We start from the raw sequence: 72,089 nt of genomic DNA on the forward strand, positions 1-72,089 counted from the left end.
CTGGACTGTGGCGTCGTCAACGAAGACGAAGAAGCAGACGGTTTCTAGGGTTTTCATTCCCAGGCCTTGAGGCTGTCGGAGTTTGTCGTGGTCGTTGAAAATGGCTGATGCTACGACCAGTCCTCTGCATCTCTCTATTGCTTCTCTGTCTGTACAGAGGATTGGGAAAGTATTGGTAATTTTATTATAGTATGATGAAATAATAAGAATTAGGGATATTGTTACGTTATATGAGAAGATGATTATTAATAATAAGGGTAAGAAGGAGAAGAAGAAGAAGAAGAAGAAGAAGAAGAAGAAGAAGAAGAATAAGAAGAAGAAGAAGAAGAAGAAGAAAAAGAAGAAAAAGAAGAAAAAGAAGAAGAAGAAGAAGAATAATAATAATAATATAAGAAGAAGAAGAAGAAGAAGAAGAAGAAGAAGAAGAAGAATCAGAAGGAGAATCAGAAGGAGAATCAGAGGAAGAATCATCATCATCATCATTATCATCATCATCATCATCATCATCATCATCATCATCATCATCATCATCAGAAGAAGAAGAATCAGAAGAAGAAGAATCAGAAGAAGAAGAAGAAGAAGAAGAAGAAGAAGAAGAAGAAGAAGAAGAAGAAGAAGAAGAAGAAGAAGAAGAAGAAGAAGAAGAGAGAGGCGTAAGAAAACAAATGTGATTCGAACGGATTCAGGAAGAAAATAATAAAATTAGTGTATGCGGATCTAAAACTTGAGACACTAATAAAAGGAAAAAAATGAAGAACAAACAGTGTATGCGGAAAAAAATAATAAGAGGAAGAGCAAAAACAAAAGAGCCCATGAGGACGCAAAAATGAAGAACATATAATTAATATAATATTGGCAAAATAAGAACTATACGGGTAAGATTTCAAAAAAAAGGAGGAAGAAAAAAAACAAAAGAGCACATGAGGATGAACACAATGAAGAAAAGACGGATACTTTTTGATAATATTTGGAAGAAAAACAAGAATAACAGATGAACAGAAACAAGATTAATTTGACTAAAATACGAACCAGAAAAACGCATAAAACATAATCCTGCACCAACCTAGAGGGCGAAGAGGGAATTCTCGAAAGAAACCACAAGGGACTTCAGGATTAGAAGTTCCATCATCATCCCCAACATCACGATCAAGGTTGAAGTACGCTTTCCTACGTAGAGTAGAGAAATTCCCACCGAAAGTATCCCTCCTCCCCTTCATATACTTCAAAGGCGGCGCATCGGACGAGTTTCTCACCAGCTTTGAAATCTCTGAAATCGCCGTCAAGTAATCTACGGCAGAATCCAAACTCAGAAAATGAAATTTACAAACTATGTATATAAGTTCTAGTTTTTTCACCTGGGAAGGCGATAGAAACATCGCAAGAGGACGACGTTGAAAAAGAAGGCAAGGCGTGCTTGTGTTCGCCGTAGGAGAGAGGGTAGGTGAAGAAGGGCTGCTTCTGGCGTCGGAGAAAGCCCGAACGAAGGGAGGAAGGTAAGAAGAAGAGGCAGCCGGTCTGGGAAAGAGTAACGTTTAGAGAGAGAAGAAGCGAGGTTGCGAGGTAGAAGAAAGAAAGGCAGAGAAGCTTCGAGTGGAAGATTAACGGCGTCTTCCATGACACCCTCGTAGGCATCTCTGCGGAGAATATCCCTCTCTTCTCTCTCTTGTTCTCCGTTTCTTGATCTCTCCTGCTCGCCGTTGATGGTGAGGAGAGAGAGAGGCAGAGAGAGAGAGATACAAAGAGAGAGAAAGAGAGATACACACAGAGAGAGAAAGAGAGAGATACAGCGAGAACGAAGAAAGAGAGACAGCGAGAGATACGCAGAGAGAGACAAAGAGGAGAGAGAGGAGGCGGGGAGAGCGAGAGAGAGGGAGAGAGAGGAGGTGGAGAGTGAAAGAGAGCAAGAGAGAGAGAGGAGGTGGAGAGTGAAAGAGAGCAAGAGAGAGAGAGGAGGTGGAGAGTGAAAGAGAGCAAGAGAGAGAGAGGGAGAGATAGATAGAGAGGTGGAGGAGGGAGAGCGAGAAGAGAGATAGAGCGAGCAAGACAGAGAGAGAGAGAGAAAGAGAGATAGAGCTACCAAGACAGAGAGAGAGAGAAAGAGAGATAGAGCTACCAAGACAGAGAGAGAGAGAGAAAGAGAAAGAGAGATAGAGCTAGCAAGACAGAGAGAGAGAGAGAGAAAGAGAGATAGAGCTAGCAAGACAGAGAGAGAGAGAAAGAGAGATAGAGCTAGCAAGACAGAGAGAGAGAGAGAGAAAGAGAGATAGAGCTAGCAAGACAGAGAGAGAGAGAGAAAGAGAGATAGAGCTAGCAAGACAGAGAGAGAGAGAGAAAGAAAGATAGAGCGAGCAAGACAGAGAGAGAAAAGAAAGAGAGTTAGCGCAAGCAAGACAGAGAGAGAGAGAGAAAGAAAGATAGAGCGAGCAAGACAGAGAGAGAAAAGAAAGAGAGTTAGCGCAAGCAAGACAGAAAGAGAGATAGAGCGAGCAAGACACAGAGAGAGAGAGAGAGAAAGAGAGATAGAACTAGCAAGACATAGAGAGAGAGGGGGGAAGAAAGAGAGATAGAGCGAGCAAGACAGAGAGAGAGAGAGCTAGCAAGACAGAGAGAGAGACAGACGGACAGAGAGAGAGAGAGCGCTATTTACGGGGATCGTTCGATGGTTGCCACGGCGCGTTGGGGTAACAACCATCCGAGAGATTTGCGTTGAAGTGGCATTCATTCTTTGTTCGTTATCGTAAGAGACATGGAAGCCAAGAGCATGACAAGTTTATCACAGGAAGTTCTTTTTCATTAGAAACCGTAATACTAAATGAATATTCGATAAGATGATTTAAACTATAGGAAAATTTAACTTTTTTTATCTTCGAACGTCATTTCATTTACGTAATTTCTATCCAGTTAATTACCGAGTATTCTTTTCTCTTAATTATTGTATTCCTCTCGTTTTAATCAAAAGAATATGTTGTAAATTCATTAAAGTTCTCAATGACTTGTTATACTACAGAGATATAAAATTTGATTTACAGTTGTTTATAGAACGCTCCGTTGACTCGGTCGATGACACCTCATTTAGCAGCCGACTGTCCCGTCCTCGTCGTCGGCATTCGCTTCTCCGACGTCCTCCACTCCCGTCCTCATCTTCGGAGATTGCTTCCCCGACGGACGGCTCAAAGACGGTCGAGGTATGTATGATTCTGCTCTGATTTTCACATTCTGACTCTCTCGATCTTTCATCATTTCTATCATTCTCACTCAATAGCTCTCTCAGTCTTTCAATATCTCATTCTCTCACTCTATATCTCTCTGAATCTCACAGTCGCTGCTTATTTGATTCTCTAATCTTTCTCAATATCTCACTCTCTCATTATCTCACTTTGTGTTTCTCTTAATCTCTCAATCTGTCATTTTCTCAAAATCTTTTGATCTCTCTCTCTCTCTCTATGTTGTTGAGGATCTTTGACAGAGATGGAAGAAGAGAGTAGAAGAGGAAGGAGCGAAGTGCGAGAGAGAGAGAAGAAGAACACCAAGAAAAGAGGTGCTTTGGTAGGATCGTTGTTATTCCCACAGAACATTTGATAACATCGTGTTGGTTTTTATAATACGTATAGATGATAGAAAATAGTAAATTTCCGTTATTGAAATATATCCGTTGTAACGGCTTGCAACAGATATGTTTCATTTGAATCCAGATTAAATCTAAACCGTTATAATTCAAAGGGGTGCACCGATCCTGGCCGTCGATCGGTGTCGTGTCCTTTGCTTTAGAATCTTGATCAGATTTAATCTGGACCGTTATAACTAACTGGGCGCACCGATCACAATCGTAGATCGGTGCTGTGGACCCAGTATAATCCTAACCATTATAACTCTATCTAGATGTAATACTATCCGTCTAAATTTAATCCTATACTATGTTTGAACCTATATTTCATCTTGGCATCTAACCCTCTAACGAGTATAGTATATTAATTCATTACTAACTAATCTGATTAAGTCCTAGAGAGGCTCTGCCGCGTCTTTGCTTGACTCTGCGAGTTGGCGCACTGCATTCCTGGTGCTGACTCCTTAACATATGTCTCTAAATCTCCCCTTTGTCCTTTCATTCTCACTCTCTCATTTTCGCATCCTTTCCCTATAGCTATATTTTATCCATTATCATTCTCTTAATCTGGATAGAGATACAAAGTAAATGTATGGATTAATTTTATCTATTGTCCAAAGAAAATTCATTGAAATTAAGATTGGAAGACAGAAATCTAGAATGCTCGAAGAGATTAAAATTCATTGACGTATCTTTTTGAGCATTCTAGATTACTGTCTTTCCGATCTTAATTTCAATGAATTTTTGCTGGCCATCTGATAAATTTAATCCATATTTTAACAGAGATTAAAGTATCATAATTTCTTGCTTTGTCAGCCTCTATCTCCATGAATCTCTCATTCCTTGTTCACTCATTATCTATGTCTCACCATCTCCCTCTTTTCTAACTCTTCCTCCTCCCATCTGTGTACTTCTGCTTCAATCTCCTCCGCCCCCCCTTTCCCCTCCCCCCCCCTTTTATAACTATCCTCTTTCATTCTAATTCATCAGAATAAGGGAGATTCAATATGTTAAGAATTTCTTATTGCTGATTGCTGTCATTGAAAATAGGTTCCCCCTCATTTGAACTCCTTTAGAGATTTTTCATTAAAATCCTAGTACCATCGTAATTTGTTATTATTCTGAAGTTTTGATAATGTTTTAAGTGCCTAATCAATTTATACACAGATTTTCTTGCAATGAAAAAAAATACCGATTGAATTTTCTGTAGATATGTTGTTATTCGTGTGTCGGTATCGACTGCCTAAAACCGTGAGAGATGACAAGGCCATTTCAACACCGCAGTTCTACACCACGGTGACGATGATTTTGAGCGAGCTGGCTGGACGGCTTAGTGAACTCTACATCATTATTTTGTCCCACATTCCAAACAAACGCTGCCTATTTTCTCGTCCACCTTTGATGTGATGGATGAACGACACATTTGATGCTTTCCTTTTAAGTCATATGGACATTTCAAAGGGTTTGTGACCGAAATGTCTGAAATTTCCCATTACTAAATATTTAGCCATTTCAATTTTAGATAAATATCTGTTAAATTATGAATCTCATGCAATTTATTTAAGTTTGGAATAATCCCATTTAATTTGATAATGGCTTCTATAAAAAATATTTTTCTTCTTGACAAATCTGGGGATTAAATAATGAAATTTCTACATTTCTCTGGAATTTTATTGCATTTTTTGGGAATTTAATCAAAGAATAAATGGGATATAAAAATCTGACTTTACCCTATTTGTCTGTTAAATTATTCATTTCACGCAATTTATTTACGATTCGAAATACTATGATAAGATGATAATGACTTGTATAAGAATAAATTGTATTGTTAACTACTGAGGGGATTAAATATTGGCTTTTCCATTTTTTCTTGGAAATCCATTGCAATTTTGGGCGATTTATTTGAGGAATTAATTAAGTTTAATTATATGCTTTTCCCCTAATTATCTGTTACCCTATTCATTTTACACAATCCATTTGAACTTTGAGTTACTATACTAAAATGATAATGGAATGTCTAAAAATGAATTTTACTGTTAATTGATGTGGGTATTGATTAATGAGTATTCAATATTTTTCTAGAAATCTATTGAATTTTTTCGGACTTTAATTGACGACGATTTGAATATTTAAATTGCAAAAGGGTACAAATGCAATAAAAATAAGAGTTTAAAGTAATTTCGAAATTGTAGAGACAATTTTTCAAATTTTGTTGCGTTTATGTCCTCTTAACATTTTTCTCTCGGTTTTTCATCCTTCCCGTCCATCCACTGTCCCCTCCGGTCATCCCCAGAACAGTTTTTCATCCCCGTTTCATACATACCCTTGGACGGGATGATTTTTTCATTCTAGGATGAAAAAATCATTCAGTCCAGGTCCGTGCACTCTAAGTGGAGGACACACCAGTTCAGGATTTCTATTTCTCCATAAGACATTGCACTGATGTTCACAAAAAAATTAATTTTATATTGCACATGGTAGTGCTATGTCATTCACCCAATGGCCAAGAGCATCCTTTTGACATCAGTTCTAAGAACATATGGTAGACGCCAAAAAAATATATTCAACTCTTGTTCGTGATATGTCATGTACCAATTAAAAAATGGTGTATTATGTTTATTAGATTCAATTTCTGTAGTCATCATCATACATAATCAATGGTAACCAACTGCGTTTTACCCTATACAACTTTGATCCCAATTATTTTCTGCATTCCTTTTATCAAGAGATGATCTTATTCCCATTATTTTATTCCCATTATCTGTCTATTGTATTTGATAAATTTTTTAAGTATGGAAAATTATATTTACAAGTCCCCTTAATGTGATTCACTGGTGCTAATTGATAATATGAATTTTTCAGTAATTAACCATGCCAATTACTATCGTTGTTTGTAATCTTTATAAAGAACCCTCTATCTTAAGATGTACATGATGAGTAGATGGGGTTGTCCACGGGGAAGTAAACTTCATGGATTTAATTCAAGCTATTTAGAATAAAGTTTTATTAGATTTAATGTTGATCAGATCTGATCTTCATGGAATATCAAGTCTCCAGAATTAATTGGGGATGATCTCTATTGATTTCCTTTCTAAATAAAGGCCGGATCCTTAGGGATAATAAGGGAAAAGAATTGGGAAGAGGAGGTAGGAAATATGAAAGAGTGTGAAGAGAATAAAGGTCCTCACTTCATTCAATCTGATCATCAAAAGAAGCTCTAGAATCAGAGTTGTAGTGAGAGAATGAGAGTACTTAATATAGTGTTTTTAAACAATAATGGTTGGCTAAGAATGTAGGGATTTAAAGGAAGTTAAGGAATACATAATCCATCTAATTTTTAGGGTATTTTTTATGTCTGATATTAGTTGATCATTAGTTTACTTCCTTATTATATCAAGATAAGAGCTAGTATATTGGGCCCCAGCTGAGGTGAATTAAGAGTACACAAATCAAGATCGATGAAGAAAGAGACTCAAAAGAAAATATGTGGCAGTTTTGATGAAAGGGCAACTCAAATCTGAGTGAAGGCTGTGATTGAGCATCCAAGAATGAAAAGGAGAAAGATACCTAGGGTAGAGGGGTGAGACATCTCCCTTTCTGCTCCTAATTTTTCCTTAATTTTTTATATTTTAGGACTCTAATGGAAAATATGAATGGATGGAAATATGATAAAATGAAGACATATCAATCAAAATTTCAGCTCAATTTGACAGCTGGATCTTTAGATATCAGGCTTTGAATATGTAGAAATCTAAAACAGATTATTTCAGTCTTTTCTCTCTCCATAGAATTTGCAGAAAAATCTCTCCATTTGTAATTTTATTTTGATGCCAGTCTTGTTAATATTTGGTTATATGTCCTCTAATTTTCTATCACCTTCATTCTCTTTCATTCTACTTAAACTATTGTTGAAAAGACATCTATTTCTTCCAAAATAAGTAAAATACCATAATTTTTTATGAATTAGAGATTTACGCCTACAAAGACTACCAAGAGCCAGGTCCTTTGGTCATAAGGTTACTGAAATTTCTCCTCAGCATTCCAGTACCCTATGAGAATTAAGACTACCATCATTTCCTAATCCCTAAGACGTCCCCTAAATATTACTTTATTTTGACTCCCAAAGATGATGAACCACAATATGTGTTTATGATGAAAATATATGTGGCCAGCAAGCCAATCACACATTTCATATCTAGTTCTATGTTCATTAGTACAATGTATTAATTATAGTGCATGTTTGATGCTTAGTATGAAGTTCTATGACAATACCATAGTACATAGATCATTAGTCTTTACACATGAGTTATGAAGTTTCCTATTTTAAGGATACTTGAGAAAGACATCAAAGTATTGGGATAGAACTACACTATATAGTCTCACTCATATGATGGGTATGGCTAGTATTATAACCATTAATATGGAGACAAAATTATAGAAGTGGGTGCTTTTTATTGGAAGAAATTCACTGAATTGATCCGTTCAAATCCATAAATGGTATTATACCAAAATACTAATCAAGTTGATTCCAAAGACGTCTTGCGAATAGACAATTTTACTTTGACTTTAATTGCATGAGTTCTTAATCATGGAATTATAAACAGTCTTAGTTTGGGTGAAACAAGAATTTCACAAAGATGATTGAGTGGTCAAGATGGGGTCGTCTATGCTTAGTATAAGAGGAGACTACTAAATGAAGATGAAGCAATAAAGTCCTTGGGTAAGGCAATAGAATAGTAGAGAAGAGTTCTTTGATGTTTTTTGAATGCATCAATGCCAACTTGGATGACCAATTACGGTTTGACAGTTGACCATAACCTAAGTCATTCTAGGAGCATGAAGCACATGAGGGACTATACAGACATTGAAACCGATGATAGATAGGTTCCATGAGTGAGTTGGCACACACTCCTTTGTATTTTCTAGAGCACGAGTTATAGCTTGGGACCCATGGGCTAGAGAGTTGACTTATCAATTGAGTTAAATTGATCTGTCATTAATTAATTTGTTCAAAGATATAAAAAATTAATTGTGAAGGCTAATAAGGGTTATTATGCCACTAGAGTCCTTATGATATATGGGTAGTAGAGGGCCAAACACAAATTGTCTTTTGGACATCAAAATATAAACTTCTACTTTAGGGGGTTTTATCAAAAACTTCTACTTTATATAAATAGAAGGCCCTAAAAAAAATTATTGAGGCGAAAATTTTTCTGGTCTCTTTCTCTTCTTCTCCCTTCTCCCCATAGCTCCTCTCCATTCTCGACGTGATCGGGACAGCGTAACGACGACATAGCATGAACAAAAATCATCATTATGAAGGAGGATATTTTACGTGCTTGGGTTTGTGTGGATACATCTAGAGGCTGCACACTTGAGAAGCTCAACACAATTCACAGAGGATCTAATAAATCACAGATACAATCTGTGGCCAGGTGATTTGTTCAATCATTTTGTCCGTGCTGTTTTGATTATGCTCAAGTCTTCCATGATAGGAATCCATTTTCTTCATCGAGATTAAGGCCATAGAACCTAAAATTTTATGTTCATGTTAATTCAGTACAAGTGTTCCTTTATGATCTAAGATGTTATTTGTCTTGCTGTTGAAAAGATTCAATCACCACCCCTAATATGGAGAGAGAGTAGACTTGTCTTAAAATGTCATTGCAACTAATTTCATTATTTTTGTCACACTTACACATTAACATTGTCTATTGACTCTCTTGTTTGTAGGCTAGTCTTCTTCTATGTTCATCAGCGGCAACCTGGTACATAGTTCAACAGATGCTTCAAGAGTTCAAAGTGTGTTGGATGTAGTAATTATTGTATCCTTGTCTCGTAATGCTCTTTTGCCACTCATTTTTTCATGGATAATTATCTTATGTGAAAGGCATAGTTCTACCATTCCTAGACATCTAGGATCTGTCTCATATAATATGCAATACCCACCTTCGGCAATCATCATCAATGGAAAACAATAAGACCAAATATCCTGCTATTTTGTCTCCCATTCCAAATCAGCCCTCTCAAGAGTTGACCTTAATGACACTACAAGGTATGTTCACAAGCCATGAAATATAATGATTTTACATGTTTCAAAGGGTTGCATCATGTCATGGAACTCTGAAAAATAGAACTGTGAAGACTATACATTTGAAGCATAATATACTGGACATAAGTTCCCTCCAAGTATCCTAAATCAAAGTACTAAATACTTCATGGCTGCCATTACAACAAATATAAAGAAATACAATTTCATGCACTCTAAGACAAAACCACATTCAGATTCTTACCCATTTTATCGTGGCTCACAAAAAATTCAGGATGAAAAAAATGAATAAACAGTCAAATTCTTTACCTTATGAAATACATTTCATTTGGAATTTGTCCATCCTTTCAAATTCTCCTTCATTCCTTCACAAAAAGAGAAGGGTTTCAAGTGGGTTCTCTTGAAAATAGCTCCCCGTTGTTCTTTGACTAAGCCTACGTCTCTACCCTTTTCTCTCTCTCTCTCTCTCTCTATCTCTCTCTCTTTCTATATCTCTATCTCTCTATCTCTCTCTAACTCTCTCTATCTCTCTATCTCTCTCTATCTCTCTCTATCTCTCTATCTCTCTCTATCTCTCTCTAACTCTCTCTATCTCTCTCTCTCTCTCTATCTATCTATCTATCTATCTCTCTCTAACTCTCTCTATCTCTCTATCTCTCTCTCTCTCTATCTCTCTCTCTCAATCTCTCTAACTCTCTCTGACTCTCTCTATCTCTCTCATACCTTCAGGCTTCAGTCATATACCCGCGTCAACTTTCTCTATCTACAGAGGGTGACTTTCTTCTCCAAGAACAGGAAGGAGTTCTGAGAAGGAAATTACTGATCTTGAGGTTTTCTTCATCTGGGTTTTTCTAAATCATGTCAAAGGAGCTGCCTTACACGACCAAGGATGTGCACTACGACAATGACAAATTCCGGCCTCGAGGCTACTTTCAGGTTCTTCGTCTTCTTCCTTCTGCTTGATTCGTTACGCTTGCTTCAGATCTGATCTGGGTCTTTGGTTCATCCTGTGCCTTTTCAGTTCTTACTCTCTCGTGATCCTTCTAATTCGAATTATGTTTTCACATAGTTCACCCATTAGCATGGTGCTTCGGATCTAGATTGTTTTTCTATTAGCCTTTCCATTTGGGCGTCTTGGTTGTTGACGAGTGATGAAAAAAGTTGGCTTTCTCGCTGATGGGTTCTTAGTTTGTTGATTGTGCGCTGAAAGATGGAATTAAGATGAAATATGTGTTCTTCGAGCTGAATCTGACAGGCCCGTGTATGTCTAGCTTAAAAATTTGTTTTGCTTGATGGGTATCTCGTAATTCGCAGTTGAGGGCAGTCCAAGGGATGCTTAATTGCAACTTAGCAAATTGTAGATCCAACAAAGTTTTGAAATTTTTCTTTGAATCCATCAATTTGAGAGTTCCCAACATTTTGTTTTCTTTCGTTTGTTACTGGATCTTTAAGGAATTTAGGGCAGACACTCGCCCCGACTGATGAATTGCAAAACTATTTTTATGATTTTTTTTCCTCAAAATGAATTCTTAGCTAGGTTTCAAATCTGACCTTTATACCGATTTTCTGTTATTTTCCGAAGCATCTATTTTCTGTAAGTATTCAAATTGTACTTTTATCTGTCGGATGGATTGAGAAAACTGTAGCAAATAACCAAAGAAAATAGCTAAGTGTTCTTGTTTGCGTGGCTTATTATTGAAATTCCAGAAAGATCCAGTAAGAAAGCTTGAATTATTTTACCAGAAATATCGTGCACAGTGGCTAAACCGACAGTCTCCCCGAGTTCCATCCCTTTTCATAATTTTTGGCCTGATGCGCCAGTTTTTTGTTTCTATATTTTTCTTTCTATGAGAAAAGCTTAGACATTCCTTGATCGTGGGTCTTCTTTTGGGGAAACTTATGAATTTATCGAATTATTTATTTTTATTCGCCAGGGAATAAGTCAAGCTTTGGCAACCAGAACTACTAGGAGCAGTTATGCAAAATGCACAACTGGAAAGTTCTTATTCCTTCTAATGATTGGCGGCATCTTGTATTTACTATTAGCTCACAGTCCTGCTTCCCACCCTTTTTCAACTGAAGCCTTAGCCAATGTCACCTTTGAATCTCTGAAAACTCGGAAAAGCCCAGGAAGCGGCAGGATTATACCTAAGTTTTTGCGGAAGCCTCCTCGACTTCCTCCGCAACTTCCTCCACAAAACATTCCGCACAAATCAGAATCTTCAGGTATTTGGGCTGCCAGACAAGAGGCAGTGAAGAAGTCTTTCATTCATGCATGGATAGGATACAAGAACTACGCGATGGGTTATGATGAACTTATGCCGTTAAGTAGAAGAGGTGTGGATGGTTTAGGAGGCTTAGGTGCCACTGTAGTAGATTCCTTGGACACAGCCATGATAATGGGCATCGGAGACATCGTGTCCGAAGCCGGATCCTGGATGGAGAAACACTTAGAAAAGAGAATTAGTGAAAAAGGACAGGTCAACTTATTTGAGACCACGATACGAGTTTTAGGAGGCCTACTGAGTGCTTTCCACTTACAAGGGGGTGATAAGGCTCTCTCAGCTGATGCTGGTCTTTTGACACATGGCAACGGGCCGAAGGCCAAAGTCTACTTGAAAATGGCTAAGAATCTGGCAGACCGTCTCTTGTCGGCCTTTACTTCAAGTCCAAGTGCTATTCCCTTTAGCGATGTGGTTCTTCATGATCATTCAGCCCATGCAGCCCCTGATGGTTTGAGCAGTACCGCTGAAGTAGCTACCTTGCAGCTTGAGTTCAACTACCTAAGTCAGATTTCTGGGGACCCAAAATATGGGTTGGCAGCCATGAAAGTCTTAGAGCATATAAAAACACTCCCAAAAGTGGAAGGCTTAGTGCCCATTCTCATCAAGTAAGCCAACCTTTTTCTTAAAAAATCTCAATTCAAATTTTGGAAGCTACTTTTCGGAGACACTTTCATCCTGATTATGATATTTTGATTCTGCCTAAGACTGTTGTTTTTTTTATGATCACAGTCCTTACTCGGGCGAGTTTAGTGGTGATAACATTCGACTTGGTTCGAGGGGAGACAGCTACTATGAGTACCTCATTAAAGTCTGGCTCCATCAAGGAGGCGACAGCAACGGTCAACTCAAGTACTTACGGGATATGTACGAGGAGGCGATGAAAGGAGTCAGGAATCTGCTTCTCCGGAAATCTGTCCCCAAAGGGCTGGCTTTTGTGGGGGAGTTGCCTTATGGGCAGTCCGGTCAGTTCAGCCCAAAAATGGATCATCTGGTATGCGCCATTAAACACTATTATGGAACTCTAATATTCTGAATTGTTAATTTAAATATAGCTCTATGACAATATTTTTGTGATTTTTAGGTCTGCTTTCTCCCTGGGACACTTGCACTTGGCTCAACTAAGGGGTTGACGAAGAGGAGAGCGATGGAGGGGAAGATGATGACGCCGGAGGATGTGAAGAATTTGGAACTGGCAGAGGATCTGGCAAAGACATGCTTTGAGATTTATGCAGTCACCGCCACTGGGCTTGCTCCTGAGATTGTCTACTTCAACATTGAGGTCAGAGAGTCAGCAAATCTGCTTTGATTATTTCTAGATTCTCTAGCTGTGTGTTCTTTCTCTATGGGGGAGTCCATCTAAGCCAGCATGTTTGCATCTCTCTCTAATATTCCTTAGTCTCCCGATTTTTTTGGCCCTTGTGGTTTACTCTCTCAAAACGTCTTTATGCAAGCTAGGATTTTCCTCCTGAAACTCCCTGTTTTTTGGTCTCTTTCACTAGGATTCCATCTAAGATCTCTCAAGGCCGACCTTTGTATACTCAGTGGCAAACATCTTGATTCAAGCGAAGTACTCTCTCCAGCATCACCTTGTTTATCTCTCTTTTGTTCTATATATTTTCCCTCTCTCGAGGATTCCATCTTGTTTCTCTTCAAGGTTTTTTGACAGTTTGGTTTCTCAATCTCACACACGTCTTGAAGAAGCCAAGGTTCTATTTTCTGCTATTCCAAATGTTGATTGGTCTTTCCCTGTTTCAAATCCTACTCACACATTTTATCTCTTTGCAGTCTCTCTCTTTCTCTCTCTTTCTCTCTCAGAACTCAGCTGAGCTGATCGTCTTTATCAATTTTTTATCTTCATTTACTGATCTGTTCATCTTGTGGACCGGATCAGGACCACACTGAGGAACAGTATGGTGGGTTGAACCAGAGCTCAGAGTACATTAAAGACATCATCATCAAGCCCGCTGACCACCATAATCTTTTGCGGCCGGAGACAGTGGAGTCCCTCTTCGTGCTGGACCGCATTACAGAGGACCCCAAGTAAGAAATGTTGACCCTTCGGTCGCTTTCTCGTTGACCACATAAGTTTATTTTTTCGCCTAGTATGAGAACCCTAAACCCTTAACCTCTCTGATTGGCCACCTGCATTGATAGGGTTTCTTTTCTTTTTGAACAAAAAAAGGATGATCCCCTGAAAATACTTTTCAAAAAAAAAGATCACCTGAAAACAGTGATCAACTCAAAGGTCAATGTCTAAACTCTCAATTATTTAGTTGACTTCCTCTGTTAACTTTGGCTAGATTGTCCATATATGTTGACATTTAGTCTAGTCTGATAAACCTAAACCCAATGACCTCTCAGCTGACCACTCACATTGATTGAGTCTCTTTTTCTGAACAAATGTTGATTGAGTTTCTAATCAAGAACCCATATAGAAACTTTGAAGGTCAATGCCCAATCTGCCTATGTATTTAAGTTCTTCCGTTGTCGTTGACTAATTTGGTCATTCCCTCTCTTGTTGACCATCCACTTTGATTTAAATTTTGATCTGAGATCCCATATGATGAACATAGATGGCCAGCACGTGTGCTTCTCTAGATTCAACCAATTGTCTACTTTAAGTTTTGCTATAATGACCACTCTGTCTCTATTTGATCATAAGCGATTACGAAGCATTTAGTGAGAACCCTAATCCCTTACTCTGTAACTCTATACCCTCTTTGGTTGAACACCCAAAGCCCGAGACCTGCATTTTAGGACACGATGTCAATAACCATTAGCTTCATCTTTGAATCTCCTTCAGCATGCGCTTGTTTTCACCACTGACATTGATCATATCATTGATTTGAGAACCCTAAACCCCAAACTTTAAACCCTGAACAAGCCCTAATCGGCACCCCTCACAAACTGGGCCTCAAAATTGAGAGCCCATACAGAGAACTCAAAAGCTCAATTCTACCTGCTCAGATTGAAGGGTGAGACACTAACTTTAGAATGATCAAATGTTTTGATGAGCACTAGCTATGAATCTCATTTAGATTTTTATCGGTGGTCCAGATGATTTTGGAGTTGCCATGAATTTTCATCAGATTACAGGGATAAAATGTCACATTCTACATTATTTGGGGGCTTTATGTAAAATCCGATCTCTATCCGTCTATTAAAGGCAGATAGAGTGAAGTGAAAAATGAATGATTCTACTGATTTTCTAGAGTTTATTCCCTTTCTCCCAGGGGGGGCCTCCTGTTGCGCTGCCTCTTCTCTCGCCTCCAATCATCTCAAATGATGAAAATTTCTTGAATGGCAGGTACAGGGAGTGGGGCTGGCAGATATTCCAGGCATTTGAAAAGCACACGAGGGTTGACTCTGGTGGCTACTCGTCATTGGAAGATGTGACGTCGGTGCCGCCACCTCGGAGGGACAAGATGGAGACTTTCTTCCTGGGGGAGACTCTCAAGTACTTGTACCTTCTGTTTGGGGACAGGAAGGTCCTTCCTCTAGACAAGTTCGTCTTCAACACAGAGGCCCACCCCTTGCCCGTCCACCGCCATTCTAGCTCTTCATTATAGGTTGACCTTCTTAGCTCTCTCTCTCCCTCTCTGTATCTCTTTCTCTTCCTCTTTATCTGTCTCTCTTTCTCCCCTCTTCATTCTCTTAATATTTCTCTTACTCTATATCTATTTCTCTGTATCTCTATCTCTCTTTCTTTCTCTATTTATCTCTCTTTCTCCCTCTCCTCTCCTTTCTTTCTCTCTGTATCTTTTTCTGCCTTTCTCTCTCCTATCTTATGTCTCTTTCTCTCAACTCTCTTCTGTCTTTTTCTCTCTCTGTATCTTTATCTCTCGATTTCTCTCTCTTGTCATCTCTTTCTTTCTCTCTCTCATCTCTTCTCTCTTTCTCTCACTTCTCTTCTTTCTCTTGCTCCCTCTGTATCTTCACCTCTATATATAAGTTTTTCTCTCTCCAAATCTATTTCTCTCCCTGTATCTCTATCTTTCTCTCTCTCTCTCTCTCTCCCCTGTCTCTATTTCTTTGTATCTCTAAGTCTCTTCCTCTCTATGCATCTCTTTTTCTCTCTCTATAAATGAGTGGGTAGGCCTGCGTTTCTTCCAGGGGGACAGCGTTAAGGATTCATCTAGGCCTATATTTATCATTTTAGTAAACTGGCGAGGACATTTCTTTGTATTTCTAATGGGTCATAAGTAAAATATATGACGACAGTTTTGTGATTTTTGGAAAAAAAATTAAAACTCTTCATGCAAATCTGAACTTCTTAAATCATTAATATCCATATTTTTCATTGTTGATAAAGTTATAGGGTTTCAACAATTCATTACTGACCATACTTTTCTGATACCAATAACAGATGCTCATACTGGACCATCTGTAATTCGTTATCGTTGTCGGATATTTGATAATGGATCATCGTTAACAAATAACAGACTGGTAAGGATTTAACTCTAACAAATAGGCTTGTTGGACGACTGACGGATGACCTTGTTGGACTGACAAGACAGGACTGAACGGCTCGTCGTCGTCGCCCCTGTTAGTGGCAGTTGTCATTCCCATCATCCAGGTCAACAAGAGTCGTCGTGGTCATTGTCCCAGTTGACGGCTGTCATCGTCCCCATCATCCAGATGGATAACAGTCATGGTCGTCGTCTCCGTCGATGGCAGTCATCCTCCCCATCACCCAGGTTGACAACAACCGTCATGGTTCTCGTCTCCGTCGATGGCAGTCATCATCCTCATCATCCACATCGACAACAGTCGTGGTTGTTATCCCCGTTGATGGCAGTCATTGTCCCCATCATCCAGATCGACAAAAGTCGTGGCTGTTGTCTCCATCGATGGCAGTCATCGTCCCCATCATTGAGATCGACAACAGTCATGGTCAACGTCTCCGTCAATGGCAGTCATCGTTCCCATCATCCAGATCCACAACAGTCGTGGTCGTCGTCTCCGTCGATGGCAGTCATCGTCCCCATCATCCAGGTCAACCACAGTCGTGGTCGTCGTCTCCATCAATGGCAGTCATCGTCCCCAACATTCAGATCAACAACAGTCGTGGTCCTCGTCTCCGTCGATGGCAATCATCGTCCCCCATTATCCCGATCGACAACAGTCATGGTTGTTATCCCCATTGATGGTAGTCATCGTCCCCATCATCCAGATCAACAACAGTCATGGTCGTCATCTCTGTCGATGGCAGTCTTCATCCCCATCATTCAGATCAACAACAGTCGTGGTCCTCGTCTCCGTTGATGACAATCATAGTCCCCATCATCCAGATTGACAACAGTCATGGTTGTCATTTCCGTCGATGGCAATCATCGTCCCCATCATCCAGATCGACAACAGTCATGGTCGTCATCTCCGTCGATGGCAGTCATCGTCCCCATCATCCAGATCGACAACAGTCGTGGTCGTCGTCTCCAACGATGGCAGTCATCGTCCCCATCATCCATGTAGACCAGAGTTGTCACTTACATCATCCTCCATTGTCTGCTTGTCATTTCATTCACGAGTCACCCTTCATCTGGGATGAAATGAGTCCATCCATTATTCTGGACAGATGGCAGATGACGGATGACGGATGACTGTCCATCATCTGTCCAAGAAGCCTACTAACAGAACCAAATAACGGGTACCCGTAAAAACAGTATTTTTAATAAAAGAAAATTAGCGGGTTTCTGAACCTAGTATTTTAAAAAATCTAAACAGATGAACGTTATCAGATGAAGATAACAGTATTTTAGAAACAATATTTTATTAAACAATTATAAACTAGTGCTCTTCACAGCCAAGTATTTAGAAAAATCGTAAAGCACAAAAAATATATTCTTTTCAATCCTTAGAGGAATATCCGCCAGTCTAGTATTATCATACACGTATATATCGTAGTGAGAGATCTACTGATTGAGAGAGAGAGAGTGAGAGTGAGATTGAGGTAGAGAGAGAATGGAGGAGATGTCAGGCGTGCTCAAGCTGCGGGTTGTCAAGGGCAAGAACCTCGTGGTAAAGGACATCAGCGCAAGCGATCCGTATGTAGTGATCAAGATGGGAAATCAGGTCTTTTTTTTGTTTTCTTCTCCTGAATTGTTTTTCTAATATCTTTTCCGCGATTCTTTCGACGATTATACCACCCATTATATGTTGATTTTAGTGGTCATGCTGGGCATTCTGATTTCTGCGTTCCTTTATTCTCTCAATTGTTTTTCTCATCTTTTCTGCGATTCTCTTCATGATCATAACACCCTTTACTTGTTTATTTTAAATGCTCATGCCGGCCATTCTGGTTTCTGCGTTCCTCCTCTTCAATTGTTTTTCTTGTGTTTTTCGAGATTCTTTCCTTGATCGTGACACCCTTTATTTGTTTCTTTTTAATGTTCTTGCTGGGCAATCTGATTTCTACTTTCCATCAATTTTTTTCTCTTCTTTTCCGAGATTCTTTCAATGATCATGCTCCCCGTTATTAATTTAGTTTATGAGGTCTTGCTCGGCAATCTGTTTTCTACTTTCCTCCCTTCTCAATTTTTTTTTGTCTTCTTTTCTCAGATTCTTTTATTGATCATGTTGCCCATTATTTATTTAGTTGAAGTGGTCATGCGGGGCATTCTGATCTTTATTTTACGCTTTTCTCAATTATTGCTTACGCTGTCTGCTATTCTTCTTATTGCATGCCACTTTTAACTTCTTCCCACGTATCTTACCTTGCGCAGATCAAAATTTGAACTTTGGAACCAAAATATAAAAATCGTTTATCATAAAATACCTTCAGAGGTTTAGTTCATCTGAAGAACTTCTCGAACTTGATTGGCATTTGATGACTGTCATGATATAAATCCTTGGAGAAAAAATATGTGTATGATTTGTTGTGTCTTTTCCTATCAAGTTGGAAATATCTTGTGAGCATTTACGTCTGTGGCAGTCATTGGTTTTTATTTTTTGGAATACGTTATACATTTATTTTATAAAAAGAAAGATAACTTCGTTCGTTTATAAATAATTTCTGTTATTGCAGAAATTGAAGACGAACGTGGCAAATGATACGGTCAATCCTGAGTGGCACGAGGACTTGACCTTGGTCGTGGCTCAATCAGCTCATCCAATTAAAATCGTACGTTAATGAGCTGCTCTTTATTTTTGTTACCTTGTTTTTTTCAGAAAACCTAGATGCCAAACTAGTTATTTCGAGCAAAAAATATCATGGATAGAACCCGTGAACCTCAGAATTATAGACGAGAGTTTAGCAAAATTTCTCCAGCAGAAGAATTTTTTGAATTCAGTGCTCTTACTTGCTACTCAGCAAAAATATTGAATTTGGTGTTCTTACTTGACAAAAATGTATATTCAGCAAAAAATATTTCATTTCGTCGACTCTCTGAGATTAAACACTGATATACTTAGAAAAAAAAAGTAATCTTGGTGGATAGATTCAGTCAAAAGATATATCATGGATAGATACTAAGTCTAATTGAAACCACTCCATTACATATTTGTGTACCAATACAGTCAGAAGGAACAAAAACTCAAATTATTTATCTTAAGCTCAATAACATGCAATTTTGGGGTTCTTTTAACATTGAAGTGATCTGAGCAGGAAGTGTATGATAAGGACAGATTCAACAGGGACGATGAGATGGGCAGAGCTGAACTGGAAGTAAGCCCATTCATGGAGGCGGCACGGTTGCTGTTTGCGGGCGCTGCGGCAGTGTCTGTGGAGAGGAAGATACAGCCAGACCGGAGTAATTGCCTGGCAGAGGAGAGCCGAATCTATGTTGCCGAAGGCGGGGAGCTCATCCAGGATGCAATCCTACGACTAAGGGACGTCAAGTCCGGAGAGGTGCAGATCAGGCTGCAGTGGGTTGACCTCCCTACCACCTTTCCTTAAGGTTATCTACCACAGAGGCAGAGCTAATTCCAAAGGCTGTCAAACTCTATGGATGAGAGGTATGTGTGTTTGTTTAATATTGTCTTCTTGTCAGAATGTGACTGCTTCCATTGTGGCATATAAAATAAGGATGCTGAAGATCACAAGAGGACAACGCATATTGGTGTATGTTATCATTTTGTAAGATAAGTTTATTAACCTGATCTTCCATGGCAGAGTTTGGCTGATGTTATCCAAAGAATCCTCAAGGCAATCATGTTAAGTGCTGGTTTAAATACCAGCTTATAAAGTTGTTCAAAAGTCCGTTACAAGAATTATAAAGTAGGGTAGGTCTTATTGAGTCATTAAAGGATGGATGATTCAAAATTCAAAAATTAAGGACCCCAATATATCTGGTGAATATCTCATTCTCTTTCATTGTGTAATAAAAACACTATTTAGCATGCTCTTGTTGTCTTTGGTGGTAAAAGACAGGTGCATGTGATGATGAGTAACATTGATTAATTATCTTCTCTTTCGTGCCAAAATCATGATATGAAGAATACTTGAGGAAAGCAAAGATACATGTCTATGAAGGGAATAAAAATGAACACCTTTTTTGGCTAAATTTGTCTGTACAACTCATGCAAAGGAGTGAGTTTTCACTAATGAGTCATGGTGATAAATAATTTATGCAATCATTAAAGCCATGTTAGCTACGAAGTTGGTTTCTTGAATGGGTGATCTCAACATTTTGACACCTATAACACCATATTTTGTTAAGAAGTGATTGGTAGTCATCATTTATACATATTTGATATGTTTTCACATATACTAACACTTGGGTTGTCAAATAAATCATCTTGAGCATCGTATATTGCCACTGTCTAGATGGATTCACACAATCTCAACATTGTTGGGCTCTAGAAGCCTAGACCTGGATGAAGACGAGGATTCTATGCAATGGAAGACTCATAACGAAATCAAATAATATCATTAAAATCATTGAAATGAATCTTTTGTGCACGGATCACATCTGTGATTTATTTGATTTGGGAGAGAAATGAGTTGAGCTGCTCATTTGTGCAGCCTCTAGATGTATCCATGCAGTCCTCGGCACATCGGATCTCCTCTTTGTTGACAAGCCCCATTCAACCTCCATTGTCGTCGTTACGCCATCCCGATTGCATCGGGAATGGAAAAGAGTTAAGGGAAGAAGGAGAAGAAGGGGAAGGTCCTTAAACAATTCTTGCATGGGTGAATTTTGTTTAGGGCCTTCCCCTATTTATACTAAGTGGGTAGTTTTCATAAAAGCCCACTAAAACTTAAGTATATCTTCCGACGATAGCCCCAAAAAATTATTTGCATGTGCCCCTCTATGCCCATGTATCAATCTACTTAACGACTCGATCGGCCCAATAATCTTTATTGGCCGTCCAACTTAATTAACTATAACATCATATAGATTAATTAATGTCAGATTGATTAAACTCATTTGAGTCTCCATCTCATGGGGTGCCAAGCTACACCTCGTGCTCTAGAAGAAATAAATAAGTGTGTATCAGCTTACTCATGGCACTTGTTCGTCATCAGTTAACATGTATTCCCTCATCCACTTAACGCTTCTAGAACGGCTTAGGGTTTGGTCAAGTGTCAAAACTCTAATTGGTCATTCGAGTTAGTACTGATGCATTCAGAAATCGTTGAAGAACTCTTCTATGATATTTTATTACCTTCTCCAAGGACTTGATTACATCGTATTCCTTGAGCTGCCACATCTTATAACGAGGGTGGACGATCCCATATTGACCACTCAATCGTATTCATGAACTTCTTGATGCACCCAAATTAAGACTATTTAGAATCCCATGATTAGTGACACATAGGTCATAGTCAAAGTACAACTGTATGTCCATAAGACGTCTTTGGTGTCTTAAGTCTAAGGACCACTTACACAACTGTGACATGAATCAACTTGATTGACAGGTCGGAGCAATACAATTCAGGGATTTGTACAGATCAATTCAATGAACTCTTTCCACTAAAGAGCACCCACTATCTATCCTTAGTGTCTCCACACTAATGGCTATGGGACCAACCATACTCATCATATGAGTGAGACTCCATATTACTATTCTATCCGGATACTTTGATGTCTTTCCCGCGTATCCTTCGAATATGAATGTTTAGAACACATACTTAAATACTAGTGATCTCCGTATTATGATCACGTCATAATTCATTAAGTCAGATTATGTATTCATGGACTTCATCATAAACGTCAAACTTGCACTATAATGAATATGTTATATTGATGAACATTAAACGAGACATGTAATATGTGATTGGCTTGCTGGCCACATAGATTTTGATGTAACACGCCCCAAGGATAACTTCTACTTGTGATCTTAATGACGTGGAATAATATAATATAATTATGATTTGAGAAAATAATATGAGAAGTACGTTAGTCACGGATGACCCAAGTCACAATTCAATTGGACAACACAGATAGGTTTTAACGCGGTCAAGCTCCCAATGATCCATGTGATCAAATCTAAGGGACTACGTAATGAGGGATGTTCTCCGTCCAAGAGTGTCCACACTATCCAAAGTGAACGACTTGATCCAATACCGACAAAGAAAATCACTATCACGAGAGGGTGGCTAATCTTATATTTACGTTTTAAATTCTTTTGTGGCAGCGGAGCAGTTGGAAATCAGCACTGGAAAAAAATAATTTAAACTGCCAGTAAATAGGAAGAGAGTGAAGCAGACGAACCTGGTCTAAAGGCAGCCAAGGATCAGACCAAATATGTACGTCCGAAATACCCAAACACCCATTCTGATGAACACGAATTCCACGATAATGTAGAATAATGGGCACTGGTAGTGATGCACTGGAATCACTTCAAGTCATGGAGCAAGGAAGAACTGCAAAACGGCGGCAGTAAATCGTGTATTTGGCAGATCTTGTAGCGACCGTGGATCGTGGACCTTTCGCCCGTTGTACACTCCTAATCGAGGAAGAAGATGACGATCCAAAAGGTGTCGAGATACTGTTGAGTCGACGGTAAACTCATCGACAGTGATAATGCTTCTGAACAGATTCTCAATCTTCAAACTTACGGGGTTTTCTTGGGGAACAGACGCTCAATTCGGTTTTCTTCTTTCAGGGAAAAACACAACAACGATGGGTCGAGTCTTCAACAGATGAATATTGGTGCGATTTGGCGACGATTGACAGTACTCTAAATGCAAGCAGAGTACAAAATGACAACATAAACACCAAAGAGAAAAGATATGCTTCAGATTCCCATTCCTTCTCAGTTGACGATCAAAATCGTAATTTTGTGGGCTCGACGAACATGCTCCGAAGAAACAATCTGGTAGGAATCAATTCAGAGGCCTAGAAGGATGATGATGAAGGATCGAGAAGCTTTGTTGTTGCTGGGACTGAATCAGTGAAAACCGTCGAGGAAGATTGCACGGCCGCCAAGGTTGTCCAAAAAGAAACTAGACCAGGTAGGATCAACTTTCCCCTCAAAGCCGATAAAGAACCGATGATATGCACGATGTAGTTGCACGGTCGATTCACCGGTCAATAGAGTTCTTCACAGGTGACCTTGTTCACGAGCAACGATTCTCTACGGGAAGAACAATCTGAGAGGTTGAAGATCTTTGGCAGGGACGAGATCCGATGAGACACTCTACAAAGTCAACTGATATCGAGCGAAGATCACCCTTCTCTACGGGGAGGAGGGAGTGTTGAAAGGATAAAACAACGAGATGAAATTCTTCTTCGTGCGACAAGTTCTTCTTCAAGAAATAACGATGGCGCCGAATGACTCTCTTCTTCTACAATATCTTCTTCTCGAACACAATCAACAACTTTACAAAGGCAGAAAAAATAACTATCAATAAGACCGAGATCTGAAATTTTCCAATGACCAAGACTCCTTCCCACGTCTACCCCTCCCCCTTCTTATGGAGAGGGAGTGGTAGTTGTGGGTGCCTCTTTTTAAGAGGAAAGCCTATGGGGCTTCCCCTTAAAAGGGTTCTTTAGGGGGAGAAGAAGTCCAACAGGGATTTCCTCCCCCTAAAGCTGGCACTAATCACAACTTAAAATAAAACGCACGCAGGAGGCCGGTACTCACGTAGGAGGGGCCTCCTGACAATCCAAAGATGACGAAAATGAACGTTACATAAGACACATCACACGAAGCGAGACGACGACGCAGCTTCTCAAACCTGATAGTGGAACTGTAGATTCTTCACGTCGGCTCAGGCTCCGCGACATGGCTGGCGACGAGTCGGGGCGCAATCGACTGGATGGTCCTCCATCAGATTTCCATCAAACACATCATGTCTTCTTTAAGACACAACTGGAGTGGAGAATGATCAAGAAGAAGGGGGACAAAAGGAGGTGTCTAAGGAAGGGCATTGGACCCTATTAAACTCAATGGTGTTTTCTATTAAAACCCTTATACCTTACTTATATCCTCTAAGATTAGAGGAAAGGTTTTGCATGTGCCCCTCTAAGCCCATCAGCCCAACAAATATTTATTTGTCTACCCAATCTCTAATTGACTACATACAATTAATAAATTAATAAATCTAATATTAGTTTAAACCAAGAAATAGTTTGACTCGCCAACACGTGTTGGGCCAAGTGTCACTAGATGTTTCAAAATGTATAATGAGTTATTTGACTCTTTCATGGAAATTTTTTGTCATTAGTTAATGTTTACATATAATAACTGGTTGGTGTGACAATCCTAGAATGTATTCAGACATGCTATGATATCAAACCCTAGTTGGTATTTGTAGTTAAGATTGGTACATTCTTAGAGTATATATCCTCTTCGATTGAAACGTAATATTGCATATTGACCACACAATCCCCTTCATTGACATGTTTCAACATCTTCAGTAGAACTGTTTTGAATCCTGTTGTTTTTGGGTCTTGGCTCCTTTTTGGTAGGATAAACATATGACTAACAGAATACAAGACAAAATGAAATAGTTACAGACCTTTAAAACAAATAAAAACTAGACGATAGAATCGGCTTTGAATAGATTTGAAGATTTTTTGCTGGTTTCTCAAGCAAGTCATGTTGAGGTGTTGGAACATCCAGAATCTATATATATCTACATGATCCTTTCCATGTTGAATCTCCATCTTCATCTTTCTGATCTCTATACATGATCCACCATCTTCGTTTACTCATTTTTATTGCACTATATCGGAGGGTGATTGAAGAAAACTGCTCATGTATTTTAGTGCCCTTCTACATTTAAGTTGCCTTAATTAAAAAAAATTAATTATGTAAATTTGCTCAAACATATGTACATTAGGAGTAAGGTTATCTCCATTACAATTGGTTTTTAAAGGTGAATCTAATACATGAGATAGGTTTGAGAAAATAAGATGCTAAAGCAAGTGATTAGAGTAATTAGGTATATCATAAAATAATGTAAGAGATGATTAGTAATAATAATAAAGATATTGAAAGGGTGGAAAATGAGTAATTGGTAAGTGGGAATAACTTACTAAAAAAGATAGAATATAACATGTACCAGTAAGTAATAGGCGATGGTGTTAGGGAGACTAGAGAAAAAGGAGATATAATATAAGATATTATTTATATTACTTTTAGGGGTAATACTTGTGTATCATATGAGAAATATCTTAATATTTATAATATAAGATATTATTTACTTTACCCCTAAAAGTAGAGTGTTGAAGTAGAGTGTAGATATGAGAAATAGTGAGGAAGTAGAGTGTTGAAAGGAATTTATGGTATTATAATTAAGAATGATATTAAGATATGCAGCCGCAGAATTATCCTTCAAATTTTAATTAAGATGTAAGGAAAAGATGGGATGAACACCTGATAGTAAGGATACTATAAATAGTAAAAGATATACTTGATGGAATTATTTATTTTAATTAGTAGTGGGTTATCTCTTAGAAAGATAGAGAGACATAACAGTGAAGAATATTAAGATATAGTTTGATAGTGAATAAGAAATTTTAGTCTAGTGAGATAGAATACAGGGAAAACAACAAAAAGGGAGATAAGAATTATGTTAAATAGGGGGGATATATTATTTAATTATGCGTAGGTTAACGAAGTAGAAAAGGAATATAAATATTAAACTAGAGATAGGAAGTGAATATATCTATATATTTATTTTAGAAGGAGTAATATAAGTAATTAGAATAATTATATATTGTATTATATGGTTAGGGACTATAGTATAATAAGATAATGCAATTTTATGATTTATATTATAAATATTTATTTTTGGTATGTTTTATAATATAAATTCAAGAGGAAATTAGAATACTTAAGAATAATTTTTTTTGTATCAAAAGTAGTTACCTGTTTGTCAAAATACCTTAGATAGACCAAACTATTAAATATTGAAGAACTCAGAATTGGTAGTTCATTTTAGCCCAATCCTTGAATTTGAGTATGATAAAATGGTTTAACTCTGCCAGATGGAGACCAACAACTTACCCGAATCACCCTGATTCAGGCGGGCAGATAATGGGGGTGCTGATCACCATCCCATAATGTAGGTATGCGTCTCTGCCTACCTTCCTCTGTGTCAGTATGATTCCAAAGCAAGATTGAGCTCCAGCAGTGTTGTCATGAGGTCCACAAGCCTCTAGGAAGCTGTCACCACCCCTAGATGGCAAAGAAAATCCAAGGACATGTCTCCCATCACCCTAGAGTGTCTTGGTCAGAAGATGTAAAAATTGGAAACATGGTGTCCCATCAAGGCTTGGGAAGGACCTACAATGGCCATAAATGATGTAGATTGGCCTTGGGGTTCCCATCACCCTCAGTTGAAAACCTTCCTCCAGCACGAGGAGAACGATAGCCAGGGGCACATATGACATATCTGTCCTTGGCTGCTAAATCTCTTGAGCTAAGGAGTTAAGGACTGCAATTAAATCACAGCGGTAGACCCCTTTTAACTCAGTGAACCCCTAGCACATCAGTTCATAGTTCCAATTGGTTGATACTATCAAGCCTTATCAAATTTTTGATGGGTTTAAGAAAAATCACTATCCATTTATCATCAATGGCATGTAGTTTAGATTAACCTTTTTTTAAAATGTAATCTGTCCTGAAAACTAGTATTTCAACCAAATTTTGATCAGAATTCTTCCTTTTGTACATCAAGAAATGTGTGGAAATCCTACTAGATTTTCCATACTTGAATACAAAGATGAGGCTTACGAAGCTATAAGGAACTACGTTTATCGTTGAACTTTGAACACACAAATTATAATTAAATATTAACCATGAATTATTCAAAGTATTTTGTGATATTTTAGTGATAATTAAATATTCTTCTTAAAATGCTGGCTACAATAAGGTAATATGGATGGCAGATAGTGGAAGTTAACCTGTCAGTACTTGATATGTGTTACTCAAACATCATTATAATATAGCCTGGTAGAGCAGCTTGTTTTGTGTCCTCCAAAGGCATAGGTGCTCATTAACTAGCTATACTGCTCCATGATTTCTAGAAATGAATTTTGATTGATGCCCTCTTATCGAGGTACACAGCAGAATATATTTGTGTACTAAAAAACTTACAATTTTATTGAACAACAATACTCATTCAAGTGGAAAACCGTTCTGTACGTGTAACTAACTATTTACAGAATATTTCTTCCCTCACGGATCGGGCCCAGTTACATGTAATTGTTCTCTCACTGTGTTTTCATTATGGTTTCAAAAATCTTATTATTCAGGCTTATATTTTGTCTCCTTTTCTCGCCAATTTTTTGTCCGCATGTTCTCTAAACATCTTTCCCTCAGCATTAAGCTTCTCCTAATCATTTTCAATTAATCTGAAACTCAAAGTCAGACTGTGTTAAAACAATCACAATCATACCATGAAAACTTATTCAACAAACAGCAGCAAAGCAACCTCGCCCTTCCTCTTTCCCGATATTAGATGTGGTTTAATATTTTCATGGAAGTTCTTTACTTAGGGACAAACAAATTAGTCATTTTCTAGTTGGGTTATCATGTTCGTAAGCATATCATCACCCCGAAGAATTCAAAGATTCTTAATCCCTTGTCTTCCTCTTCATAATCTGTATCCCAATTTGGTCTATACAAAAACATGGGTATAGGGATGGAGAGATAAACTTGGATACGATACCGTGTCCTTGTTTTTACCATCTACAGTGGTCTTCATTCTCTCTTTCTCTTTCTTTTGCTCTCTCCCCAGATTCACATACCAGTGGCTTTACGCTTTAGCTTTCTGTCCTGTAATGTCTTCACGCGTCACTCTTTCTCTTTAAATATTTAATATATACATACATAAAGAGAGAGAGAGAGAGAGAGAGAGAGAGAGAGAGAGAGAGAGAGAGAGAGAGATAGAGAGAGAGAGAGAGAGAGAGAGAGAGAGAGAGAGAGAGAGAGAGAGAGAGAGAGAGAGAGAGAGAGAGAGAGAGAGAGAGAGAGAGAGAGAGAGAGAGAGAGAGAGAGTATATACTGCCTCCCTATGTAAAACTGGGAGACAGATTCTAAAAAACGGGTTTTGAAGCTCTAGTAAAAGCGGGTCTCACTCTCTCTCTCTCTCTCTCTCTCTCTCTCCATCTATATACATATTTTAGTATGTATTCCGCGGTAAGGAAAGCACGCAAACCATGAAGAATGAACCCAGTAGGAAACGGGTTTTCTCACGGTCAAAATCAAATTTCTCTCTCTCTCTCTCTGTATCTGAAAACCATGTGTAAACCATGTACTGTTGTCTTCCCAAGTGAAGATACAAACCCGGAGGCGGGGGATCTCCCTATGCGCAAGCATTATAAGAGCAGAAGCGGGTCGTTGGGCTCTCCCACGACACAGATAGAATTGGAGCATGGCCTCAGCGACGACCCACGGAAGACAAATCACCCTTGGCTACGCCGTGGCGGCGCTGTTGGCGTTGGCGGTGCTGGTTGCACTGATGGCGGAGCCGACGGAGATGACCACGTTCATTGCGTACAGCAAGCGGGCCTGCAAGGGAAAGACGCAGAAGATCAGCGCCTGCGGCGGCTGCCATCGCGTTGTTTGCCACGGCGGTTATCGTCTTATTTACACCGGGCAGCCGGCGGCGCTGTTCAGCTCCGCGATGTGCATGAGCGAGCCCGGCGTTCTCCTTGAGAGGAACATTTCGAGCTGCTACCCCTTCGGTGGCGACGCCTTGATCATCCGCTGCAATTAGCTCCTTCCTTGGCGCAGCCTTAGTACACGAACGATGTAGGAACACGACTTGAATCCACAAACCTTGCTCTACTTGAAGTAGCTAAGTCCTGAATCCACAGAACTAGCTTCTCCAACCCTTGAGTCCAAAAGGGGTTGTACTTGAATCCACAAGCACACAAGCACTCTCTAACAAAGAGAACACTCAAAGGGGAGAAACAACAATTTCAACAAGACAATAGATTTCAATGATGCTCGGTCAGGGTTACATGGGGGCCTTATATAGGCCACAAGAAGTTTAGGGTCGTCCATAATGTCTGTACCCATGACAAGACAAGTCAAAACATTGAGCAAAACAAATCTGACAAGCTAAATCAGAGGATAAGCAGCCTGTCAGGCCTGAGCAGAGATATCCTGCAGATTCCGGGGCGTGTAGAAGCTGTCAGGAGATATTTGTGTGGCTCAAGAAGATCCTGATGTGACAAAACAGAAGATATGCAGATCTGACAAATTAGAGCAGAGATCCTGGCAGCAGAAGAATCTGGCAGAGATAATCCTGTCAGAAGATCTTGTCAGAGAAAATCTTGTCAGAGATGATCCTCTCAGAAGATCTTGTCAGAGAAAATCCTGTCAGAGGATTTTGAGGGGCTCTAGGTATGTTTCTGCAGATCCTGTCAGTTCTAGAAGAATCTCCTTCTTGGGCCCCAGCTTGCTAATGGGCTTCAAAAGATGGGCTTTTGGGCGACATCATTCTCTCCCCTTGATATCTATCTTTGCGACGCCTTGATATCTATCTTTGCTTCTATTTGTCTCTCTAGGTACATATCTTTGCTTTTCTATCTCTCCGTATGTATATATCTTCGCTTCTATTTCTTTCTCTCTCTATAGATATACATCTCTATAGATATCTCTCCATAAATATCTCTCTACAGATAAATATATATCTCTCTCACTCTTTATAGCTATATTTATTCCCGTTCTCTTTATCGATATATTTATTTCCGCTTCTCTTTATAGATATACTTATCTTTGCTTCTCTTTCTCTCTCTATAGAAATACATCTTTGCTCATCCTTCTCTCGCTCTCTATAGATATATCTTTCTCTGTTTCTCTTTATTTCTCCCTCTATAGATATATTTACCTCCCATTTTCTCTCTCTCTCTCTCTCAGTAGATAGCCACTGGCTTGTTGTCCAGTTTTTGAGCCAGAACTGCTCCTAATGTGAAATTGGATGCGTTAGTCATGATCTCAAATGGTTTGTCTCAATTTGGAGCTTGGAGTATAAGTGCCTCAATTAGAGCTGCTTTTAATTCTTGAAATGCTGTCTCTACCTTTGTCTCCAAGGCAATATGTATCCTTTGCTAGTGAGGACGTCAACGGTTTCGACATTTTTGAGAAAATTTTCAAAAATCGTCGATAAAAAAATCCCGCATGTCTCAAAATGGATCGAACATCTTTGATGCTTCTTGGTAGGGGTAGATTTTGAATCATTTCAGTTTTTGCTTTGTCTACCTCAAGCACTCTTGATGAGACAACATGGCCTAATACCATCCCCTCTTGAACCATGAAGTATGATTTCTCTCAGCTAAGGACCAATTTTGTCTTCTTTACAAACACTGAAAACTTTGGCTAATCTGGACAAGCATTATTCAAAACTCATGCCAAATATCGAAAAATCATCCATGAACTCTTCCATGCTTTCAGTGAAAAGGTTGGAGAAGATTGCAGCCATGCACCTTTGGAAGGTTGTCGGGGCATTTCATAACCCGAATGGAATTTGTTTGAATGCATAAATCCCAAATGGACATGTAAAGGTGGTTTTCTCTTGATCGTTTGGGGAGATAGCATTCTGATTGTAACCCAAGTACCCATCTAGGAAGTAGTAATATGATTGTCCTGCCAAACGTTCAAGAATTTGATTATAAATGGTAAGGGAAAATGATCTTTTTTGGTAGAAGAGTTCAACTTGTGGTAATCGATGCAAACTCTCCATTTGGTGGGGGAGTCTAGTCTGAAGCTCCTCCCCTTTCTCATTTTTTGCTACTGTAATTCCCACTTTATTGGGCACAACATGGATAGGGCTTACCCACCGGATATCTGAAGTAGGATAAATGATGTAGGCTTGTACCCATTTTATGATTTCCTCTTCAACACCATCCCAAACTTTTGGGCTTAATCTTCGTTGAGGTTCCCTTACTGGCCAGGCTTCTTCCTCAAGGTAGATTCGATGCATGCATACATGAGTGTCCAAATGTTTGAGGTCAGTGAGTGACGATCCTGAAGCTTGGGTTTGTTCTTTGAGTAAGTTTAGTAGTCTATCTTCTTGGTCAGATGTAAGAAGAGCAGATATGATCTCTGGTTTTTGTTCCTCTGGTTTGGGTCTACTACTTGAAGCACAACACTTGTTGCACAAGAGTGGAGAACCAAACTGGGAGAAAATCAAGGTCTCATGAATTAATAATTGTACATATTTTAGTGTTTTCTTAATTTGATCATTTCTGCATAGAGCACGGGTTTCATCGTCATTTTTCAGGGAAGATGGTAATAGCTGGAGTTCCATCTTAGATTCCATATATTGATCTGAAAGCTGATCCTAAAAATTCTCCATGTTACTTGATGCCTCCATGAATGACTCCTCTTCTACTTCATCCACTATCTCAATTATACTTAACTGCTCTGTAGATTTAGATGGATACTTCATGAGTCGTGCAATGTTCAATGTTACTTTTTCATTTCCCACTTTTAGTTCAACTACACCTTTCTCCCAGTCAGTTGTGGCTTTAGCAGTTGGTAGAAAAGTATGCCCCACAATGATTGGAGCTTGACTTAATTCATGAGCCATATTCATGTTAGCCACTATGAAGCTGACTAGAAACTGACAGTGTTCTACCTTTATTGTGACATCTTCGAGGATTCCATGTGGTTGTCTCACCGAGCCATCTGCTAACTATAAATCTATGAAAAGTGGTTGGAGCTCTCATAAGTTGAGTCGGTCATACACTACTTTAGGCATTAGGTTCACCGAGGCTCCTGTGTCAAGTAGTGATCTTGTAAAAGTACTATGCTGAGGAGTTCATAATCCCTTACTAGTTTTGCATATCCCAGTATGCGATGAATGGCATCTACAAGGGGTATTGTAATGGTGGCTTGTTTGATACTGTCAAATAATTGATGTGTTGATTTAGAGCTCCTCGCGGGTGGCCTATTGAGGACAGTTGGGAAGGGACTGTGTGGAGTGTGGGCTCGTGGTTGAGGATCATTGCCTTCATCAACTACTTCATAATTTTGTCCCTCGTCACCTCTTTCTGCTGTTTCTACCTCCTCCTCTAAGACCACTCTTTTGTAAGAATCGATCAATATCTTCCCATTTCTGAGTTGTGTAATGTCATTCAAGTGTTGCTCATCTTGATCTTCTAGGTGAATGTGGTTCACTTGGTGTTTGCTAAGTGACGCGTCTAAGTTCCTAGGGTTTGCAGCTGGTTGAGATGGGAGTGGTCTGCAAATTCCACTTTTTTTTCCCCTTTAAGTCTAGATGTATTGGGGGCTCCACTAGAAGTGTCATTTTCTCCATCATTTTTATCAACAAATCTCGAGTCGCAAGATCACTAGGTGCTGGGGTATTTTGAGTAAGTGGTGATGTATGGTGATAGGTGCTAGGAGGTTGATGATAAGATTGGTCAGGTCCCCTCCTCAGTCCAGATGAATAGCTGGTGCTAGGGTGACCATCATGTTTTATACCTTGGTAATTGTTGTTGTATGACCCACCACTATAAGATGGCCTGTGTTGTTGTCTTCATCCATTGTGTTGATTGTAATTATTTTATTCTTGTACCGCCATCATGTCTTGTCCACTCGAGCATCACATTCTGCCTGCTCTATGTTGGTAGTGGCCATGAATGCGAGTGGTGTCTCTCAACTACTTTGCCCTACCGTTCCTTGTGAATTGCTTGGCGGTATGAGTCTTTCCACAAATGCTTTTTTGGATTCAACTAATTTATGTAATTTTTCCATCATCATATCTTTTTGGACATGCTTTGCATCTAAGATGCCTCCTCTTCTAAGGGTAATTTCCCTGTTAGGGTACGCGAATGTGGCATGATGTTCACTGTTTTTTGCTAACAGTTCTATCAGCTGTAGGGCTTTGTCATCATACTTGCTGATAAATGCACCTCCACGCGATGCATCCAACATCATTCGATCATGTTTATTTAAAAAATCATAGAGGGTTATCACAATCTCATTCTCTGGCGCTCGATGATGAGATCAAGTTATTGTGTCTCCCCTCAAACGTTCCCATGCTTCTTTAAAGTATTCCCTTGCTTCCTGGTGAAATTTTCTTACAGTCTTTTGGATCAGCTTTGTCTTTATAATGGGATAGAATTTCTTTAACAATTCTTGCTCTATTTCCTCCCAAGAGTTCAACTCCATGGACAGATTCCTAAAACACTCTTTTGCTCTACCTCTCAAGGTGAGTGGAAATAATCTTATCTTGACTATCTCTGAGGGAACATGTTGATAGTTGTTCATCTCACATACCCAAGAAAGGTCTTCTATTAATTGGGATGGGTCTTTTGTAGTCTTCCTCAAAAAGACAGGTAATATGCTAACTGTATGAGAGTCTACCCTAAAGTTTATCCCTTCATCAATCGATAGTTTATCCCTTCATCCATCGATGCATGCACTATGGTGATGGGCCTATACTGAAGACGGGTCGAGTGATCCCTCAACCTCATCCTCTCATTCCCTCGCCCGCTCGCAGCCATGATGAGTCTCTCTGATGTCGATGAGCTCGAGTCGTGGGATGAAAGTTCCCCTTCTTCAGAAGATAAGACAAATGGTTCCGCTAGTAAGTTATGTAATGGTCTCTGCACGTTCATAAGCAGCCGACCTCCCTGGCTAGTGGATCTCCTTGCACCCCATAGTCAGATAATATTTGATCTTAATGAGGTTACCTTCCAATAGAAGTGTAACATATCAAGTCTAATGAAGAAACACCTAAGTTGCTCCTAATTTGATAAGGAGGTTAACCCTTGTCGTTTCAACTGCAACCACAACACTTCAAACACATAAGATCAGCATGTATAAAACTTGAATTGAAATATAATGTTGAAGGACATACCTCAATGTTTATGTCTGCAACAATGGTTAGTGATATGCAAGTAAAAAGAATAAAATTTCAGAGTAAGTGGAAAATAAAAAAGTTTACTTATTGGATTTTGTTTTGTTTCTACACTAAAATGTGAGGACAATAATCTAACTTGGACAAAATTTGGGGAGTAAGTGATTTACCTATGTTCAAATAATTTTCCTTTATTTTCCTTCACCTGCTTCAACTTCTTGTTCAAGCTAGTTTGCAAAGTTCAATTTAAGCAAAGATAGGTGAGTGATTTACCTATGTTCAAATAATTTTCCTTTATTTTCCTTCACTTGTTTCAACTTCTTTTTCAAGCTAGTTTGCAGAGTTCAGACGGATGGGATTTTCAAGCAATATCTTAGAATGCCAAGTGAATGCAAGTGTCACAAGCAGTCACATATGTGAATGCAAAATATGTAAGGAAAGAAACAAAGTACTTGAATAACACTTAAAGTATCAAAGTACGAATGCCAACAGAGAAGAGCTCAACTTTACCAGATTCTGCAATAAACGGAAGAATGGTAATGGTAGTGCCAATCGCCACTTCCTAGCATTGGTATGTGTTTTCCCCCTCTCTTCTCTCCCTTGCTGGCACAGAATTAATCACTCATTGTTCTTCTCATAATCCTTCCCGAGTCCTCCATCGCTACTAGTGCTGTCACAACGCCATTATCTTGCTTCCAAGCTCAGAAGGGGCCTCTGCCTCCGTTTCCATTCCTGCGATGAGAGTTAAGCATTGAATGTCAAAATCCCCATTTTTAAGGGTCGAGAGAGGTTCTTTTGCCCCTTGAGGGGGTAGCCTTGATCCAACGGCCATCTTGAGGCCATCGGACCATCCTGTGGTCCCATCTTCGACGGCTTCCGTCGGACCAGGGGCTCAAAAGAATAAGATTTACCCTGGCTGTCAAATTCTCCTCTTATTTTGGGTTGACAGCTGCGATTAAATCACAACCGTGGACCCATTGTGAGTGGTGTACCCGTTCTTTGCCCTGTCAGCATGCCTTGTCAGCTACCTCATCAGCTTCACGTGTCTTGATTCGCCTGCCATGGGTCTTGCATTCCCCGTCAGCCTCCACCGACCAATCAAAGAACCTGAAAAATATTCAAAAAAATTTAAAAAGATGGGATAAATACCACCATCGGATCTTCTTTGAGAAGATCAGACTGAAAAGACCATATCTCGATACTTAAGAATCCTCGATATGATATGGGCTTTTGGTCGGGTCGGCTCGATGCCTGATCATTGGTTCTTTCCGAAGCAAAAAGGATTGTGACCTATTGGGCCGCGATCAACTTCATTATTTTGCAGCCGGGCCAGATGCGAGTAGGATAAAGGATGGTGTATGAATCCCATATTGAAAAATGCCATTTTGAGCATGGCCGAGCCGTTGTGCCTACCCTCGCCGTAGCGCCCCCGTGCCGCGGCGTGGCTGCGTTTTGTGTCGCCGTACCTGTTGTGCCACTCCCACACCTAGGCGCGATTATTGTTCTCCAATACTAGAGTAGGTTCTAGGCAGACACTCACCAGACCTCCCACCGCCGCCAGTTTACTGCCGTGAAGTACATTCTACCATAGGAAGAATGGCCATCATCTTGGTCACCGATGCCTATCTATGTTCTCCTATAGATAGCCTTGTCATCACTCATAATCGATGTCGCTATAGCAACGCGTGACATCATCAATGCTGTAGTCAGATGCATTGCCGGCACAGCCGCCTTGCACCATTGATATGGTCGCCCTATGCTCGTTGCACTTTGCACCATCCCCATGCTCCGCCACTACTGTTTGCGAGCGTTTGCTGGGCGACCCAATGGTGCTAGTTCACTGCTGTGAAGTGCATCGCATCGCAAGAAGAACATACTTCGCTAACACTGATGAAGTCTATCATCATTTTTCCATAACAAGTTGTAGTGTGCCCTCACCCTGCCACCATAGCCAATGCGGTCGCCCTGCACCTATCACTCGGCTGATTATCTGTCATGCCATATGGTGTAACACGAGCCACTCGATCCGGCACATTGTGCTACATCATATTGGTAACAGAGCACCCGTGATGGCACTTGTTGGTGCTTTCCCGATACATTGAACAATGTCGTCCATGTGTGCTCGAGTGAAATACAGCATGTCCTCAGTCATCGGACCGGAGCGGGGGTGCGATCATTAGTTAGGGGGAGTAGGGGACCTCGAAGGGGATTCCCTACTGGCTTGAGTGGATATCTTGGCCTCGGCTAGGTCGGGCGAAGTGGTATGAGGGAGAGCAAGAACTTGATTTCCTGGGGGAAGATCCGGGATATCAGGATCAGAGCCATGATTCTCCTGGTGATGTGTACTGTCTATGGTGGATAGTAACTAGCCACATGTTTGAATCTTTCTATGGCCAGATAAATCGTAATCTAGGATTAAACAATGGCGACATATATGTATGCACGTGCAATGAATTTTGAAATATAGATTCATGCAATTTAAAATACCAAACTGAGAACATGCACCCGATAGTGCTAAGTGCAGAGGTTAGCACAATGGGCTCTGATACCATGCTATGTCACCCATTGGTGAGCATCACAGCCCATTGAGCCGTATAAGTGATGCGAGTGAGAAACACCATCTACCCCCTCCCATCATGTCCCTAGTGAGGCATGAAAATGTCGAGTCGGTACTGGAGGAGGTAACTAAGACTGTAGGGGAGCAGATGGACCACACATTTCTTGTGCATTGGCATGGCCGAATGTCCTCGGATGATACGTAGATTTCAGAGCCTGATCTCCTTTGACTATAGCCAGAGCTCGTCCGGCCCCTCGAAGATATCCTTGGCTCTAACTTGTCGGAGTTGAGTTGTTCCCTTCCCTGGAGGATGATGAAGGACCAACCTGTCGAGCACGTCCATCTCACCATCAACCACGTTGTGGAGCATGAGGTGACGTGAAGAACCTGATCTTTTGCTATCTGTTTTGATGACTTATGAGTTTTTGCATCATTGCGTTTTAGCGTTGTTTTGGTCATTTTTGTTTTATGGAGGACCACTCGAGTTTTGACGTCGCGTTGGGTTTTAGCTCTCTAGTTTATTGCTCATTATGGAGGCCCCTCCCTTCCTCTCGGACCTCCTCTGACGTTGTGTATGTTTTATCTTATTTTGTCTTGTTTCAAACCTTAGGGGAGAGGCCTTGTTGGACCCCTCCTGTAAGGTGGCCCATTAGGGCACACATATCTTCCCGTCCTATATAAGGAGGAAGGAGTGAGAGGGGGGGGGGTGAACGATGGAGTCTACCAAACTTGCTTTTGAAAAGAAACGAAGACTATCTAGTTGATTTTAGATTGTTTCTGGAAGATTGTCACCCCTTCCCATGCGGTTTTACCATTCTCTAGGACCATCTAGAGGTTCTTGCTATGAGAAGAACTTAGTGCAACCATGAGCTCAAGAGATTTCTGGCCGCTGCTCACTTGCACCGATCGTCATTAGCTATCTAGCCTGACGTCAGGATTCCTCCGGTTGTTGAAGTCGCGAGAAGATTTGCCGTCCTTGTAGGTGCCGCTCGTTGCTGCTGTCTTCCCAAACAGATCCTCCAGCAAGCTTCACCTTTGTGCCCCCGACAGTCCGGCCAGACCTATACTCAGTCGACATCGCTGCCACGAACTGCCATGTCTTTGGCCTAGTCAACCACAACCCGACCCCCTCCTTTGAGTTTGGCAACGGTGTTGGCTTCAGACCATTGTAGGGCTGTATATCGGTAGTATACTTCCCCAGAGACAATCATCCACGTCCAACCGTCGATCGCGGTCACCAATTGCCCTGTTGCACCATGTCGATGCTAGGTTATCATGACTTTTTCAGTGTCGTTCACGCCACAACAAGTGGTCCGGCCGACCGTTCTCTCTCGGCGCAATCCCTTGACTCTTGAATTCCCAGTCTACTCTCATATGGTCTCCCTACCGCTTGCTCGGTCCTATGTAGGGCGCTCCTATGGCGTGTCACTATCGCCTATGACTTTCAGCTGAGATTTGTGGACTTCCTCTCCTCTCCATCACAACGCCGATGCATGGGACTTTCCCCCACCCCCCCCCCCCCCTCCGTGCAGCAACTTTGTGGGCCGGGCCTGCGACCATCAACCTCTTGATTGCACCCACCTTGCCGCTCGTGAACCCGGAGAGCTGATTTCCCCACACTCCGAGTCCTCTCACCGTGGGGACCACAATCGTCCACTATATTCGTGGGTCGCTACCAATGCCTAGTCAACGGCTCGCAAGTTACAATTCTCTCCCCTCTTTGTAGAATTATTACATCTTTTAGTGCCAATCTTTGACTACTCCTCAGCCACAAGAGAACTTATAACTATTATAGGATTAGCCACCACTCCGTGTTAGGACTTGCTTGTTGGTGTTCAATCAGTGTCGATCACACCTAAGGACACGAATGCTCATGGGTGGTGATCATCCCTGTTTCCTTCAGCTCTCAAACTGATCGCGCGGGTCATTGGGAGCCCGTTCATTATAAAACCCTTATGTTGTCTACCTGCCTTACTGTCTCATATCTATCGGTCTTCCCTTGTACTCCTCATCAGATTTAAACTACGCATCATGTATTCACGTTTGCATCAAGCAATAACACTCCTCCCCTTTGGCATGAAACGGCTCGCTCGATCTCGGCAGTCGCGTTACATCAGCTTGGCGCCTCAAGGTGGCCGCAACGTGCCCAATGCTACCCACGGGGGTGTCACACGCCTGCAGTGACTCGACACTCTTTGTGTGCCAATACCTCAGTCTCCTAGCACGACGTCTCCCCCCACATGCCCACACAAGCAATGTGTGTGGCCACATGCAATTGCACAACTCCCCTTGCCACTCTACGTCACAGCTGCCTAGCCTATGCATCCCATGCACGCACGCGATGCTTGGCACTTGCACGCCCAGCATGCATTGGCCTCCCCAGATCTGGCTCTTGAGCACCGAAGGGCACACACATCGTAAGGGTGATGGGCTGAAAGATTAGGGTTGGGCTTGACTACCCGTAGTGCGTATTGTAGCGTCGCACTAAGAACTTAGTCTCCAAATCATGAGTCCATCATATGTGCAAGTCCCCACATTTAGCATGCAGGCCTCCCTGTGTGGGAATGCCGCATATTTTGGGGGCCTTACATGTAGTTATATGCTCCCTTTAAAGTAACTTTGATATTTCAAGTGCTGGCTGACAACCTGGCCTAATGTCAAATGGGTAACCATAAGCCAAAAATGCACTTTCATCTGTCTGGAAATATTTTAAATATTTTGAAAATATTTGGCTCTTTTACCAATTTCCAGTCAAATTTGACTAGTAGAAATCATTAACTAACTACCTTAATTATATCATAGTGATTTGATATGTATGTAAAATTAATTTGATAGAGCTTGTATTTTTTTCTGTATAATTGCTTTTTGAACTCTGTTCAATTTTTGGTGTTCTATAATGAACTCTAAGCCTCTCGATATCTATTTGAATGTTCTAGGCACTCTTAGGATCACTCCTACATCCAAACTTGGGTGTCAGAAAATAGAAATGCCATGCAATTTGAAATCTTAGTTTGGAAAAATTGGGGTCATCACTTATGTACACTAGATAAGATCAGTTATGGTTAAAAACATACATATATATCTGTAACTGGCAACCTTGTATGTTAGTAATTCAGATCAATATGCAATCCCTAGCATAAAACCTTTTGTCATGCTACGATCAATAGTTGAAAGATCAAATTTGTGTCAGGGAAAATATGAAGAAAATTATACCTTTGAGAAAACTGAAACTCATCACAAACAAAGTTCAAATGTTTTTCAACAGATGATAACTGAAGAAATAAACTATAACGCGTAATGTTGGGTGACTGAGCTAATAGTAAGGCAAAATCGCCCTTTAACATAGTGGGTGTAGTGTTGTGGAGAGCTGTTGCTATCACTTGCAACTTCTCTATGGTCTAACGCTCTTGCATAAGGTACATTCCCTGTCATTCCTCAACGATGAGCCCAGTCTGCCAGTCTGTCATCTTGTTTGTTACAAGACAACTAGTTTTATTGATTAATAGGTCATGGGCAATGAACATTCTTCAATGACTAATAAACAAGATGTTAGCCAATAATTGCGGAACCCGAAGACCATGGTAAATCCTTCCAACCTCAGGAATAAAGATGGTACTAACACCGGGTATGGGAATCAAGTTCACATTTGCTGTGAGACCATCTTTATTATGAGAGAAGGGTGTGTAATAAGCAAGTAAATTCCAGATAGGAGTCATATGGTCTATGGTCCACCAGTCTGGGATCCACACACCATGATTCATCCTACTAGGCGTGAAAGTAAATCCAATGAATTTTGTATTAGGTTGTCTTTGATATGTAGGGTAATCATGGAGTCCTGAGGAGAGAGAGACGTAAGCCGATGATCAAACGGGAAAGGACCTAGTGGCCGACAAGACAATGCCTACAAAAATGATCTAACTTAGTGTCAAAATTCCCTTTTATATATTAGATTGCTACAAAATATTCCTACATAAATACACCTTGCCAAGCTGTGAATAACCAGATGGCACTAGTTGCGTAGGATTCAATGATACTAGACATAGAGATGGCAGCATCATCAGAAGGGATCATATCAGGTGTAGTCTGGAATGTACTTGATAGGAAAGCGAAGAATGGAGGTTGCAAACGACCACTGATTGAATAGGAGATTAATCACAAATGAGGTTCAGGTGAGTTCAGAATACATAACGATGATGGATAGCTGGTAATCATATATTTGAAAGGAGAGTCGACAACGGAGATCCAAGGCCGAGAAAATGATAGATCGGTGAAGAAGAATATCAATACCAATTAAGAAGAAAGAGTATAATTTTCAAGCAGCAGAAGTTATCAGTTTCCTCCTACACCACTATTTAACCTACATTCAATAAGGAATGGGGGAGTATTGAGCATTAAGTAGAGACGGCAGTACTTACCTGCTAGTAGGGCACATAAGGTAGATATCTAGGTTTATTCTAGGATTCGTCCTACATTAGGATGACCATTGATCCGGTTGTTTTTTGATAGAGCTAGATGATGGTGTGGGCAAAGGACTTGTAGAATTACCAACAGGGGCTTCTGATGGGGTAGCAAAGTTTTTAGTAGATACTAATTGACATATATGATCTGATACATGACAAAGATTTTCCACCTCCTCTGCTGATGCAGTAGAAGAAGGTTTAGAGACAGACAGTGCCGATGTGTTTTCCTCTTCCAAGGGGACCTCAATCATAAGTGAGTGTTGAGACATAACATGCACCGGAGAAGGAAACACTTCTGACAAAAAACTCCTTCCAGAGGCAAACCCACAAATATACAGAGAGGAAGAAACAACAATTTATAAATACAGTGAGAAAGAGAGAAACAAATATATGCATATAGAGAGAGAGAGAAAGAAAGAACGAAAGAAAGAACGAAAGAAAGAACGAAAAAGGAATAAAGATGTATTATTTTACATAGAGAAAGAAAAAGAGACAGAGATATACATATATAGCGTGAAAAAATAGAGAAGCAGATATATACATCAATCAAGAGGGAGAAAGAGAAGCAAAGAGAAATATATGTATAGAGAGAGAAAGAGAAGCAAAGATAGATATATGTATAGAGAGAGAAAGAGAAGTGGAGTTAAATATATATATTGAGAGAGAATGAAAGAGAAATAGAGATAAATATATCTTTACAGAGGGAAAGAAAGTGAAGCAAAGATATAAATCTATTGAGAGACAAAGAGAAGGAAATATATATATCTACTAGAGAGATAGAGAAGCATATATATATAATGATTAAGAAAAAAAGAAGCAAAGAAATATATATTTTTAGAAATATTTAGAAGGTGATAAGATCATCCGTTATTTAAGTTACGTATGCCTTATATATTCCACTAAGTCAAAATTAATTTCAAGCAATCAAAACCCTGGAATCCAAGTTGTCTATGACCCACAGAGGTCACAATATAATTTCTATTGGATATTACTGCGCATACTTAAAATGTAAAGGTTTTATTGAAAAGTGCATTAAGATTAAAATGAATAAACGTCTTACCTAAGAAATAGCCATGAAAAACTCTCCTTGGGTGGGTAGCCTTTTTTCTCTGTTGCTTCTTGAATGCACTTCTCCCTTGGTGTCACCATATAAAGAAAGAAGATCCTTTGTGATCTATGGCACTGCTGGGCATGAAAAAGGGTAAGCAATTCCACATGATCAGGACCTCCTGCATTCATTTACAGGCTGAATACCACTCTTGCTTTAGATGAATCATTTAATGAACAAAAATGACGGTGTTCAAATGCATGCTATCAAATAATTTGATCATCAATGACTTTTATTTTTATTTTAAGTAGTTGATGAACTTGATGTACTTCAACAAAACAGTTCTTATCTGATGTCACATGGGTGATCATCCCAATTTTTCCAACCTAAGATGTCTATTTGGATGGCCTTTCCAATTTCCATTACCCAAGTATGGATATATGAGTGAAGCTAAGAGTGCCTAGAATATCTAACTGGATATGCAGAGGCATAGAGTTCATTACAGAACATCAAGAAGTTAACAGATTTCAAAAAAAAATATAGAACTAAATATCTGGAATATGTCAGCAAGATACATGCACAATGTAGTATTCTTACGTAAAGAATATATCAAATCATTATTATTTAATTTGAGTTGTTTGTTAATGAATGATTCACAGTAGTCAAATTGGACTGGACAATAATAAAGGGCCTAATGTTTACTCAAGATTTTTCAAAAAGTTAAAAAAATAGCCCAAAATGCATTTTTATGGCAAATTGTTACCCATTTGACATTACGTCGGTTATCATCCAACACTTTCAATGTCAAAGTATTTGAAAATGGAGCGTATAACTACCTGTCACGTTGTCGAATCCCGGGCTAGGAACCATGCTCGAATCTTACGTGTGCCAGCCTTAGTAAACATTAGAACAGTAAGCAACATTGCTTTGTTGCATCAAAAGTATTCACAATACCTTAAGATTGCATAGAAAGGGTTAGGAGAGAAGGTGGGGACGCAGCCTCATACAGGAACAGGGCTCATTTCATTATATATCTAAGAGTTTACATTGTAGAGTTAGCCATGACATGTGGGAAGACCATAGAAGATACCAAAGTAATGAGACGAGGCACCGCGCGCCTCGGTAGTGTTGCTCTTGCGCCTTGAGGCCCGTCGGTCCTCGCGCACCCGGCGGCCCTGCTACTACACATGTGCCCCTGGGCTAGGTGTCCCGCGCCTGTGGGCATGGTGCTCGGTCATCAGCTGCCCCATCCCAGAATTGATGCTCCATGTGCCACCACCATCCGCGCTGACACCTATCGCATGTTGTCCGTCCAGACGTCATGCTCGGTGCCTCAAGATGGACATTGCGCGCCTAGCGATATCGGCGGGGCGCCACGCACCCGCGCCATCTTGGCACTCTCTATGGGCCAGTGCCTTCATTTCCTGGCAGAATGTCTTCTGCCCCATTCCCCACACACGCGATGCGCGTGGCAAGCGCCCACAGCTGTGCAGCTCAACTTCACAACTCTGTGCGCAGTGCCGTCGCACCTGCACCTCCCACACGTGCCCACAGCACTTAGCGCCAGTGCACGTGGGCTCTCGGCAGCCCGCGCACCCACCATGCGCAGGCCCCCGCTAATCCACCGTGCTTGAGCGTCGACCAGCATTGGCACCAGCGTGCGTGCCCTCTTGTCAGCCCACGCACCCAGCATGCGCAGGCTTCGCCTAATGCGCCATGCTTGAGCGTCAACAAGCATGCGCATCATAAGGGCGATGGCTCTAAAGATCAGAGCCGGGCGTCACCACCCGCAGTCTGTATTGTAGTGTCACAGTTAAGGGCTTAGTCTCTGAACTGTAAGTCTAGCACATGCACATGTCCCCACAATTTGTACGAAGGTCTCTGTGCGGGAATACACATACTTTGGGGCTTTAAAGAACCCCTTAACATAAAAAATGAATGGAGTTATTTTGTGTTATATTTTGATAAATTTTACATTGTATTTAACTCTTATACGTAGCTTTTTCCTCCAACACGTATTACCCAACTCCCCATTTTTATCTGTTTTCCATGTTGTCCCTTTTGTCTATGGAAGCCGTCTTTCCTTCCCAACTCCAGTAACCACGAAGCAATTATTAGATCCAGGACAAACACACCATTCCTTCATCCACTGGTTATCACAATAGTTTATTCAGCAGTACATACAAACAACTCCATGCGGACGCAAACCCAGAAACAGATGTATCCATCTATATAGCGAGAGAAAGAGAAGGCAACATAAATATATCTATTGAGAGAGAGAGAGAGAGAAAACGGGAGGTAAATATATCTATAGAGGGAGAAATAAAGAGAAACAGAGAAAAATATATCGATAGAGAGCGAGAGAAGGATGAGCAAAGATGCATTTCTATAGAGAGAGAAAGAGAAGCAAAGATAAATATATCTATAAAGAGAAGCGGAAATAAATATATCTATAAAGAGAAGCGGGAATAAATATAGCTAGAGAGAGAGAGAGAGAGAGAGAGAGAGAGAGAGAGAGAGAGATATTTATCTGTAGAGAGATATTTACGGAGAGATATCTTTAGTGATGTATATCTATAGAGAGAGAAAGAAATAGAAGCGAAGATATAGATATACGGAGAGATATAGAAGCAAAGGTATGTACCTAGAGAGAAAAATAGAAGCCAAGATAGATATCAAGGCGTCGCAAAGATAGATATCAAGGGGAGAGAAGGAGCTAATTGCAGCGGATGATCAAGGCGTCGCCACCGAAGGGGTAGCAGCTCGAAATGTTCCTCTCGGGGAGAACGCCAGGCTCGCTCATGCACATCGCGGAGCTGAACAGCGCCGCCGGCTGCCCGGTGTAAATAAGACGATAACCGCCGTGGCGAACAACGCGATGGCAGTCGCCGCAGGCGCTGATCTTCTGCGTCTTTCCCTTGCAGCCCCGCTTGCTGTACGCAATGAACGTGGTCGCCTCCGCCGGCTCCGCCATCAGCGCCGCCAGCACCGCCAACGCCAGCAGCCCCGCCACGGCGTAGCCGAGGGTGATTTGTCTTCCGTGGGTCGTCGCTGAGGCCATGCTCCAATTCTATCTGTGTCGTGGGAGAGCCCAACGACCCGCTTCTGCTCTTATAGTGCTCGCGCCGAGGGAGATCCCCCGCCTCCGGGTTTGTATCTTCACTTGGGAAGACAACAGCACACGGTTTACACATGGTTTTCAGATACAGAGAGAGAGAGAGAGAAATTTGATTTTGACCTTGAGAAAACCCGTTTCCTACTGGGTTCGTTCTTCATGGTTTGCGTGCTTTCCTTACCGCGGAATACATACTAAAATATGTATATAGATCGAGAAAGAGAGAGAGAGAGAGAGAGAGAGAGAGAGAGAGAGAGAGAGAGAGAGAGAGAGAGAGAGAGAGAGAGAGAGAGAGAGAGAGAGAGAGACCCGCTTCTACTAGAGCTTCAGAACCCGTTTTTTAGAATCTGTCTCCCAGTTTTACATAGGCAGGCAGTATATACTCTCTCTCTCTCCCTATGTATGTATATATTAAATATTTAAAGAGAAAGAGTGACGCGTGAAGACATTACAGGACGGAAAGCTAAAGCGTAAAGCCACTGGTATGTGAATCTGGGGAGAGAGCAAAAGAAAGAGAAAGAGAGAATGAAGACCACTGCAGATGGTAAAAACCAGGACACGGTATCGTATCCAAGTTTATCTCTCCATCCCTATACCCATGTTTTTGTGTAGACCGAATTGGGATACGGATTATGAAGAGGAAGACAAGGGATTAAGAATCTTTGAATTCTTCGGGGTGATGATATGCTTATGAACATGATAACCCATCTAGAAAATGACTAATTTGTTTGTCCCTAAGTAACGAATTTCCATGAAAATATTAAACCACATCTAATGGCGGGAAAGAGGAAGGGCGAGGTTGCTTTGCTGCTGTTTGTTGAATATTTCTTGATAGTATGGTTGTGATTTCTTTAACACAGCCTGACCTTGAGTATCAGATTAATTGAAAGTGATTAGGAGAAGCTTACTGCTGAGGGAAAGATGCTTAGAGAACATTCAAACAAAAGATGGGAGAAAAAAGGAGACAAAATATAAACTTGAGTAAGAAGATTTTTGAAACCATAAGGAAAACAGAGTGAGAGAACAATTACATGTTACCGGGCAGAAAACGTATAAATCCGTGAAGAAAGAAATATTCTGCAAATAGTTTGTTACTTGTACCGAAAGATTGTTCTCTTGAATGAGTTTTATAGTTCATTAAAGTTGTAAGTTTTTTAGTACACAAATATATTCTGCTGTGTACCTCGATAAGAGGGCATCAATCAAAATTCATTTCTAGAAATCATGGAGCAGTATAGCTAGTTAATGAGCATCTATGCCTTTGGAGGACACTAAACAAGCTGCTCTACCAGGTATAGGCTAATGATGTTTAAGTAAGACATATCAAATACTGTCAGGTTAACCTCCACTAAACACCATTCATATTGCCTTCTTGTAACCAGCATCTGAAGCACAGTACTTAATTATCACTGCAATGTCACAAAATACTTTGAATAAACTTGTATAATAGTTATGTAAAAATACTATAATTCATTTGTTCAAAGTTCAATGATAAATGTAGTTCACCATAGGTTGGCATGCCTCATCTTCAACTAAAACTTATCAAATCTAGTAGATTTACCATACTTGCAGCAGGAAGAGTTGGAAATTTTTTTTGGGTAAAAGACAACTTTAAAGGAGACATTGCCCTTCTAATGTGACGTTCATCTAAGCTACATGCAATTTCTAATAAATAAACAGTGTTTTTTTCTTAAACCCATTGAAAAGAGTATGAGGCTCTATAAACCCCTTTGAACTATTAGAATCTAAGTAAACTTATATGTGTCTAAATAAAATCTGTAATTTTATTACCCAGACCTTCTGTTCACCAGAATTAATAAGAGATTAGCAAATGAGAAAATTTACAATGTAGTCAAAATTTGACCCATAAGAAGGAATGATTAGGGCTTGATCTTATGTAGAACAATTTAGGATATTTCAGCACAAGTTCCAATCTAAGAGCTGTGCTAGTCCTCCAAGGTCAAGTTCCAAACCGATAGTACTTGTGGTTATGTCATTTTATTTTAGGATCTATCCATACAAAATTACTAAAATGTATTCCAAGATACCTACCAAAATGTCTTGTTGAAGTTCGAGACTAAGCCAACACCCCGATATGTACTCTACTTGCGTATGCTAATGTACTTAAAATATATACTTTGCCTCGACGTAAAATATCCTTAGGTTATAGATAAGAGGAGTGCCACTCTACAGGCGTCTGTAATATTACATCCAAGTCAAATGTTAACCTCTAGTATGTAATGTCTTGACGAAATGAGCACTAAAGCATGAGGAACAATTTTTATAAGTTATAAATACCCCATGAATATGTAAAGAACTTTTTATGTACCCCCTAACTAGGTAGAGATAAAAGGAAGAGAAAAAAATGTTTTTATTAATATTTCAATTTTCTATTCATTTACGAAAATGCCATTGCAAATTTCAGAGTTCAGTGGCATGCCCTAATCGGCCGACCACCGCTGCCACTTACCGCTGTCGTAGGCGCTCAGATTACCGCCACGCCCACCTTGATGCCATCCACATGCATGACAGCTGTCTCTGGTGTGCACTACGGAGTGCATGCATGGAGCGCCGCCATACCTCAGCGCTGCCATGCCACCCCGACCACCCACCAGCAGCCATGCCCTCCAGCACCCCCAGCCTGCTCCCTCACATTTACATCGTTGTTCATTTACAAGTTGAACCATAAAGTTTAAACCAAAAAATTTTGACAATTATGTGGCCTTAGACAATTTATACTCTGCTACCATTGGGTTCCTCAATTGTTCTGTCTCATCCTACACCAATGTTCAGCCCCTAAATATATACAACCGATCTTTGCCATATCCGATCTCCAAGTCTTCTAGTTGCTGGTTGATGGTTGATGACTGGTGGTTGGTAGTTGATATATGGTTGAGGATTTCCCTAATTGCATGCAAGATGTGATTCAATTATCTCTATAGTACAGAAAATATTTATCCAATTAGCATACATATTCTCGATTGTTGTCCGAATTTTCAGAGGGAGGGCAAATAAAGGTGAGAGGTAATAAGCGAGGTACCTTGGAGGTCATGACATAGGAGAGATGATAATCCAAGGAGAAACCGTAGGACTTTGATGGAGGAAGGAGGCAGCATATCGTGTGTGGCAGTGGAAAGAGAAGGAACCCTAGGGCTCTAGTACTATGTTGAGGGAGTGAATAAGAAACCATATAATGAATCTTAGAAAGGGAATATTACATGTGTTTCAAAAATAAGAAAGGAAGAGAAGATAGAGGGAGATCAGAGAATGGTACATAAGTTGAATAGGTCTATGATGGTCCATATGCATCTAATTGGTCTGCTATTAGATTATCCTGGTGATTCAAATTTTTGATAAGACTCACAAACATGTGCTAAGAGTCAAGGGTTTACCATATGCAATGTCCTCGTCCAGATCAATCCATAGGGATGATTGGCATGCTCCAAAATTAATATATTAACTTCAAACTTTTGTGACTGCAAGATTTATAAAAAATTAATAAATATAAGACATAATGTTAGAGAGTTTTGATTACCAATATAAAGAAAGTACTAAGTGATTATATTTTTGATTCAAAGCTTTTGTGGTTTAAGGTACACCAGAAGAATAACTGTCTCGATCAGCTGATCAAAACAAGAAAGAGGAGGAACAGGGTTGAGAGGTGGCATAGTCAGTTTTTCGTCTTATCTAAGGATACACATCAATTTCGAGATGAAAATTTGTCTCGGGGACCATCGGCGGGACGGTTTTTGTCCCATGGAATGAAAAAACCGTTGGTCCAGAGGTCTTGGATGAAGGGCGGATGGATGTGGACAAATAATTGCTGGATTCACTTCAGACGGCTGAGATCTCACAAAGTGGCCTCACTACGCCAATTTGCATCAAGGTCCCTGTGTTTTTTCGTGTGTGCAAACTGACGCCGCTCATAATTAATTTACATATGTCCATTTGCATTCTCTCTCCTCCATATTTCCCTTAAACTACATAGAAAATCTATATTAATATATTGAAAATGTAAAATGGGTTTTTTTCATCCGGGACAATTAATCCATCCCGGGAGGATTGGACGGGATGAAAAACCGTCCTGAGATTATTGGATGGGACGGTTTTTTTGTCGGTGGACGAAAAATCATCCCATCCTTCATCCCAGAGCTAACATCGTACGTAGGACTGGACAAAATTCGTCCCGTCTTGTCCTTGATCCACGTCCAGGATGATCGGGAACTATAAAGTAGGTTTAGTCATGCAATCCTTGGTATTTATGGGCTAAAATGGAAAATCCACATATAATGCACAATAAATGTATAAATAATAAAAACATCTCAATGAATAACTTTGACTGCACAAAAATAATGTCAAACATTTGTATGAATTTAAACATTTTTGAAAACAATTTGCATAAACGACCCTCAAACTGTTAGGTTACAAATTCAAAATTTAAAAGGTGCTTTAAACACATGAATTTTAAATGAGATACCTTTTGTATGATTTAAAATTATAAAAAATACGATAATGATTCTACTTAGTTTATTGACCAAATATGATAAAAAAGATTGAATAAAGACCCATAAAGAACATGTTATTCTATCCATTAAATACGAATAATGAGACAGTATTATGTTTCAGATAACAAATAATTTAAAAAAGACATAAAATTTTGCTGTATTTTCAAGGAATATGATTTACTTTTTCATTGTATCGTACTTTTAAAATCCAATATGACTTGGATTCCTAAACAAAAAATAAATATTTATTAAGGTTTTGTTGAGACTCACAAAAAAATTGGTGTCATTTGGAGTGATGTTGTAATAATAATTGTGTTTGTACAAAACAAGATACTTACCAAGTATGTTTGGGAGAGCTTGGTGTGAGTTATGTACAAGTAGGAGAAACATATTTAGGCTACATACATACTTGTGATAGGCCATTGACATCGACATTCAGAATCAAAGTGAGTTCTATCTGGATCTCGGAAATTTTGGATCAACCTTTCGGATGGTTACTTCCTTGTCTTACCAAAGAAGACAGAGAAAATCTTTTTTATTTCATTTTAGCTTCATATTGATAATGAAAGTATTGAAGAACAATAAAAGAATACAATTACCTCAGTCCAACGTGATTGCATCACTTCATAAGTTATCTACATAGTAAATATGCTAAGAACTATCCATTAACTAATTCATAAGTTAAAGATAGGTTTATTTGATATAAGCAATATAAATATAATGTAAAAAAATAATCCAAGCATTCTAACTAATTAAATATGTTGACTAGATGGTATCTACCTCCAGTAGACTTCATGGTGTAACAATGCAACCTCCAATGCTAGAGCTTTCATTGGTGTGTTAAATATTATATAATACATCCAATAAATATGAATCTGTCGAAAAAAATTTTCAACGCCAATGACTGAGTTATCTGCAATTGATTTGGTCAGGGCAAAGGTTAATAAGAATGAATAAATATGCATTGTCCTTAATGATGTCCCAAGTTTCCTCGATAGAATAGTATATTCCCCTCATCTTTATTCTGGAGTTACATGATATCCAAGGAGATAACCCACTTATAAAAATATGAACGTGATGTATGGCATTCCCAAATTGTCTTTATATTATGTAATATGACTAAAATCATATAAAAATTGACTGAATATAATGTTTATACAACATTATATAGTGTTAATACAACAATATGACCAAAATCATATAGTGTTTATACAATATGGTACTACCAAACTTAAATCCGTGTGAACATTATTCAGTTATATATAAATACAAATTAATCAAAATTTCATGAATATTGTTGAAAGTGAGAAATCTTAATTCATTTGTATCTAATATTATTGAAAATTTTTACGTTTTACCTGAGTAGTAGTACCATATCCCTAATATTTGTCATTAAATAAATTACCATTTAGTTTTCATATCATTGTGGATAATTTCTATCAACTTATCCTACTTTACCAAAGAATTGTTATTTTAACGCTTAAGAATAAATGAGTGATTTATGAATGTTAAATTATTTAGGATGTCATCTATGAGTATATGCATGAACTTTGGTATTACTTCCCAATATATTTTGCCTATTATCAACATTTATAAAGCATTATAGTAACTTATTTCATATACTATAGAATTTTCACAATAGTGAAAAGTGTTGAATGATTTGAACTCATTACTGATATTCATCACTGGTATTTATTTAATATCAGTTTTTAATGCAGTAATTTTTCAGAAGTTTGATCTGGGTTTACATATCATTTTCTTCAAAACACCCTTTAATTGCCTCAAGTTTTCACACGTATCGTTTATTTTTATTGATTTTTATTCATGTTTGTTCTTCTATTTAAGAATGGAATAACAATCTGCATCATTTTTTATGTCAATGTGATAATAAAAAATGATATGTTATAAAATAGTAATCTTATCTTAATCAGATGATGTTTTCCAAAAAAGCAGATATTTCAATCTTCTAGGTTTTGGGAAAAATGTTCCCTAATTTTAGAAAAATTAGGGAGTGTACAAGTACCAGCTATAATTGGTGGCCCCATTTTGCCAACATCGTAATGGGTATAGAAGAAGAGGGGTAAAATAAAAAATTCATTGGTAAAGGAAGCTTAACTAATGGACCAATAATGGACTACAAAGCAAGTGAGTGTAAACTGTAGAAGACTTGGGCTAAGGCTTGAAATTGTTGTTTTGCTGTAGAGAGAAACCTTATGTACTTCCTACTCGTCCAGATCATGAAATTTCCGAAAATAAATGCATAATAACCCGACTTTGACATCTATGAATGAAGTCTTTAAACTTAGCATCACAATGTGTCTTCACATACCTATTATTTCTTTTACAAAAAGTAAGTCCCCTGTCCTAGAGTTATGTTTATCTTAGAGGATGGTGTCAGCTTTGTAGAGAGTCTTGCGAGGATCATGCATCAATTGGCTCAACGATCTTAATTCAAAAAATTTTAGATGCACAAAATTGAGCTAAACAAATGTCCTAATCCATCTCTTATTGTAGTAGTGATCTATAGGGGGTTGTTGGCATCATCCCCCACAGTTTTAGTACGATCAATGGGTTTGCACATTGTTCTAACATTTCCAAACCAGTCTCCCCTCTCCAGAATATTAAATCTCAATTCCAAAACAATACCAATGTTTCCTGGAGACTTTATTACAGTTTTCATGCCAAGTGAATGTCACCTACATCTCGCTTCTTTTATGTCTTCACTGGTTGTGATAGTGTCATTGATAAACACAATCACAGCAGTTATTCCTAAATTCTCAAATTGTAGATAGATGGTGTGATACCAATTTATTTGTGTTTATATTCTCTCTTTCAGGGCATTGAAACTTTTCCTGAACCTAGTTGTTGAGATGGCTTGAGCCCATAAAAAATTTCTTCAATACATACACGTTTTCAGGATAAAGTTTCTACCTGAAGGGACAGCCATCTAGACATCTTCTCCAAGATATCTAGGAAGATACACATTATGGACATCATAGTGCTCAATATTTCAATTCATTTTAATTTCCATAGTGATTAAGACCTTTGAAAGGCCCATTCTTGCATCCATGGAAAATTTGTAAAACTAATATATTTTACATGCTTTGATGAACTCATCTGTCACCTATTGTGCCTTACCTCTCTAGAGTATCAAAAGTCTATACTTGGATCCTATACACCCATTTACATCCAGCCACCTATTTACTAGGAGGTATGGACAACCTATACTAGAGACCATTAATTTGTAAGGTCATTCTTTCATCATACATGGCTTGATGCCAGTCATTACTAGCAATGAACTCAACTACTAATATCAGAAAAGACATAAGTTCTCACTCATGGGAGAAAATACATGGTTTGTAAAGTTTATTCGTATGAGTGCACATAAGAGAGGCGGTTCTAAAAAGTGTTTAATGGCTATTGGATGCAGCTCCACGTCCCTTGTAAAGACACTTAGGCCAGTTCTAATCTTTTAACAGATTTCTAGTCCACACTCATGACATCTCGCTACTTAGTTACTAGGACTCAATGTTGGCTCCATAGCCGCCACATGTTAAGGAGTCAAGTTTGACATTTCATTGGTAAAGGTTTAAGTAATTGTGGGAGATTAATTTTTAATAGACTTGAAAATTAGGAGACAAAGCTCCTGGTAGAAACCATCAACCATAGATAGATTTCTGATTCCTGTTGTTGTCTTCTCCCACATTATGTTGAAGTTTCCCCAAATGTTACACTATGTAAGATACATAGTTGCTTCAATGGAGGGTAATATCACTTCAACCCTCTCATTATGGAAGAGTAACCCACAAAAATGCATTTAATGGATTACATATCCAGTTTGGGGATTCATGGTGATTCTTCATGTGCTAAGTGACTTGTTAAAAAGCTGCCTACGAGACCAATATATGAGTGAAAGGTTCTTAACTTCTGATGAAATAGAATAAGTCTATTGGGTCCCTTCTCAATAACAGAAGATGGTTTCCCATCATACAACTCACCAGCAGCATTTCCCTATAAGGGAACTATTGCTTCAGGTGGGTTTGGATCACTCACTATACATTACTGAGATAATTGTTTAGAAGTTTGATCTCATAGATAACTTTTTTTTCACAACCTTAGCTATGTACCTTTGTCACTCCATGTTTCATGCTTTTTATTCTATTATATTTTTTTCTATTTACATCACAAAGGCACCACTATAAATGAGGCTCATTCTACTGAGGAGTTGTCGAAATCTCTCCGAAATTCAAAAAAGTTCTAAGTACAATAGCCCTCATTGACATCACCTACAGCAAGACCTTTATTTCGTGTTCATATCACTTACAACAGGTATTGTAAGGTGGATGGACATTGCCGTTTGGGATATTTTGTGAGACTAATTTAAGAGCATGAGGGAGCTGTTTGGTTCTGAAGGAACTAAAACAAAGTTAATCAGGCTGGACGACTAAGAGACGGAAATAATGTAAGCTGGATGAGACTGAAAAAGATGTAACAATGTGGACACCATAACTGATCAAATAAGATGTTAGGAAGAAGATAAATCTTTGGCTAGAATTTAAGAGAATGGAAATGTAATTTCTTGAAGGGTTGGATTGATTATTGCTACTAGAAGGTACCTAATTGACTAAATAAGCACTTCATGACACAGCCTCTCCACATTAAAACTTTACAACCCAAATATAATAGGGTCTTTACCATGAGCACTAGTTACCTTATCCTGTTGGGCCATATAAAAGCATGGTTCACCAGTAATATCCATCCTTACAAAATACTTTCTAAGTTTTGAATCAAAATAATCTTGATAATTGTCTGATTAGAATGTTTTGATAATAGTGGTGAACTAAGTCTATATTATCTCATACAAATCTGAATTTTGAGAACTTGTATGGCTGTGGAAAAATCCTTTTTCTCTTTCATAAATGCGCCCAAGTATGTCGAGTGCATTCATCAAGAAATGTTAGTAAGTAGGATGCACTAGTCATACCGTGACATGTATTAGTCCCCACGAAAGGCTATGTATGACACAAAATGGAGTTCAGGAAGGTAGACATCTAAGACTAAACAAAGTTCTCAGGTTTTTCACTAGTTGACAAGAGCACATTGTAGGGTAATATCAAGACCAATGAATGACAGAAATATATGTTGCCGACAAGCCAATCACACTTTCCGCATCTCGTTCTATGCTAATTAAAAGAACATATTCATTACAATGCATGTGCAATGCTTATAATGAAGTCAATAAATACATGATCCAACTTAGTGAATCATGATGAGATCACAATACGTAGATCACTGGTCTTTAAGCATGTGTTCTAAATATTGATATTTTAAGAATACTTGAGAAAGACATTAAAGCATCTTCATAGAATACCACTATCTAGCCTTTGTTTTATGATGAGTATGGCCGTTTCAGTAGCCATTATCTCGGAGACACTAAGGATAGATAGTGGGTGCTCTTTAGTAGAAAAAGTTCCCTAAATTGAGCCATGTGAATCCATGAATGCTATTATACGGAGCTTCCAATCAGGTTGATTCACATCACGGTTGTGTAAGTGGTCCTTTGATCTAAGACACAAAAGACATCTTGTGGAGGGACATTTGTACTTTCATTCTGACCCAGGTGTCCTAATCATAGGATTTTTATTAGTCTTAGTTCAATTGCATCAAGAAGTTTATGAAGACGATTGAGTGGTCAAGATGGAATCGTCCACCCTTGGTATAAGATATGATATCTCAAGGAAGACGATGTGATGAAGTCCTTGGCCAAGGCAGTTAAATATCACATAAGATTTCTCTGATGATTGGCGCACACATTAGTACCAACTAGAATGACTAATATCATGAAGACAAATTAGCACGCATTAGTTAACTTTTAACTCTTGAACATACCCTAAGTTGTCCTAGGAGCATCAAGTGGATGAGGGATTATACGTACATGGTAACCAATGATGAACATGTTCCATGAGTGAGTCGATACACACTCCTTTGTATCTTCTAGAGCACGAGGTGCAGCTTTGCTCAGCACATGTTGGAGACTCAACTTATCAATTGAGTCAAATCAATCCAACATCAATTAATCTATATCATCATATATATTAATTACTTAGAAGGCCAATAAAGGTTATTGTGCTGCGTGAGTCATTAACTAGACTGACACATAGGCCTAGAGGGTCACACGCAAATGGTCTCTTAGACGTTAGAATATATGATGTAAAACAATTCGATAGATTGCCAATAGACGAATGTGAATGCAATGCAGGGAATAGATGATGAAACTTTTAAGATAATAAGAAGTATATCAATTATTGCTGATTTAGGATGAAGGACCTGGGAGCACGAGAAGTCTAGGATCGGTAGGCTCCCGATGACCCGATTGATCAATCCGAAGACCGATGAAGCATGAAGGCAATCACTGCCCATAACTGTCCACAACCTTCATCGTTATTATATTTAATCTGCCACCAAGAAAGATAATCCTACTTCAAGACAAGGTGGCTAATCCTGAGTAAAACAAAACTCTCTCTCTGATAGAGGGGCAATGTCGTCGGCACTGAAAAAAATAATTAAGCTGAAAATTTAACGGGGCTTGGGAACAGAATTGACCTGTTTGTAAGTTCAGGCACGGAGACGGGGTGAGTAAGTCGTTCGGAGGTGAAATCCTTTAGTGCATACGTCCGGCAAAAATACGGTGCTCTTGGGATATCCAAAGGAGAAGGGATCCTTTTGCAATATCAGCTGACCGGGGATCAATTACACAAAGTATTCAAGACTAACAGGAAGTCGATTTGGATTCTCGCTGGTGGGGCCCAAGGGGACTCATTTAGAGGAGAGAGACCCCCCAAGTCAACATATTCCAAATTGATCAAAGTATTCCCAAACTAACTCACTAGATCAACGGTTGAGAAAGCTCTTTCGATCGATGGAATTCATGGTGGAGTGGTGGACGGCGGGTGCAAACCAAGGACAGAAGAAGCATGTAGATTCTTCCAGCAATATATAGACTCCTCAAGCGAAGTAACGAGGCCATTAGAGTTCCCCAAGACTGCGACTAATTCTCAATGGGGAAGTTTGCCAGAGAATGGTGATTGATGTCAGCCTTATTCAGTAATTTCTGGCAAACGACTGGCGTAATCCATGAAAATAAGAAAACCACTGTCAATCAAGGAAGCTTTGGGGAAACTTAACATGGAAGCAACGGTGCCAATTGTTTCCTCCACCATTCCATTCATTTTTCAATCCAAAAGCTCACCTGCGAACGTTGGGTAATGATCACCGACTTAAAAAAACTCCCAGAGTCAAAGTTGATCCCCTTGGGGAATCCAGAACTCAGAGACAATGTAACAACGAGGGATTCAAATAACGATTTATTAAAGATCACACTAATCCAAAAAATATTATGCTGGGAAGGTACCCGCTGATTGAATGAGCCATGAGTGAATGGATAACAAAGTTAAGGGAAATGTCGGATTCCTCTTTAGATGACAGGTATTGGACCGACGACTCTGAATCTGAGTAGGGTCGATGTACGATTAACTGGGAGGGCGAAGATATTGAGTCTAACATTGAAGAATGATGGCCCTGGTGTGTTCAGAACGTTTGTGATTTACAAACTCGGCCGACAAGCTTCAGAGCAGAACTAATTGACGGCCGCGTTCATAGAACAAGAAGGGGACTCCACATGCAAGAATTCTAATTTCACTTTGAAAATATCAAACTCAGAAAAGTCTAATCTCCCCCATTAGGCATACCGCCTTTATGTATAGGGATGGTTTCTCTAATGGGGCATTAGGGGAATGATCCATAGAAATGCATTCCCCTAATGGGCCAGTTAAACAAACAAAATACAAAAATAGAAACAAAGCCTAGGCCTAAACAAGTGGCCTATTTGATTGTTCTTAAACCAAAGAAATGGTGGCGACCACGACTGCACATTGGAAAGTGATGTGCCTCTACCTCCACACGAGATGTTCCACGTCATGACACGTCGTCAACGCCAACTCCAGAACTGCCCTTTGACATGACATGTCGACACGTCGTCTGTTTTCGTCTATTTTCTCTTACTTTCTCTTTCCTCCAAGGCCTATACATAGGCCAAAGCTGCTTGAAACACTTGGTGAATTTTTTTTTGGAATTGAAGTTTCCCGACCATCTCCCAGTCCTAGCCGTCTCTCGATTGAGCCCAAGCCACTTCCTCTTGCCATTGTCGCCGTTGCCCCACTCCTCCTGCGCCGTGTGCAGATGCCGGCCCACGTGGCTGCCGCACGCAGCCTGATAGACCCCAAATTGTGATGTAATTATACATATTTTAAGGAAATTTTGGGATCATTTCATGTGTATTTTACGTAATTTTATGAAATATTGCACTTCATGCACTAAATAGAGGAAATGATAGAAATTGCATTTTAACGTCATTTTTATGCATGTTATACAATTGAAATATCTCTTAGTTAAAATATACCTTTCAGACTTGTCTAATTTTCTAATGTGCTATTTAGTAGGTTTATGAAAGTGCAGGGGTGAAGCCGGTATTGAATTTGAAGAAACAAATAGATAAAATTAAATGAAAAAGAGCAGATATATAATTGTAAATACAATAAAAAAGGGCTTATTGGGTCGGCTAAGGAGCTGAGCAGGCGCGCCATGCCTCAAGCCAGCAACCAGACCAGCGAGCGCCAAGCTCAAGCCGGCCCAGCTACCAGCAAGCCCGCCATGCAAGGAGCCCAAAGGTGGGCCGGCTAACAAGCCCACATCGAGCCCAAGAAGAGGCCAACAAGGCAACTTATGTTCGCACTACGGAGGTATGTCCTTCGAGTTCATTAGCATCTGAATGCATTTTTTTCGTAAATTTTTCAATATGGGATGCAAATCCCATGTTTATTTTGTTCGCATTGGGTCGGCCACAGAGAGAAGCGATCTCAAGGAAATAAGAAGAAAAAACAAACCGGGCTTTGAACCAATCTGGCCCAAAGCTCGTGCCTTTTCGGGCTTATTTAAAGAGACGGATATGATCTCAGCCGTCCGCTCTTTTTAAAAAGATCTGGCGGTGGAGATCTATCTCGCCAAATTTAACTATCTTATTTCTCTTGTTTAGGCTGATGCAGCCGCGGGACCCGTCGACGGACGAAACAAAAGAGGTGAAGGGGACGTGTACTGCTGACAAGGCGGTGACGACGCATGCTGACGGGGCACGAGCATAGGTACACCATAAGAAGGGTCCACGGCTGTGATTTAATCTCAGCCGTTGGACGTGTATAAAGATGATCGGATGACCAGGGCCAGTTCCGTTCATTCGTGCCCCTGGCCGTCGACTCCACTGGCCGGAGGCCGTTTTAGGTTGGCGAGGGGGGACCAGCCGTGATCCGACGCCCGGGGAGGGCCACCAGGGCCGTTACCCTCCATCAGACAGCCTCTGGGATCCCTCCCAAGCCATTAAAAGGGGCCGAATGCCCCGAATTCCTGTATCTTTCGAACAACCCTTGAGTCGAGATCTGAGAACAACGGAGGACCCATCCAGTGGTGGCGCGGACGGCAGGAGGGTCGTGACAACCTTCTGATTGTCCGAGAAGCTCCGGGAGGCTTCATAGAAGTGCTAGGATCACTAGATTCTACGCTAGCAAGGGAGAGAAGCAAGGGGCAGACCACATACAGAAGTTAGGTGGCGGCGATCGGCGCTGCCACCCCTTTGCCTCGATTTAGGGCGGAACACAGAAATCTGAACTCTTCCTTTTTGAATTTCAATAGTTTTATAGTTAAAGTTTGCTTCAAGATTGTTTTATCCCTGATATAATCCACTGCGACCAAAACTACTCACCGCGATTTCTTTTGGACATTTCATCAAACACCTCATTTGTTCGATGAATATGTCTCGATTTACATAAGTTCTACACCACTCAAATTTATAAAAATATAAAAAATATATTTTCCTCTTTGTTCCGTCTTCTTTCGGGTATTCTGTCAAACACCCAAGGGCCGTTGGACAGAAAAACACCCTATAATAATTGATCTTCTCTCATGAAATCTATATAATATACATTAAAAAATTTACTATTACTTAAATACTATACATATCTTTCTAGTTCTCGATCCCCTATCGGGCAGTTAATCGAACAAATCTCGGGTGTTCAACTAAATCGACCTATTAGTTATAGAAATCAATTATATAAACTATATATAAGATTATAAATCATATAAATAAATATATATAAATACCTATTATAATTATAAGGAGTATTCTACCTTCTTATATTGCTATAAATACTTATTAATTTCTATTACTCCCTCTTTACTCCTTAATATTTCTCTATACTTATACGTACTTAGTATAGTATAATTAGATGATTACTAATTATTTATATCTAACTCCTTATTATTCTCTCTCTTATTAAACTAAGTAGTCTTATTAATACTTATCTATGTTTTCACTAACTAGGTTCTCATCCTTCTTAAATATAATATCAAATTCCTTACTTATTATTCTTAGTATCTCTAGTACATATATATCTGACCTAGATATTTTATATTCTCTACTCATATTATTAAACTAATATTGTCTATACGTTCTTATTAATTATCGCTTCCTATCCCTCTTGTCTTTAGTATTATTACTATATCTTAATAAATAATAACTCAATTATTGAATATATACCTAAAGGCCAGTCGCTGTGGAGACGACCTTACTCTCACTTATACATCTTTGAGTAAGTTTCTACATATTATAAATTTATTTGATTGTAGACAAATTAAGTAAAATGACAAATTAAAATTAACACGTAATTTGCCTCCATCACAGCCGCTTGTCCCCGCGACCGTCGGGCGCAGCCGCTCGCCCACGTGGCCACCGTGCGCAGCCGCCCGCCCATGCGGCCGCTGCGCGCAGCAGCCCGCCACGTAGCCGCTACGCGCCCACACGACCCCTGCAGTCAGCATCTAGAGCTTTAGATCCTACGTCTTGCAACAGTGCGCCACGTTTACTGTTTAGGTTTCAAGGCGCTGCCCTGAACTCTGCAAAGGGGCAACTCCCCCCTTGGCCCCCCGCCAACTGACTGCGCAGTTGGATCCGTGACAACCTGTTAAAGTGCACGTCAATCATCCTGCCAATGATGTGTTGAGAATTTCCCGCATCGCCACGATGCACTACTCTAGTGCCGAGGTACTTTCTCCATTCTTTGGTGATCGTGTTCTTCATCCAGTATTCTTCGAGTGTTTATCCACTGCCGTCGGATTAGTTTTTGGGTTTTGAATCTTCAAGCGGTTAGACAAAATAAGCCTTTGAATGTTCAAGCGACCGTCCGTTCAAATTGATTGACATTGTTGCTTTGTTTCACCACGGTGGTTGTAAGACAGTACTCCCGCCTTCGACGAGGAAAGGGGTTGCACCATCATTATTTTCACCGGATTTAGATCCTCAAATTCGATTGTGTGATTCATGGTCTATTTTATCCTACCCCAACATTAGATCGTCCTAGCACCCAGTTTCCCCTCGTCATCCTTCAACCGTCTCCTCTAGTCATCCTGCATCAAGAAATACATAAATAAACAAATTATCAGGTCAATCGTCAAGCCGTGTACTGGAAGGTCGGGTCATTCGTGTTGGCTCAGACTTCACGCCACGGTTACTGCTGAGCTTGCACAAGAGCTTTCTGATGGTCCTCCATTAAGATATACTTAGGTTTTGGGGGTTATATGAAAAATACCTACTCAGTAAAAATAGGGAAAGGCCTTAAACGAAATTCACCTAGGCCAGAATTATTTAGGGGCCTTACCCTTCTTTTTTTCCTTCTCTACATGACTCCTCTCGACTCCCAATGCGATCAAGACGACGTAATGACATTGAAGGAGATTGAATGGGGCTTGTCAACAAGAAGGATGAGATCCAATGTGACAAGGACTGCGTGGATACATATAGAAGCTGTACACTTGAGCAGCTCGACTAGTCTCGCTCTAGGATCAAAGAAATCACAAATACAACGACGCATAGTTTCCTTGTTTCATATTTTACCGATGCCATTTAGATTTTGTTATGAGTTTTGATAACACCCAAAATTTGGTCTTTATTTCAAGTAATTTAGCACAATTTTACGCATTTAACGAGATTAAAATGGGGTTGTTATCATACAATTTAATGTAATTAATGTTTCTTAGTGATTTCTGCTTTTTCCCTAATTTTTTGTTAATTTTATGAATTTTATGGGACTTATTTAATATTGAAATAATTATTATTAAATGAAAGTAGAAGGTTTAAAATTTAACTTTGAGGTTAATAAGTATGTGGATGAATTATTGAATGTTTGGAAATTTTTAGGAATTTTCTAGGATTTTTTAGGATTTTATTGGAGTTTTCTAGGTTTTATTTGAGGAAGAAATGAATTTTTATAGAGAAAAAAGGATATTTTTTATAAGGAGAAAATGGGTGTTAAAGTAATTTGCCAACTTCTAGGGGCTTTTCATAAATACGTGTTGCAATTATACCCTTTAAAACAGCTCTCGATCGTTTCGGCAGGGGCATAGATACAATCATGTAAAAGCTGCAAGGATTTAATTGAAAATTGTCATGGTATTTTTATGATTTCAGGAAAAATTCAGAGGAGAGAGTGCGCAAGGGCATATACACAAATACTTTTGGGAGGCTGACAAGGGCAAATAGCATAATTATTTTAATTTGTTGTTGTAATTAATTTGCCTACAATCAAATATATTTGATAAATATAGAACTTACTCAAATGTATAGTTAGAGTAAGGTCGTCTCCACAGGGACTGGCCTTTAGGTATATATTCAATAATCGAGTTGCTATTTATTAAAATATAGTAATAATATTAAGATAAGAAGAATAAGAAGGGATAATTAATAAGATAGTACAGGCAATATTAGTTTTGTAAGATAAGTAGAGAAGATAAAATATCTAGATCATATATATATGTACTAGAGATACTAAAAATAACAAGGAAGTAAGGAATTCAATATTATATTTAAGAAGGATAAGAACCTAGTTAGTGAAAAGATAGATAAGTATCAATAAGACTACTTAGTTTAATAAGAGAGAGAATAATAAGAATGATAGAAGGAATGTGTACTTCTCTAAGTAATTATAGTATAGAGAGAGTACTGAGTTATTATTTAACTATAATATACTAAGTAAGAGGAATAGAGAGATATTGAGAAGGGGTAAGTGATAACATGCATTTTTAGTGCCCTATATTATTATATTTATGCGTCTTTATGCATTAAATTACTCATATTTGCATGTTATCAAGCTTAAAGTGATTAAATCTATTTTTAGAACAAATTTCTGAATTTTCTATATTTTTAGGATTTTTCTAATAGTAAATTCTAAAATAATATAATGTTTTGAGAAAGAATATGATTTTTCTGAAATTTTTGGATATTAAATTTGGAAATATATGATTTTTCTGATTCAAAATACATATTTATACGTATTTTTTGGGCTTTTATTTGATTTAATATGAAATTTTAAGTATTTTGGTTTTTTTTTATGGCATAGTGTGACGTGGCGTGCGGATGCGCCGCCACGTCAGCGTTGAGAAAGAGATTTTTTCTTTGTTTTTTGTCCTTTTGACATGTACATGTGGCACGAAGTATGAAAAGTCGCGGAATACGAAAAGCCATGGCATATGAAAAGCCACGGAATACAAAAAGGCATGGAATATGAAAAGCCACGGAATACGAAAAGCCATGGAATACAAAAAGGCATGGAATATGAAAAGCGACGGATTACGAAAAGCCACAGAATACCAAGTGCTTTGACTTCTGAACAGGCACAAACTGATGACATTGACGAGGAGAGAGAAGAAATTAAAGGCTAGGATTGCTTCAACTTCCAACGGCCATAACTTTTCATCTTCCCCTCTTCTTGCTATCCATACCCTCTAATCTATAAATAGAGGCCAGGATCATTGTAAAAACCATCTTGAACTTTTGAGATCCATCAAGAGTGTTCTTGGTGTCTTGGGTGTGTGGGAAGAGATAAAAGAGAAGAGGGGGAGCTTACCGGCACTTGCAAATCGCCGTGATCCTGGCGGAACGTAAGGATCTAAGGTAAGTGTCTTCACCTTACGTTATTTCTCTCCCAACATCATCGTTATCATAGTTCTAGTTTTTATTATCACCGTTTCATTTATCACTTCATACGTTCCCATTCTCTCATCTCTCCATCCTTGTCATCGTGCCATTCCATATCCAACCACTATCCTCATTCATACAATTGTTCATTATCGTGTCCGTGACAATCACTTACTCTTTTATTTTAGTTAACTTTACACATAAATTAAGTACTTAATCGATATCACTCGCTCATATCCTTGAATTGTGTTTTTTTAGATCGCTCATTGATCATCACTAGTTTAAGAAAGTAATTCCTTAATCATTGTTCCCTGTGGAGACGATCCGTACTCATCACTAACTAAGTATTTTCAAGTACGGTCAAATATATTTTATTGAATAATCTCAATCACCAACGACGAATTTTAACCCTAAAATTTAGATTATTATTAAGGAGGTATTAATAGGACTTAATAGACATATAAGTTTAGAATACTCCTCAGAATTAGTTTAGGTATCTTATATATATATTTATGTGATTTATGTATTTTGTATAGTATTTTAAGGGGTCAAACGAAGGAAATATGGGTCGATTTAGGAGGTAGTGGGTCGATTTAGTCGAACACCCGATAGGTGTTCGACCAAATGCCCGAAAGGGGGCGAAGAAGAGATATATGGTGTGGTATTTGGTTAATAGTAAGTATATATATTTATATTTTATATGGATTATAAAAAGGGTAGAGAGTGTTTCTGTCGAACGTTCGTGAGGTGTTCGGCAGCATGCCCGATAGATTTCAAGTGGTAAGGAAGATAAAAGGGTTGACTCTGTCGAACGCCCGTGAGATTTTCGACAGAATGCTCAAAAGAAGATGGGATATATTTTCAATGTTTCTATAAGGTTGAATGGGTAGAGCTTTGTTAAATTGAAGAATATTGATCGAACACAATAGGTGCTCGATGAAATGCCACAACGAAATCTACGAATCAAAATCGATTGAAATTGCACTGTATGGTGAAATGTTTGGTAAAACGTTTCGCTAAGATCAAAACGGATGTATAAGGGATCTATCTACGAAGATTAGATCTCACTGAATGCCGTGATTTGGAGAACAGGGATAGCGGCGCCGGTCGGCATAGTGGAGCTTTCGTTTAGTCACTCACCCGCTCTCCTCCTACGTCTGGGTACGACTCGATGATGATCTGACCTCCGAGATCTTCTCGAGAGCCCTTTGAGCCTTTAGAGGCGTCTCACGGTACCTCGCCACCTATTGGGTCACCTACGAGAGTCCTCCGCTGTCCCTTCTTTTCTTGCGGCCAGAGATGCTCGAATTGGGGCATTTGGGGACTCTTTAAAGGCTTGGGATGGATCCAAAAGGCCGTCCGATGGAGGGGACGGCCCTGGGAGTCATCTCAGGTCGTTGGATGTTTGCTGGTCCCTCCTCGTCGGCTGAAGACAGCCTCCGACCGCCGGCGTCAACGGCCAAGGGCTAAATTGGATGGAAATGCCCCTAGTCGTCCGATTGTCCTTATAAAACTCCAATGGCTGCGATTAAATCGCAGTCGTGGACCCCCCTCTTATGGTGCACCCGAGCTCGTGCCACGTCAGTGCTTCGTCAGTATCCGCGTAAGCACTCCACGTCCCCTTCACCGCCTCTCATTCGTTCGTCGATGGGTGATGCGGCCGCGGAACTGTTAGAGGCCCAAAAGAAAACAAGAATAAACCAATTAAATGTGGAGAGATAGATCTCACCGTCCAATCTTCTCTAGGAAGAAATGATGGCTGAGATCATTTCTCGCCATTTAAATAAAGCCCAAAAAGATACGGGTTTCGAGATGGGCTGGCTCGAAGCCCGATCTCTTTTTACCTAGTTTTCTTATGACTCACAGCCCGTTGAGCCAAGATCCATAGAATCCACGACGGCCCGGCCCATTGCGATTATAAAGGAAGTTGGGATTTCGCAGTCCCATATGGCAAATTTCTAAAATATTAAGTGGTATATATATTTTGACATACAATATTGAATTGACTGAGTCACTTACCTCGTTTGTCTACCTTCTATATGCCTGTCCTGGGCTCGGTGCCGGCCTGCTCGTTATGTAGGCTCCTTGAGTGGTGGTCTTTGCCCGCAGCTGGGCCTGCTTGATCACCGTTGTGCTCTCCGGCCTGACAGCTGGCTTGAGGACCATTGCTTGAGCCCTATAACGGGCCCACTAAACCGCCTTTTTTATCTTATTTATATTTATATTTTCTTTTTCATTAATTTTTTCCTATTTCCTTCTTCAAATTCAATGCAGATTTCACCCCTGCAGTTTCATAGACAACATACTAAATAGAACACGAGGAAATTAAAAGGTCCTAAATTTTTTTACAAACAAATCTTTCAAATTCTAAAACATGCATAAAATTGACCTTAAAATGCATTATTTTGACGTTTGGTCTATTTAATGTAGGGAATGTAAAATTATTATAAAAATGGGTAAAATACATATGAAATGAGCCCAAAATGGGTAAAATCCCCCTGATATATGTACAATTACATGACTCATTTTGGATATAGGTATCCAATGGCAATTTACGTTTTAAAAAAGACTTCTGTGTAAAATGTCGAGGCAATTTTTTCGGGCGTCGATGTGGCCTCATCTCAGCCGTCGGATGAGAATCCAACGGCGCTTGGTGATGGCAGCCACCAGGTGGTGAGTTCACCGCCCGTGCGGCGCATACAAAGCGCATGCACGGGTGGTGACGTGGCATGTTTTTACTCGTTGACGTTGTCAGAAACACACGTTCTATGCGTTTTAAATTTTTATAACCAGTTTTTTTAATCTTTTTTCTATGTTTTTATTTTCGCCAGGGGGTACGTGGCGCTCATAGGTCAAACCCAAAAAAGGACTTCAAAATATGTCACCCAATGAGAATACGATTCATCATTGCGTGTTTAAAAAGAAAATTAATAAATAAATGGATTTAAATATGATGGCTAAAATTGGTTTAAATTCATTGATTCATAACATTTGATTCTGAAGTCCAATCGAGATTTTTTTTATGGATTTGCTCGGCTTGCCCTCCTTTTTCCATGTGTATGGTTGGATCAATCAGATCAAGTCTACATTGATAGATAAAAATTAATTATTAAATGGGGGTAAAATGGTAGTTTTTACCATGTAACCTAAGTATAAAAACTGAATTTTGAGAAGGGGAGCTCATTCTCGATGCAAGCTCTATCACAGCTTCAAGACAAAGAGGAGCTGTCTTGGATCAACCTATTTGGTACAGTTTTTTTCTTTATATTTGAATTTTTGGTGTATTTGGATGATGTTTTAGTTAAATTCCTTCATCATTGTTCTTAATCTTGGTCTGAACTTCGAAAGTGTTAGGCTTGAATGAAATGTACAAGCCCTTACTAAGACTGAGAGGAGAGATTGAGAGATCTACCTAGCTATTCCAAGTGCACACACAAAAAAAAACTATTTAAAAAGATTTAATTTTTAGGAGATTAAATTTCCCTTTTTTATTATCTAATAGTGTAGTTGTTTCTGAATTATCAAACCTACAAAACCAACCAAACTAAATCAAAATTTCCCTCTCAACCTCTCTAATTGAGCCCTTTGACCTTTCTCTTCGAATCAAAGAAACCAATCTAGAGCCTCTTATTTCTTCTATTCCTCTTTCTAACTTCCTTGTCTAATTGGGTTGATATGATCTTCATTGAAGATCAAATTACCTCTAATTAGGGTCAAATTACTTAAGCAGATTATAAAATTGGATTCCATACAAGCTTCCCTTGGAGGATACATCTACTTATCGCTATACATCTTAAGTTAAGGTTTTATAAATTTTATTGTATATGCCAAATTTGACAACAACAATGGATTAAATTTGGTAAAATTGACCCCTATTTTTTTGCTTATCAAGACTTTTGCTGCGTGGAGTCCTCGTCTTCGTCCAAATTTAGGAATCTAGAACCCAATAGTGAGCAGGGTAGGAAATAAATGATTGAGAAGGTTGAAAGGTAGAGGACCTGCTCAACTGTGATGTAGAGGGATTCTCTCTTGTCTCATTTGTTCATTCTGGTTTCATAGTTGACTTCCTACTATAACTTACTTGCAAGCTCTATCTTCTAGCCATTGAAGTTGCTTCATGCACCTAGAATATGTAATCTTCCTTGCCAGCAATTATTTTATATAAAATAAACACCATCTTTTCGGTTAAATGAACAAGAAATATACAACACTAGTCATCGAGATGAGATCAAATGTGCATTTATAAATGGGACATCCAAGACATCTCGAAAGAAGTTGACCCCATAAAATTTGAGATCTTTGACACTATTCAGTAGTGTAGCACCGCTACCAACAGTAATGACCTTTCTCCCAACATCAATTTTGACATAAGGTATCAGTAAATTGCTTTGGAGATCCATGATCAATAGTTTTGTGTCAAGGAATATTTAGTCAACTAGTAGAAACAAATTCAAAGGTAAAGATTGTGACCACCGCAGTGGATCAACTAATCCGCTCTAGTAGTCCATCTCTGCATTTAGATGGTCCTGCTCCATCATCTATTGGGAGGTTGAGAACTTATTTGAGTTCATGCTCTAGTAGTTCACTCGGTGTTTGCCACATATATATTTTACTTATCCCTTTATATAAGGGTATACCCCTGGATTATAAATCTTTTATCCTTTGTATAATGGTTTTGTTTGCAATGATTGTAATATAGGCTCTCTTGGGGACTGAGTTTTACTCATTTTCAGAGTTAAATCGATAATTCATTGGGCATCTGATGATCCTGATGTAGATTTATTGACTATTAATGCATTTGAGTCGCCTTTATCAGTATAGGTATGAAGAATGGGTATGGTATCTTCTTTCATTTGCATATGGATGGCCCCGTTGTGATCTTCTACTCGCTCCTCGGATAAAATTTTCTTCTTGAAGTCTTCATGAGCACGATTTTACCCTAAAAGGAGTCTGAACACACTTTACTTTAATCTATTGGTGGGCTCCTTACTACCTTTCATCTGGAGGGCTATGAACTCGTACACATTGAAAATAGATATGCTCCCTTGAATCAACTTTTGTAACATGTCAATAAGAGAATATATGTGCTAGGTTTTTCTCTCTTAGGAAACATTCATGTGAAGTTAATCTCGTATCTGATTCATTGTGTCCACATGTGAATAGGCATCATACTAGCTGAGCTGTCTAGGTGACATACATGAATGAAAGTGATTTGATACAGGATGGTGGCAGCATGTGGTGGCAATGACGGCGATAGCAGGTGACAGTTAAGCAGAATTTGGCAGTGATTGAGGGTCAATAAGATGACCAATGGAGTGGCCAAGGGAAAGGTAATGGCAGAAAGTAGATGGTGCTTTTAACAGGGCAGCAACGACAAGTGGACATGGAATGATGTGTTTGTTATAGGTGAGAGGCATGCAAGTGGTTGTCAGGCAACATACCCAGTACATGCAAGCATGTGAGGAATGGACATGAGCCGACAACAAGCAGGCATCATGTGGGCGGCTGGCTAGGTGCGTGTTGAACCATAGGCAGTTTAGTAGGTGAAAATGAAGAGCTCACTATTCAAAATTCGCTGTTGTCTACATTAAGGGAGGGACTATAGGAATTCAGAAATCAAAAAAATCAGAAACATAAATTCAAAATGTTTGTTACATTTTTTTTTTGTTCTTTGTCGCTAACTGCTACAATACCCATTCGGTTTCTCTAGCCATTCCCCATCATGTCTTCAGCTTCTCACATTTAAAATCTGGTATCAGGTTCCCTCGACATTAGCAGAAGAAATAGACGCCATTGGTAGATGTTGGTGCAAGTAAATTTGTCTTTCTCTAGATCGCAATGCAAATAATGAAAAATATTCATCTATATGGGCATCCCCTTGGTTTATGTTACCTAAGCAGATCATTAACTGTAAATAATCAAATCCAGGCCTAGAAAATTTGGCTATCAACAACATACCCAGCCACACATCCTTTGCCAATTGCAGTATTAGCATACAATCTTTATTAACTACTTTCAACATATTTTGACAAAAAAACTGTGTTAGATTCATTTTTTTGGTTTATTTCGGATGTTATATATAACACAATAAATAGATATTTTCATGCTTCTAGGACAGCCAAGAATTGGAGACCCTAGAAAGAGGGGCAACCAAGAAGAAAAAATTGAACTAATTTTTCTGTAACGTTCCAAAAAAAGAGATATTTTATTGCTTATAGGACAGCCAAGAATTGGAGACGCTAAAAAGAGGGGGCAATTTCTGAATTATTTTTTATCCAACATTACCATAAAATAGATATTTTATGTTTCTTAGGACAGCCAAGACTCGGAGACCCTAGAATGAGGGGCAACTAAGACAAAACAAATTCTGAATTATTTTTTCTATAAGATTATAAAAAATATATATTTTATTGCTTCTAGGACAGCCAAGAACTGGAGACCCTAGAAAGAGGGGCGACCAAGAAAAAATGATTTCTGAATTATTGTTCTCTTACATTACAAAAAAAAAAGATATTTTATTGCTTCGAGGAGAGCCAAGAAATGGAGAGGGGAAATCAAGGAATCAGACGCCTGTGATGGTGATCGACGGTCAGGATACGGCCACGTATACCGATTAGGCACCAGTTGACGTCTTTACATAAGCTAAGGAAGAGATCAGTAGATGAACGGTGGCGGCGATGGCGGCGGCGGCAGCGGCGGAGGGAGCGGCGGTGGCGGCGCTGCGGTCGGTCTTGCAGAGAGTGCAGCAGGTGGCGGAGAGGGCGGGCCGGCCGGCGGAGAGCGTAAGAGTTGTCGGAGTGAGCAAGACGAAGCCGGTTTCCCTCATTCAGCAGGTCTACGACGCCGGCCACCGCGTATTCGGCGAGAATTACGTGCAGGAAATTCTCGAGAAAGCCCCCCAGGTCTTCCCCAATCGTCTCTTTCGTCTTGAACGATCTTACTTTGATTGGTAATTGGGTTTTCGGTTGATCGTTTTTGGCATGAAGATGCGGGAAATTGTCGAATTTTTACGAATTTAGCGGACTTTAGTTGTCCTGCTGTTTTTTATTTTATTTCATGGAATCGTTGAGTTGGTTTCTCTGTTCTGCGTTCGTAATTTGATTCTGGGTGATGAAAATTTGTCTGTTTGATCGTTGAATTTGGGGAGACAGAAATACCTGCTGAATAGTCGGATGAAATTTGGTGGCAAAGAAAACTGGAATTCGTTTAAGATGAATTTTTCATTGTGATAATACTAAGAACAAGCAGAGCATTTGATTTCATCGTTAATTTAGGCAAGCGAATTTTTTCGCGTTTTCTTATTTTTTTGTGATGAGTATAATGTATACTGATTAATGGGTTATACAGTGTTTGTTATTGAGCATTGCTTGATATTTAGGAGATATTTTTTTCTCAATATTTGCCTCTCTTTTCTGGAACTGTGGATTCCAAAGAAGATTCCTTGTTACATTGTCAGCTTCCAAGTGATATACAATGGCATTTCATTGGACACCTTCAGAGCAACAAAGCCAAATCTTTAGTCGGTATTATTCAACCTTTTATTGCACTTATTCTTTTGAATTTCTTTCTTTGCGTCAGAAAAAGTCTTACATCCCTCGTCAGCGTTATAATTCTTTGTAAATCCCGATTAAAGATTTGAAACTGTCTATTAATTCTTTATTTTGATGCTAAGAAGCAATTTCCTCCAACTTGCAAACACTACAACTCTCTTTTGTTCATCACCCTTTGGGATAACTGATACGATCCTCTACCCCCAAAGGGTATATTAGGAATTTAGCCACTAGGGGCATTTTAGTAATTTGATGTTTAGGGTAGATTGCTTATGTTCCTTATTAATAGGTGTAGCCCTCCATGGAGGAGGGCAGTCAAGACTTATGGTAAGATCGGCCTCTTGGCTCGCTGTCTCGATCCTCCTCGTCTCGGTCCCGTCCCCTTGACCGTCCAGCAATCCCCTACCCCCGTGGTCGTCTCACCGGATCTTCAGCCGGCTCCCCTCCAATCCGATCCCTACCCTTGCCGTTCGGTTCCCTTCTAGTCTCCGGCGATCCCCGTCCCTGCGATCGTCAACCCTTCACCGCGTCATCAGGCGGCTGTCCTCAGTCGATCCCTGTCCCCATCTGTTCGACCTCTCTCTTCATTACCGTTTCGACTCTCCTGCCCCGGGAACGTCTATCTC

At 39.5% G+C, this 72,089-nt stretch overlaps 3 protein-coding genes, 1 non-coding gene and 1 pseudogene across 6 annotated transcripts in view; 4 read left to right on the forward strand and 1 right to left on the reverse strand.

Annotated features, from left to right (window-relative positions):
- LOC144701492 (transmembrane protein (DUF616)) overlaps positions 1–2,111 on the reverse strand; it is a 4,633-nt gene extending 2,522 nt beyond the window's left edge. The window contains exons 1-3 of the mRNA XM_078573300.1: positions 1,356–2,111; positions 1,064–1,288; positions 1–149 (exon numbers count right to left, since the gene is read on the reverse strand). The exon at positions 1–149 is cut by the window's left edge and continues 418 nt beyond it. Coding sequence (XP_078429426.1) covers positions 1–149; positions 1,064–1,288; positions 1,356–1,632 — 651 coding nt within the window. The 5' untranslated portion in view covers positions 1,633–2,111. The remainder of the gene's footprint in view (positions 150–1,063; positions 1,289–1,355) is intronic.
- Positions 2,112–10,285: 8,174 nt separating this feature from the next.
- On the forward strand, positions 10,286–20,047 carry MNS3 (alpha-mannosidase 3). Of its 3 annotated transcripts, none has more exons than XM_078572379.1 (9): positions 10,286–10,589; positions 11,588–12,543; positions 12,668–12,929; positions 13,020–13,217; positions 13,830–13,978; positions 15,246–16,384; positions 16,452–18,010; positions 18,963–19,058; positions 19,542–20,047. In XM_078572379.1, exons 1-6 carry the CDS (start codon positions 10,512–10,514, stop codon positions 15,505–15,507), a joined length of 1,905 nt encoding a protein of 634 aa, XP_078428505.1. In that variant the 5' UTR covers positions 10,286–10,511; the 3' UTR covers positions 15,508–16,384; positions 16,452–18,010; positions 18,963–19,058; positions 19,542–20,047. The 3 variants fall into 3 exon arrangements, with proteins under 3 accessions (XP_078428505.1, XP_078428506.1, XP_078428504.1); XM_078572380.1 differs by having other exon boundaries at positions 16,456–18,010; XM_078572378.1 differs by having other exon boundaries at positions 15,246–18,010.
- Positions 17,909–19,832, forward strand: LOC144701395 (GTPase activating protein 1 pseudogene; annotated as a pseudogene).
- A 13,234-nt stretch (positions 20,048–33,281) lies between the features above and the next one.
- On the forward strand, positions 33,282–33,386 carry LOC144701556 (small nucleolar RNA R71). Its single transcript, XR_013581047.1, has one exon. It is a non-coding gene; the product is annotated as a small nucleolar RNA R71 (small nucleolar RNA).
- A 37,173-nt stretch (positions 33,387–70,559) lies between these two features.
- LOC144700830 (uncharacterized) overlaps positions 70,560–72,089 on the forward strand; it is a 3,829-nt gene continuing 2,299 nt past the window's right edge. The window contains exons 1-2 of the mRNA XM_078572381.1: positions 70,560–70,815; positions 71,370–71,436. Coding sequence (XP_078428507.1) covers positions 70,591–70,815; positions 71,370–71,436 — 292 coding nt within the window. The 5' untranslated portion in view covers positions 70,560–70,590. The remainder of the gene's footprint in view (positions 70,816–71,369; positions 71,437–72,089) is intronic.

This window comes from Wolffia australiana, chromosome 3 (assembly GCF_029677425.1).
Source record: "Wolffia australiana isolate 7733 chromosome 3, ASM2967742v1".
Lineage (NCBI taxonomy): Eukaryota > Viridiplantae > Streptophyta > Magnoliopsida > Alismatales > Araceae > Wolffia > Wolffia australiana.

Bases quoted from the DNA above. Each gene is read 5' to 3' on its own strand.
- MNS3 (XM_078572378.1), top strand. From the start codon at position 10,512: ATGTCAAAGGAGCTGCCTTACACGACCAAGGATGTGCACTACGACAAT. The intron at 10,590-11,587 runs GTTCTTCGTCTT...TTTATTCGCCAG, and splicing joins GGCCTCGAGGCTACTTTCAG to GGAATAAGTCAAGCTTTGGC. The intron at 12,544-12,667 runs GTAAGCCAACCT...TTATGATCACAG, and splicing joins TTAGTGCCCATTCTCATCAA to TCCTTACTCGGGCGAGTTTA.